The following is a 72089-nucleotide window of genomic DNA, read 5'->3' as shown; positions in this document are numbered from 1 at the left end:
TTCTCTCCATGCTCGGCAAAGTTTCTTCATCATTGTTAAGTGTTTGTAAAGGTACATCCTGAAAGGCAGTGAGAGGGGTATAGGAATTACCCAGGAGTCCTTGTGGTCTACTGTGCAGGTCTGGCCACATGGTGAAACTTTGTCAACTGAAACAAAACAGTTTTCTTTAGAACCAGGCAGCTCTGGTCAACTGACAATTCCAGTGCCGTGTATCCCCAGCACTGGAACCAGTGCTCTATCTTATGGGCCAAATTTCTTCTTTACAGCATTTTTTTTCATATACTAGATCTAAAACTTTAGGAGTCCAGCCAGTGGATGTTGTTGCCAAATTCCTTATTCCCAAGGTGGTGGCATGTGCAGATGAGTTTTCATCACAGAACTGTTGTAATTCCTGCAAGACAGTGACATGTTAATTTATTTCAAAAGGTGTTTCTGCCACCACTGTGCCACAGCCATCAAGTTCTGAGACATACATATGTATCCAAAACAGGACTTTGAACGGGGTACACCCTCCCAAAGGTCCTTCTGGGTAGATTATTTAGTGCTCTCTGGCCTCCATACAAGTGGTGCAGCCAGCTACGACCTAACCTAATACCCTTGGTGTTAAGGATTTCTTTAATTTGAAGTTCTTCTGTTCAATAGTCACATGTCCCTGGGGATGATGGGGAGATGAGAAATGCAGTTGAACACCCCTCATTGCCATGGTGTCCCTTGAACAGCAAACATCTAGATGAAAACTTGAAAATCTTTAATATCAAGTTGAACTTCAGCCAGTTGTTATGGCCATACCCATAGGAATCTAGAACATGAATCAATAGTGACTAAGATGCATTTGTATGCATCATCAGATTGTAAGGGACCACTATGGTTCAGGTACACACATTGAAGTGGCTTGTTGGAAACCAAGAGAGGTGTCCGCGGTGGGTGTTTGATGGTGGACACTTCAATTTGCTGACAGATGTCACAGCAAAGGACATCCTGTTTGGCTTTTTTGTATATATTTGGTCTTGGTTGGGTATCACATAATCACCCACTCCTCGTATTTTTGAAAATGCTATATTTTGGGCAGTTAAGTGGTAGGAATATTTGGTAGGATATGCTCTTGGTGAGGGCTAGCCGCCAGCCAAAGTCTTCACAGCAGCCAGTGTTTCATCATCATGAGTAATCACTGTATATTTGGCTGCCTCATCAACCAAGGCATTTCCTGCAACTGCACGAGCATGTAGTACATTACTAAACCCAAAATTTGACATTTTACTAATATTAATAACAGGTGCAAGAAAACATGCATGTTGATACAATGGAGGAGACGCCAAGGATTGCACCAGGGCCTGGCCAAAGGCCAGATCCTGCAGCCAACCCCCATCACACACAGCTGAAGGTCATGTAAGCAGTGAGTTGGATTAATGTAAGGTAATTAAATATTACTTAAAGTTTAAAAAAACTAGAAATTCACTGAGAAAAACAAAGGTTACAGGACGTTATAGTTAGGAAATTGAATTTTAAAAAAACTCATTCATTAAAAAAACAAAGATTAGAGGGATATTATGGTTAGGTCCAGATTATATATGCAGAAAACCATAGAAAATCAACAGTCATAATTATACTTATCTCATGCTCTAAGGTAACCAGAACTCATGCCCTCACCATGAACTGCTACTTACCCCACATATTACATCAGTAATGACATCTTCTATAGTATAACTGCAACATTTGCAATAAAATTATAGATGAGAAAGCTGTGCATGGCGAATGAGTGAGTTATAGTTAAGTTAGAGCATTTGCTACAGTTTCTTGTGATAAGTTTAACTATAAATGTTGAAATTCTATGGTTTTGGGCATGTAAAATCTGAAACTAACTATACGGGCCGTCTAACCTTTGTTTTTTTAGTGAATATATATACACTCACACACAGACACACACACATACATTACCTAATGGCAGTTGCCACTAGGTAATCATAGTTAGGACCTAGTTTCTATAGACAAAGCATTTTTTGTTTTGCTAATAACTTTGGTGCCGTTTGATGAATCTTCACAAAATTTTCCCAAAAAATATGACTCACTTCAGGGTCTGTTTGGAAAGTTTAAGGGTGATTGAGAATCAGGGGGTGTCCTTAAACGCTTTTCCCCTATGCATTTTTCCATAGGGATTTTGAACAGGAATAGCGCCTGAACCACTGGGCGGAATCACATCAACTTTGGCAGAAAGGTAGCTGTTGGTCCAGAAAGTGACCTTTTTGTTATCTGGTCTAAATACGTTCAGTAGTTTTAAAGAAATTAAAGAAAAAAACAAATTTGTATACATAGGGACTCGAAGGCTCAGCGAACCCTCACAAACTCATGCTGGGATCTGATTGGCTGACAACACTTCAAAAAGGAATTGTTGGCAGACATATTAGAGCTCAGCTTCAGTCGAGTCCCAGAAAAAAAGATTAAAAAAAGAAAAGCGGCCAAGGTACGAACACCACGACTCCTTAGTTCTGGTGCTGAGGTCCCAGGGGAACGCACCAGAACACAAAAGCATTTTTTTTGTTTAATTTGCCATGAATTTGTTGCAAATTCACAGAAAAAAAAACAAAGAACAAGTGTGGCCTCCCGCGCTTGTTTTTAATGAAGCCCCCATGTGGGCCTGGTCTGGAGGCATGTGAAAAATAAGGAGGGGTACGAATGGGCCCCCCCCTTGGCCTGCAGAAGCCCTGGGAACTGCCACCGCCTTGGGGCTTTAATGACTATGAATGCGGAGGGCAGCACATATTACCCCACAAACTACGGCACTCATGACATCCTTAATACCGTCATTGATAATATCAATATAATATTTGCAGTAAATGTTTTGCCGAAAAAACTGTGCATGGCGAGGGCGTAACTTATAGTTACCTTAGGGCATGAGTAATAGTTACTTGAGATAACTCTAACTATAACAGGTGAATTTCTACGTTTTTGTATGTTTAAAATGTGAGCCTAACTATAACATCTCTGTAACCTTTGGTTTTTTAAGTGAATTTCAATGTTTTTTTTTATTCTATTTCATAATTTCAAAGTTCCTGTAACCTTGTTTTTTTAGCGAATATATATATATATATATATATTTATATATATATATCAAAACAAGACCCTTTCAGGGTTAGAGTGATGCACAAATTATGCAAAATACAAGCGAGTACTCTGGGTAGTTCCCAAATTTAGGTGGAGAGCAGCTCCAATAAGGAGCACTCTACAACACCAGCGACACTCTAGATTTGCTCACCTTAATCCCTGTTTATCTAGCAAAGCTTTTAAGCATAGGATCAGCATAGTGCTATCCACGCCGAGCTAGATAAAGACAAAGGGCCTGATTACAACTTTGGAGGAGGAGTTAATCTGTCCCAAAAGTGACGGTAAAGTGACGGATATACCACCAGCCGTATTACGAGTCCATTATATCCTATGGAACTCGTAATATGGCTGATGGTATATCCGTCACTTTACCGTCACTTTTGGGACGGATTAACACCTCCTCCGAAGTTGTAATCAGTCCCAAAGTCTTTTGTCATTTGTACAACAAAATCTTTAAGCATAGGATTGACACAGTGTCATCCTTGCCGAGCTATAAAATTACAAAAGCCATTTACCACTCCAGGCACAGTATTACAGCTTTGGACTGGTCAAATACCATCCAAGCCAACATGGAATGTGTAAAGCAACCCCTGACATGTGTTTCGCTCTCATTAGAGCTGTTCAGAGGGGTTTAGCTTCGTCCAGACACAAGGGAGCACACAGTATAAACCAAAACAAGACCCTTTCAGGGTTAGAGTGAGGCATAAATTATGCAAAATACAAGCAAGAACTCTGGGTAGTTCCCAAATTTAGGTGGAGAGCAGCTCCAATAAGGAGCACTCTACAACACCAGTGCCACTCTAGATTTGCTCACCTTAAATGTCTGTTTATCTAGCAAAGTTTTTAAGCATAGGATCAGCATAGTGCTATCCACGCCGAGCTAGATAAAGACAAAGGGGGTCATTACGACCCTGGCGATCGGCGGAGAAGGAGCGGTAAGACCGCCAACAGGCTGGCGGTCAAATTTTTGCTATTATGACCATGGCGGTTACCGCCATGATCATCCGCCGCTTCTCCGTTCCGCCCGCCAGGGCGGAGACGACCGCTGGGCTAGAGACCTGGGTCTCCAGCCCGGCAGTCGTCACTATACCGCCGGCGGTATTTGGACCCGGCTGACCGCCATGGATTTCATGCGGTTTGGAACCGCCATGAAATCCATGGCGGTAAGCACTATCAGTGCCAGGGAATTCCTTCCCTGGCACTGATAGGGGTCTCCCCCACCCACCTCCCCCACGCCGACACCCTCCCCTACACCCCCCACCACCCCTGCTACCCCCCAAAGGTGGAAGGACCCCCCTCCCCACCCGACCCCCAACATCACATCACTCATTCACACATGACACGCACGCAGGCACCACCAACACACATACACGCACACACACCGACATACATGCCAACATCCACACACACAGTCAGACACGCACACCCACATTCCAAACGTACACGCACACATCCATACAGACATACCTACAGACATACACGCATTCATTCCCAAACACACAACACCCCTCAAGCATACACGCACTCACACACTCCCTCTACATACACACATGCACACCCCCATGCACGCACACAACACCCCCCTACCCCCCTCCCCTAATGGACGATCGACTTACCTGGTCCGTCGATCATCCGGTAGGGGACGGGATCCATGGGGGCTGCTCCGCTGACACCACACCGTCAACAGAACGCCGCCATGCCTAATCACAGGACGTGATTCGGTGGGCGGTGTTCTATTGAAGTGGCGGTGGAGCAACCTCCACTTCCCCGCCGACCGCCAGTATGGCTGTTGGCGGCTCTCCGTCCGAAAAAGGACGGAGAGCTGCCAACAGTCATAATACGCCGAGCGGAAACCACCACCACTGGCGGTCTTCAGCACGGCGGTCTTCAGCACGGCGGTCCCTCGGCGGTCTTGACGAAAGACAGCCGAGGTCAAAATGACCCCCAAAGTCTTTTGACATTTGTACAGCAAAATCTTTAAGCATAGGATTGACACAGTGTCATCCTTGCCGAGCTGTAAAATGACAAAAGCCATTTACCACTCCAGGCATAGTATTACAGCTTTGGACTGGTCAAATACCATCCAAGCCAACCTGGAATGTGTAAAGCAACCCCTGACACGTGTTTCGCTCTCATTAGAGTTCTTCAGAGGGGTTTAGCTTTGTCCAGACACAAGGGAGCACCCAATATAAACCAAAACAAGACCCTCTCAGGGTTAGAGTGACTCTTTATCTACCTCGGCGTGGATAGCACTATACTGATCCTGTTACAGTTAGAATTATTTCAAGTAACTATAACTTGCGCCCTAAGGTAACTATAATTCGCTTCCTCACGTGCACAGTTTTCTAAGCGATAATTTAATTCAACTGTTGCAGTGATAATATCAAAGATGGTAAAAAAGGTGTCATCAGTGATATAGAATGTGGAGTAATTAGCTGCGCATGGAGAAGGTGCAAGTTATACTTACCTTAGAGCGCGAGTTATAGTTATTTGAAATAACTCTAACTATAACTGATGAATTTCTAAGGTTTTGTGTAAGTAAATTCGGAACCTAGCTATAACGTCCCTGTAACCTTTGGTGGCCAACCCTCCTGCATGCACCCTAACCCTATGGGTGCATGGCCTTCGCCCATGCGCAACATGAGTTTGGATACAGAATATCTCTGGATTCGTGAATCCTCAAGTGTGTTCGTGAATCTGGGATCTGTGGACATAAAAATAAATAATTGGGTAATTGTTGCCCACGACCCCTCTATGTGTCCTATGGGTCAGGATACCTGTATCCTGATCCCTTATGTGTTTTTTCTCTCTTCTTTTCCAACTCCTGAGCCAATGCAACAAATATAATTACGGCCACAACTTTTCTGTCAGTTTGCGGCCAGACTATCAGATTCTTCTTGTGGCATGTGGATCCACGAATCAATCCGCGGTGGATCCGTGGATGATCCACATCTCTATAAATCTATATTTTTTGGTCTTAAATTACACCGAAATACTGAACAGATTTACAGAAAATCACAGAAAGCATGACCTGCGCAACAGAATTTCCCTTTGTGACAATTTTGGTGTGATTCTGTTCAGTCGTCCGGGATATAGGTATTTCAAAAGGTCCTATGGAAAAATAAATGGGGAAAACGCGTTTTGGGACCCCCCCCTTTTTCTTGTCCCCAGCTTGACAGAGCACCCCAAAAATTTAGCGAAAATTCATATCAAACTGTGCCAAAGATATTAGCAAAACAAAAAACACTTTTTCTATAGAAACCAGATCCTAACAATAACTACCTAGTGGCAACCGCCCCTAGGTATATAAATATATATATATATATATATATATATATATATATATATATATTCATCAAACGTTGTTCCAGCCTCATAGGGATAAAATCCCTCGACGAAAGCAACACAGCCGTGACAGCAAGGACGTGTTTATTGATAATAAATTCCTGAGGCATTTCGGAGCACCAGCTCCTTGATCACAGGTCAGGGGACATACTATTTCGTGCATATATATAAACTAACAACAACCACGAAGGACTACCAACATTAGTTACAATAGTGTCAGCCATTTTGAAATGGAGTGTACCCAATGCATCATCTAATTGAATACATACATATATTCAGTTCAATTCACTCCACTAGAACCAAATCAAAAGCAAAATCATAATATATATAACAAAATGAGGATATCCTTATATGAAAAAAGAGAAAATTGATATCCATTTGAAAGTTCCTATAACAGACATGTCAATCATATTGGAACAGATTCCCTGCAATAGACCTAAACACAAATATATCTCATAATCCTGTAGAATTATACTAGTATAACTTGCAACACAATTCTCTACAAAAGAAATATAAATAAATATCAACAATATAAACAGAATATTATAATACTCATCTTATGTGTAGAGTATACTTATCAAGATATAATGGCTCCTTGCATTTCCTGTGTACTCCGCTTTTATTGGACCTAAAACACAAAATCATATAATGAACACTTGACAAATGTTCAAAGCTAGTGACACTATTGGTATAATTATTATAATTGTGATCCTTCTTGTATACATACAATGAGACTGCTGCTATTGCATTCTAGACAGAATCAAGGTGAACAAACAGTTCTTCATCCTGATTAAATTCATATGGAGTGATAGTAGAGTATTTAATAATCAAATTCACCTCCAAATGTCTCAGTTCCAGTTCTCTGTTACCACCTCTTGTACTGGCTGGAATATTATCAAGCACACAGAATTTCAACAGATCCCTGTTTTTCCCATGAACCTCAGCAAAGTGTATTGCCATTGGATAATTTTTGTCTTTGTTGGTTATAGCTCTCATGTGTTCCAATACTCTTTTCCTTGCTTTGTGTATCGTACTACCTATTTAATACTTATTACTTGGGCAGCTGAGGGCATAGACACAGTATTCTGTATTACAATTAAGGTGCTTTTTAATAATAAAAGGATTTAACTTTCTAGATAACTGGATCTTACGACAATTGCTGCTGCCGTTGCAGGCTTTACATTTACCACAGATGAAGAAACCCTGAACAGTAAAATCTTTATTACCTTGCGGTGATTGTATTAAGCTTTTACATAACCAATCTTTAAGGGATGCACATCTCCTAAATGTCACTTGGGGTTGTTGTCCAATAAGGTGTGTGACCAATTCATCGCTTTTTAGAATACCCCAACATTTCAGTAGAACATGTTTAATTTCCCATGCTTGAGTGTTATACGTAGTAATAAACCTAATTATTTGAGTGTCATCCATATTTGCACTTTTCTGTGATACCAACAGTTTTTCTCGGTCTAGTGAGAGTACTCTCTCACATGTACTATCAATTAGTTTACTCGAGTATCCTCTCTCAAGGAACCTTTTTTTCATCATTTGCATTTCTATTACAAAGTCACTATCTTCACTGCAGTTCCTTCTAGCTCTTAAAAGTTCACCATAAGGAATGCTTCGAATCAAATTTTTGGGATGGCAACTATTAGCATGTAAGAGACTGTTTCCTGCTGTCTTCTTACGAGATAAAGTACTAGTCAATTTGGTTTTTTTAACACATAATTTCAAATCCAAACATTAAATTTCTGAACAGTGTATATGTGATGTTAATTTCAAATTCATCTCATTTATATTGAGTTGTTTGACAAATTCTACAGCCTGTTCTTCACTGCCTTTTCAAATGCAAAAAATGTCATCAATATACCGAACCCATAATACTACATGCTCATCAAACATTTGCATGTTATACACCACTAGCTCCTCCCATCAGCCTAAAAAAAGACCTGCATGTCTCGGAGCAAAGCGAGTACCCATTGCAGTCCCTTGCAATTGTCGATACACTTGATGATTTAATATGAAAAATTTTTTGGTTAGACAAATTTGCATCATCTATAATAGCATTTCAGTATGTTGTAAGTGGAAAAGTGAACTCGCTCTAAAAAAATGTCTACATGCAGAGATGCCTAAATCATGAGGGATACAGGTATACAGACTTTCAACATCCAATTTTATTAGTAAGAATTGCTCTTCCCATGGTACCTCATGAATCCTTTTCAGAAAGTCCCTTGTATCCTTAATGTCTGATGGCAGTGCTTCCACAAATGGTCTGAGGAAAAAATCTGTATATTTGGATGTATTTTCTAATGCACTGCCTCTTGAAGAAACAATAGGTCTGCCAGGTGGATTGTTGTAGACTTTATGTAATTTAGGTAACACATATAATATTGGTAATTTAGGATGAGGACATCTCAAAAATAAAAATTCCTCCTTCACTATGATCTTATTATTTACCCATTCAGTTAATTTTTCAACATATTTGTTATTAGCCACATGATATTGCTGTTTACTGTTTTTTTCATACTGTCTGCTGTCTTTGAGTTGCTTTCAACCTTCCTCTAAATATTTGGATATGGGCCAAATGACACATTACCGCCTTTATCAGAGGGTTTAATAACTATATCTGCGTTATTATTTAACTCAGGATAGCCTGAAGCTGTTCATAATTCAAATTTTGATAACCAGATTTTTTGTTCCTACTCCCATTTAGTTTCTTAAATTCATTGATAACACATTTCTCAAAAACATCAATTGCTGCACATTTAACTTGGGGATAGAAAGTAGATCTAGATTTAAATCTATTAATATCCGCACAATCTAGATTCGTTTGAAATCCTTCCCTTTCCAAACTGGTTATGGGATCATTTTCCCATTCACTATCACCCATTAACTGTCCCATTGTTTGGAATGTCTCAATGTCCGCAATTTGTAACGGGGATGGTACCCTCATCTCACCTCTCATTTGTTGTGCCCCATTGGCCTTGGTGGGAAACCAATATTTATAAAATGGAACAAGTCTATTCTACTATGAGTATAATCAAAAGATGCTGACGGACAGAATGACAGACCCAAAGATAGTACCTTTCCTTGTATCTTGGATAAGCTTACATTTGATAAATTTATGACAGTTCCTTCTATGGGTTAGTAGCAGTTTGGCCCCTGGTGCGTATTCCTCATGTGCTTTCTATGTCTCTTTGTCGGGGTCCACTTGATTTTGGTTCTCCTCTTCCTCCTCTTCCACGAGCTCTGAAACCTGTTGCGCCTCGGCCTCATTGGGCCTTTACTCTTCCTTGGGCCAATAGGTTGAATTCCTTTAAAATTTGGGATTTTACTCGTTCAGACTCAGAGTGACTCGACACATCACTTCACTCGTTTCACTTTCCATAGTTTCCTTTACAGACTTTTCCTGTGCACCATTTGGTGCCAAAGATGAAACCTGCATATTTCGTACCGATTGTTGAAGTCCTTAATGCTCTTGATTTTCTCTCAAGTGTTCATATTTGTGTGCAAAGGTTAAAATCTGTCCCTTTTCATAATCACATTCATCACAGTGAAATTTACGTAGTTTTTTGGCCATGATTTCATCTTCCGCTTTACCCAGTCTCACTTGTATTTTTTCCATTTTAGATTGAAATTCATCAACACTACAAATCTCTTGTAATGCTATAGTGTGTTTATCTATTTCTATTGCTGCTTTCTCCACATCCTTTTTTGCATATTTAATTAATATTTTTAACATTCCCATTGAACATTGATGGTTCTTATTGGCCCATTCTTCAACCATTTTCGGATGAGGGTTAAATATTGTTGGTAAGATAAAGATTCTCAATCCACGTGGCACACAATCCACATCAACATATTTTTGAAGGGTGGTGGCTTCTCACCATTTGGCCTGTTCCCGCTTGGAGGCTTTCCACAAATTGTCCCACAATTTTTTCCTACTTACTACCTCATTTTGTTCACTTGATTCCTCAAACAAATTGTTATATTGTCCCCCCGTGGGCATAAATAATTTATTAGCTGCCTCTTGTCGTTTTTGTTTACGTGTGGAAGTCATAATTTCAGCACGATGAGCACAGCCCTGAATTCCACAAATTTCAAAACAAATGTTTCTGGCACCTACACCAATAATGTCATGTTTCCTTGCCCCCACATATATTTATATACACAGATATAGATATAGATATAGATATGTAAAACGGACCCAGGTTCTATTCTAATTTATGGGGTATCCCTTCATCTGTTCACATGCAACAGTCACATCTTAAAAAATGAAAAGAAGGCTTTTCCAATATAGAATATTGTAGTTTATTAATATCATGACGATCCATGCAATAACTATATTTCTACAAATGCATCTCTTTAGAAGTTTCAGAAAAAAACAGGTCAGTGTCCGCTGGCTACATAAGATAAAAGCCTGAGCGTTGAATGTGGAAGGGAGCAGTAGACATGTGAGAGCATCACTTGACCTATTCTACAAAGATAGCGGTTTATGATACGTACCAGGCAAACCCCCTGACCAGAAGCAAATCAGACTAAACAAGCATTTGCAATGCACTAGGGTCTTGCATTTCTCCAGGTTACAGCTATTAGCAGTTGTAAACTCCCAACCGGATTTTTCTTTCCACATTGTAAGAAAAAGACAGCGCGATTGCGCTGCTATTAGCAGTTGTAAATTCCCAACTGGATTTTTCTTTCCACATTGAAAGAAAAAAAACAGCACGATTTTCCCGACTGTTCCTTAGACCCTCAGTCAGTACTTAGTGCCTGTTCTTAAAAGGCCAAATGAGACTCTCAAAAAGTGCATGGTGCCCCATTCCCAACAGTCCACTAAGACCTTCATTCCGTGCATGCAATATATTTCTCTGTATGTAAGACATACAAAAGTACACTGTTCCACATGTTCTATAATGGCCTAGGGAACCTGAAGAATCAGGAGCAAGAGCCCTCAAGCATCACAATGGATGACTAGCATCATCATCGGGAAATGCAGCTCGCCAGCACAGCGCTGCAACGCCTGACGGGCTCCCTGAAGGGGGCACTAAGCCGTACTGTTCTGATAGTGACTGGTGGGTTCAGACTATCCAGACAGACATGCCTACATTCAGGCACCAGCACACAAAAGGAGAGAACAGAAAAAATATTAAAATTGGTTATTCATCGCAAAATATATAATAATTTTAATCAATACACTAGGATGAAGACCAAGATTAAAACCAAAAGGAAAGTAATAAGTTGAGTGTTGATGCTCAATTACTTTCAAAGAGCAACAAACTACGGAGGACTATAACTATAATAATCCCCCTAAACCAGGGTCAACATGTTTCGCGTTGTGCAGTCCTAACGGATCCAATGACTCTTCATCAGGACCAATAACTAAAGACATTAATCAGCTCTTCTCCAAATAAAGAAAAAAATCTCAATATAAGGGTAGAAAAATACCGGTCACTTACATTAAAGTAAACTGGCTAAGTCAAAGTCAGGTCGCCCATCCCCAAGTCGGGATCAGGCTCCTTGGGAGGCACGTTCCAAGGACTCGGATAAACAATATGGGTTCCCGGTCCGTCATTAAGGACCTACCATCCGGAACGGCATTCCTCATCTCTGTATGGTCATCAGACCTTCAGCCAGTGCATGGTGCCCCATTCGTAGCACACAATTGCCAAGTTTTTAGATTGCTTATGTGTGACATTTCTATAGTTTGTGTGCCTATGAGTGACATTCTGCTGCTAAATGTGACACTTTCAGTGACCCTTTCTCGCAAGTTATTCAAAGCTGTAACTATTTGAATTCCTTTCTGTGAATTTTCCATTGTTAACATTAACATATCAGTTGAAACAAAGCCTTCTAAATTAATAAAATATGCAATGAAAACAAAGCATGATCAGTGTTGCATTTCCCATAGCTTTAAATAAAAACATGTAATCTGGCACATATTGTTTTCCATGTAGTTTCTTTCTGTGTGTAACTGTAAAAGTACCTCAAAATGTACATTACCAAAATGAAACGTGCTGCATTAAGTTGCTTAGCTGCAGGTGATTAAATCCACTTGAAAAATGTGTCACCTACCTACCCAGTATTACATTGCAGTCTTCTTCAATAAGCTCAGTAAATAAAAACACACATATTATTTAAATATAGTCTTTGTACGCAATTTCAACGTAATAGGAATTGCCAAAGACCTTAGGGTTGTTCTCGCCTGCAGTGTGGGTCTTCCCTTATGCCAGCACATGGGACCAGCTAAGAGGAAGGACATCAACCTGCATTGAAGTGAAGATAATTTAAAGAGGGAGAAATATAAAATAACATAATTTTAGCTTTGAAAAAGAGCAGAAGACGCCCAGCTAAATAGGGAGTGCCGCAGGAATGATGAATTATTTCATATATTACATTACTTTCTCGTATGCACAGCCTTGTGCATTGTTACTACGCAGCTTTAAAATACAACGTGTGAATTTAGCGAGTGACAAAGTAAATGAATAATCCGTTCATGGAGAGGTTCAAAGTTACATGTTGCAAGAGTTCAGGTAACAGCGAGACATACTAAATGTTAAGAATCCGTGGAAAAAATGTTTCGCAGAACACTCTGCCTCATCAAAACAGTATTCAAAATCTACAAAACGGAGCATTCTGGGAATAGAGTGTCTGACAGCAAGTACTGTGATTCGACAAGGCATGAAAAGTTTGCTGGAGCAGCTGTGGGTATTTTCCTGTTCGTTGATTGTTTTTATTGCAACAGACTACTGGCAAATGTATATGCTGAAAAAAGGAAGATCTCGCATTTCTCCGAGTTACAGCTATTAGCAGTTGTAAACTGCCAACCGGATTTTTCTTTCCACATTGAAAGAAAAAAACAGCGTGATCGCGCTGCTACAGTTCACTCATAATGAAACCTATCAGCAAATTTGCAATTATCTACGTAACCAGCAAAAGTGCAATTAACTATGTAACAGGGTCGCTGTTATGCAAAGCGCTCGACTTCTGTCAAGCGAGATCACGCTGCAAACAAAAGATAAAAAGTAGTCCACAAACCGGACGGGAAACAGCGGACCTCGCATGTTTTTGGGACTTGGTCGCTGCATTCGAGGAGGGCTAACCATAGGAAAAGGCATGACGTATGCGTGCCTTCCACTAATGAAAGCAAGCAGATTTTAACAGGCAAGCCCACGAACCAATGAAAGACAACTGACGTGACGTGAACGGGGCTCCGAGCCCTTTTCTAACTCCGAAAGCGTCTCGCAAGCTCGACCCTAAAAAGGGGATTTCAGCTTTTGGTTCATGGCTACATCATCACGGAATACCAATCGGTTACCTAGGCAATCTAGCAATACAAAGATAATAGGAGAAATAACCTAATTATTACATTTAAAATACATACACGGATGCAATCATTCACCCTAGTACTCATTCGTAGACAGAATTCAATAGAAAGGAAGACTTAAAGATGAAAAGCGATCACAGAAACCTGTACAGCCCTGGGGCACTCTAACACATAACTGGGTTTGACTACAAAGTGCAATTTAACAAAAATATTATCCTTGTGGAAATTCTCCAATATATATAGTAGAAGGAATGAATGTCATTGGAGTACCGAGGTTGCACTAAAATGACCATCAAAGGAGTGAAGAAACACTATTCATTGGTAAAGAGCAGTAAAGAAATCTTCAGTTGTGGAATATTACGCCTGGTCGCATTCAATTTGATGTTCATGTTCGAAGTATTCCACGTCGGCAACTGGTGATGTATTCAGGATACCTGTAAGTGCAGATTGCTTTTGAGAAAACATGGCACTACTGTGATATGCTATATCATACCGTATATGATATTTTTTTTTGGAGGGGTCCTTCGTGCCTGCAAGTGTTGTCACCATTTTGCCGACATCAAAGCATTAGTGTTGCACCTGGTGTAATTGTGGTCCTAATGCACACACAGAAATAAGAAGGAAAGAGAAAGCTATTGAAGTCAGGGGACATGTCTGATACAGATTGATGCTGGCTTGTTGGAATTAGGTCACATTGCCAACTATTGGGCTCATAGGGCCAGTTAGCTAATACTATTTCCACGTTGCAAAGACTGCGATTCACAAAAATACAGGCTTTCATATCACACAAAAAATTTGTTTCAAAGTAGAAAGTGCACTGCGTGAGTCGAGAAAGTTCTTTTGGGCTCACAAAAATACACTTTGCGACCCACACTAAATTGCAAAGGAAAGCGAGTTTGTAAAGGACACTCCTGTGTGAATAAAAATGCAGAGTAACAGTATGCAACTGCACTTGTAGTCACTAACGATTGATCTGTTATCTAGACAAAAAAGAGGGTGATAGATCAATTGCAAAGCTTAAGCTGTCTCTTAGTAACAGCTTCCACTTTGTGGATGCCAGCTGCCGGCAATGGGAGGGGATATAGCGGTTCTGGGACTGCTGCATACTCACCCACTTCCATTCACTGAATACTAAGGGGCATATTTAAGTGCCCCAAGAGCCATTCCAACGCCACATTAGCATCATTTTTTTACGCTAAAGTGGCGTTTGAAGGCCAAAAACGCTGCGCCATATTTACAAAGTGGCACAATGCATGCATGGCGCCACTTTGTAACCCTTTGCGCTAAATTATGCCTGTGCCAGGCATAATATATGTGAAGTGGGCGTTCCCACGTTAGGGGACCAAAAAATGGCTCAAGGAAATCTACGAGATTTCCTTTCGCCATTTTTTTCGACACTTTTAATGCCTGCTCAGAGCAGGCGTTAAAAGGAGACTTCCATTGGTTACAATAGGCCTCCGGGTGCTTTGCAGGATTAGCGTCAGAATTTTTGATGCTAGCCCGCGAAGTGCAGGACTAGCATAAAATATTCTGATGCTAGTCCCCTAACTACCGCCATGGTGCGCTCTATTGTAAATACAGCACACACATGATGGTGTTAGTGTGGTGCTAAGGGGTGCAGGACAATGCAGCACCATTTTTCTGAAATATGCCCCTAACATTTTTTTTTTGTAAATCACCCCTTGTCATTTTAAGATGCGGATCTTCTTTCAGAAACAATTTGTGAGCGTTTAGTTACTGTATTTGTAAGAATGGTGGTCTCTTGTCCATAGTGGATCTTACTTCCTGTATTCACACTTATTCACAGTGATATGTACGTTACACATTAATGAGGCAGGCGTTTTTGCGATACTGGGAATGAACATATATCACTGATTTTGATAAGAACATCAGTTGTAGTGAAAAATTAAAGTTAAGTTTCAAATTATTCACTGTGCAAAAACACTGACTGGTAAGCAAACTCACCTTAGCTGGCCTGGCCCTTAATACATTTCCCAGTGTGAACATCATTCTAAGCCTTCATGCTTATTCCCGTGCACCAGCCCACAGCAGGTGCTCTTCGGTCTCTAGCGCCGAAGCTTGAGCCACGAAGCAATTCCAACGGAAGGTGACTAATGCAATTATCACATTCTTTCAACTCTGTGCCCTTTGTTAACAACAAAAGTGCGTTTATATCCCAGTAGGAGACGAAAATCGTAGAGTGTTGAGAGGAAAAAAGTCAAATATGAAATAAAGTAATACAAGATACATATGTCAATGACGTTTTTGTTAATTACAACTCGTTAAACAACATACTAAATCAAAGAACCTAGGTCTCAAAATCAAACAAGCATTTATAATGCAACGGGTCTTGCGTTTGCTCATGTTAGAGCTGATCGCATTGTAAACTCCTAACCCGACTTTTCACCTATCGGGCAAAGTGCATTTATGTACATAACCCGAAAAAGTGAAATTAACTATGTAAAGCGCTCGACTTCTGCCAAGCGAGATCGCGCTCGTAAATTAGAGAAAAAGAAGTCCACGAGCCAGATGGAAAACAGCGAGCCTCGCATGTTTTCTGTACTTGGTCGCTGCGCTCGAGGAGGGCTAGCCACCGGAAAAGGAATGACGTATGTGTGCCTTCGACTAATGAAAGGAAGCAGATTTTATTAGGCAAGCCCACGAACCCATAAAAAAAACACTGACGTGAAGTTGACAGGGCTCCGAACCCTTTTCTAAATACAAAAGCGTCTCGCTGCGATACGCATGCGCGAGCGCATGCAACGCAGGCTCGACCCCTAAAAAGGATGAAAAAATTCAAAAATCGACGTAGACATTTTTAATCCTCCCATTTACACCTAGCAGAGGGATAAAAATGTAAAAGATTTGTGCTGAAGGAGGCCATGGAGAGAAGTACCAAACTGAAACATTCCATACCACAATAGGATGTTCCAGTTGTACTTTATTCGGTCTGAAAATGCATGTAAATGCTTCCAACTGTCCCCGTTCTGTCACAAGTATAAAACTCCCAATTAATAACATGGAAGAAAAAATGCAATGTATAAGAACAGTAGTCCATCAGCCCGGAAGCATAGCTTAGTCAGTGAGACAGGTGGTGTGAATCTCAAATGTCCGACCTAAAAAAGCAGTGGGTTGCAGGTTGGAGCAGTGATCTGACCAAGGTTCAGGAAGGACTGCTTCCATGAGGAAGGAGGTCAGTATTGATTTGCATTGGATGGGCCTCTATCTTGAATGGCACAGCGGGCGAAAAATGATGTGTGTGAAATGCTTCCCTGAGTGATTTCCACTGGTTAGAGTATTTGCAAGGATTCATACTGGTGGCTTGGGGAGGCTAGCACTCCCAAGCCATGTAAGACCTATTTCCAAGGGAGAGGGTCTTACCTTCTTCTTCTGCAGGAAATCTTTTGTTCTGCCCTCGTCTGCCTGAGCTGTCAAGCAGCAAGAGGGCAGAAACCTGTCTCTGGGGTAGCAGCAGTGAGGGCTGCCCGAAAAACCCCAGAAGACTGGTAGGAGAAATGTTGGGGATGCTTTAAGGAGCCCAAATAGTGCATGAAATCATACAACCAATACTGGGAACAGTATTGGGATATGATTCCAACATATTTGATATCAAACATGCCCAGGCTCAGAGTTACCATTATGTAGCTGGACACAGGTAGTGACCTATGTCCAGTACCCGGGAAAAATGGCTTCCCTGCACTTACGAATTTCAGAGGGACAGAGCTGGAGTTCATAGAGGCACCTCTGCTCATGCAGGGGTGCTCTCACACACAGGTACCTGCACCCTGCCCTTTGGGCTAGGAGGGACTACCATAGGGGAGACTAACAGTGATCAGGTGCAGTGACCTGTAGTGAAAGGGTGCATGCACCTTTTCAAACAGGCTGCAATGGCAGGCCCGCAGACACATTTTGCATGGGCTCCAGTGGGTGGCATAATACATGCTGCAGCCCATGGGGAACCCCTGGTGTCCCAATGCCCTGGGTAACTAAGTACCATATACTAGGAACTTATATGGGGGCACCAGTATGCCAATTGTAGGGTCTGCAAAGTCCTAAGCAACCACATTTAGAGGGAGAGAGCACAATCACTGGGGTTCTGGTTAGCAGGAGTCCAGTGAAAACAGTCAAAGCATACTGACAGCAGGCAAAAAGTGGAGGTAACCATGCCAAAAGAGGGTACTTTCCTACAACATAGACAAGTTAAAACCTCTTACTAAAATGAAAATGACAAGAAAAACTAACACAGGCATAGCAGGCCCCACTCAGGGTTCCCAGGCCCAACTACCAAACCAAGAATGTTTTTGAGGGGTGTCACACCCCAAACGCCCCTGCTGAAGCTATGCCTCTGCCTGTCCCACCTAGGCCTGGTGGTTCTCCCCGGGAACTCATGACTATGGTCATTTCCAACACAACAGCGTGGAGTCCCTGCTCTTGGATCAATTATTTTGAATGTCCTTTCACTGAACACACTCGTCTTCGTCTTTACTCAGGAGGGCACACCGACAAAATAATAGAGCATACCAACCTAGAGTCAAGCCAGGGATCTGGCTTGTCTCCATGAGTCTGTGCACCAACCGATCCATGGAAACATTAGGATCTATATCTTACCAATGTAAAATGTTAAAACATGACACAATCTCTTCAAAATTAAAAGAAGAGTAATTCTTTTAAAATGCAAAGTGTTTTATCTTGGTTTATCAGATTGTATTACTACAGATATTCATTAAAAGTGATAGTTTCTCTTTCTCTCTCTCTCCCCCGACCCCTCATTCCTCACAACAAGGTTGCATATATTGGTTTGACAAAACACCAACTAAAAAAAACAGGTGCCAGAAAAGCAAAGCAAAACAAAAACAAGTGCAATGTACAGTGGCATGTGTTACTACTAGTCCACTAACATGCTTTGGCTCCCTGTCAGTAGTATCAAGCTATATATGAAAGCATCTAGTACAATATAGCCGTTTAGCTACAGATCACTGTGGTAGGGAATGCTGTAAGCTTCAAGCATCAAGTGGAATAAGTGAAAGTACCCCCAACAGACTCCAGGTGTGGTGACACCTATTGGTGGTTGCAGAGTTCAATTTCCAGTCTTGGTGTTTCATTTATTGTGCTTGTGTTATTAATGCTAAATTTAACCATAGCTATTGACATCCCTCCATTGTTCTGTACCCCTTTTCTGGAGTCAACTGTACCCATCCCTCACTGTTGTGCAACCTCCACTGCCTTCACACCCCCCATTGTTTATAATCCACAATTTTCCCTTTCCTGTTTCTCTTTCCCTACTACCTCTGGACCAAACACAGGGTCAAAAGGCAGTTCCGGAACCCAGCCCCTGTAGTGACTCAGCCCCATTCCCAATGACCACAATTGTTTCTTTCATCTGTGTTATTTTCACCACAGCCTGGCAGTAAATTAAAAAGCAGATGTTACATTCTCGAACCATTCAATACAATACTACTGCATTGATGTAAGGAATGAGAGTAATGAAAATGAGGTCAGAAATGAAAATTATCTAGCACTGGCGTAAAGGTCTGTGGGGAGACCAAGGGGGTCATTACAACCCTGGCAGATGGCGGAGAACCGGCGCTAAGACCGCCAACAGGCTGGCGGTCTTACCTTTGTGGATTATGACCATGGCGGTTACTGCCATTGTCATCCGCCGGTTCTCCGTTCCCCCCACCAGGGCGGAGACGACCGCCGGGCTGGAGACCTGGGTCTCCAGCCCGGGGGCCGTCAGTATACCACTGGCGGTATTTGAACCCGGCTTACCGCCGTGGATTTCCAGCTGTTGCAACCGCCATGAAATCCATGTCGGTAAGCACTATCAGTGCCAGGGAATTAATTCCTTGTCACTGATAGGGGTCTCCCCCACCCCCACCCCGACTCCCTCCCCCACACCCCCCACCACCCCTAGCACCCCCCAAAGGTGGCAGGGTCCCCCTCCCCACCCCGACCCCCAACATAACATTACTCACACACACCCGACACGCATGCAGGCACCACCAACACACATACGCACACACCCCGACATACATGCCTACATCCACACACACAGTCAGACACGCACACCCACATTCAAACATACACGCACACATCCATACAGACATACCCACAGCCATACATGCACTCATTCCCATACACACAACACCCCCGCAAGCATACACGCACTCACACACCCCCTCTACATACACACACACATACTCCCATGCACGCACACAACACCCAACACCCCCCTCCCCCTCCCCTAACGGACGATCGACTTACCTGGTCCGTCGATCCTCCGGGAGGGGACGGGAGCCATGGGGGCAGCTCCGCCGACACCACACCACCAACAGAACACCGCCGCGCCGAATTACAGGACGTGATTCGCTGGGCGGTGTTCTGTTGGCGTGGCGGTGGAGGTGGAGCAACCTCCACTTCCCCGCCACCCGTCACTATGGCTGTTGGTGGCTCTCCATCGGAATAACGATGGAGAGCAGCCAACCGTCATAATAGGCCGAGCGGCAAACCGCCTGCACAGGCGGTCTTCCGCACGGCCGTCCCTCAGCGGTCTTGCAAAAAGACAGCCGAGGTCGTAATGACCCCCCAAATGTGTGCACCATTCGAATGGGGCTGCCTCAGGGCCATTGCCTCTTACGATTAAGACTTCACTGTTAATTCTATTTAAACATAGGAAACTGTCCCTCTTTGTTGCTAAGCTCAATGCACTCTGTGGTATTCCCATTCTTGTGCAGTGTGTCCATATATGCGATTGTCCTGTGCCTTCACATGTTCAACAGCAACTATATGCCCCCAGTCTTTTCTTCCTAGATGTTTATACAAATGTGAGACTGAAGAAAACTAACAAAATTGTAAAGACCAAAAAAATAGGTTGTATTAGAGAATTATCTTTGGGCTGCAGGCTGTTTTTGTCCGTTCCTATTGGTTATTTCCATGTAAATAATTGGCAATACTGAAAATGCTGCTATAACTAAAATGACAGCTATTTTAGTAAGCCTACAAACACTACAAGATACGTTTAAAATTATCCTCATGTTTAGTCCCAAAGAAACTATTGGAATATATTGAAGTTTAGAAAGGGAGTAGGTAAAGGCATTGTTATTGACTTGAGAGTTCAGAGGAAGATACAAGTTTGATTTTTAAGGTGGAAGCCAGTTATGCCCGTACCTAAAATCAAGGAATATTAAGGAGCTACCTTATTTCTTTCCATTCTATAGTAGACCTTTCCTTCAAAATTGATGTAGCTAAAGGTTTTTACAAAGTAGAATCCTTCACGGGGAATTCTTATTCTCATCCTACGTCTCTGGATCTTTCTGGTGTGATTTGATCTTTCATTAGTCAGGTCATTAGTCAGGCCTATGCCAGGGCAGTATAAACCTGCATGTAAGGGTTATTCAAAATATCTTAACATAAACGTGCGAAAATATAAACACACTAACAATTGCTACAGTGATCAGTTAATGTCTCTTGAATTCTTCTTTTTACATTTTGGCACAGCTGTGCACAAGCAGCACTAGGGCATAGTCTTGTAGTGTAGCAAGAGATGGACTGCTGTGGAGGATGTAGCTGGATCCCTCACAAATGCTTGCTTTAGTGAAAGAGTGAGCTGTGTTGCCCCTTTCTGAAAGCACTGCGACTTCTAGCATGATTTAGGTCTTGGTGGAAGGAAATACTCCTCAGAAACATGACGGATATCCAGCCCACCGTGTTACATTCCCATTATTGCCTACAAGGATCATAATACGGCAGATGGGATGTCTGTCCCTTTTGTGACAGAGTATTCCCTCCACCAAGACCTAAATAAAGCCCTTAGTCTGGCTGGATACAAATCTTGGTTTTCCTAAAAGATGTAAGATGGACATATGAGTGCAGAAAGTGAAGTCATTAACGTGTTTATGGAATGTATTGTTGTGAAAAGGGGAACACAATATGCAGTTCCTCTAGACCCGTTATCACTAGACCTTAGGACAGACCGGAAAGATATTAGAAGAGCACTGGAGGACTGGTCCAAGGACAGTCATAGACATTGGACCTCATCACCAGCCGAACACCTCAATGGTCCATAGCACTACAACGATGGCAATTAGGAAAGCTGCAGCTCTGATCCTCATAGACAGAGTGCACCTCTGACGGCCCCTCCTTCCATGGCAGCATGTCCTAAAAGCCAGTGTGAGACATTGGCAAGGCAGTGGTGTGATTTCATTGATATAGAGTCAAAGCACCACAGCTCTCACATTTGGATGAACATGGAGTACGTGACCTCACATCATGCTCATAATTGATGATAAGTTACATGAAGAGGTGCTGATCCAGGCTTTGAGGATTATTACTGCCTAGGACCAGGGGCAGCTCCTCCATTAGGGTGGAGGAGTGTCACACCCTCAACCAGCATTGGCAGCTGCAAAACTTCTGAAAGAAAAGGATAATAAACCTTTTCTTTTAAAGGGGTGGGCCACGGGTGAAGAGCAGCGAGGGGGAGTGCTCCGCACTCTCCTTCACTAAGCATGTATGTTTGGCCGGCTGTCTCGGGCCAGCCATACACACAGGCTCAGTAGGCTCTCTCAAGCCCGGCAACAAAGTTGCCGGGCTTGATAGAACCTACACAGGCTCTAAGTCCGCTTGGAAGCACCCTGACTGGGCGCCTGTGCCTGCAGCAGCGACAAAGGACAGAAAAGTGGCACAGGCGGAGGAGGTAAGGTTTTTACTTCTTATTTTTTTTATTTAATTTGTTTTTACACCCTCCCCACTGCACTCCTCCCCACTCATTCTCGTTGTCTCAAGCCGCGACTGCTTAGGACCAATACTAATGATCCTTACAACATGGAATAACTGATGTTTGTTAATGATTTGAGACAATATGCATGTACACAGCTGGAGCCATTAGGGTTCTTTTCTGCCTGTGGCCATCCATGGACATTATTGTTTGGGGTCATTCATGCCTGTACTGCTAGGCACCATTGAGGCTGTAATCTGTCTGAACAACTAATAAACTAATAAACTAATAACTAATAATAAACTTTTGATAGATAAAAAAATATCAGTTTACATATATTGTCGTATTTTAATAAATAATATAGGGCCAGATGTATGAAAAAAAGCCTTTTGCGATTCGGAAATAGCGATTTTTAATAAATCGCTATTTCTGATTCGCAAAATGCAATGTGTCATATTTGCGATTCGTTAATAGCGATTTCTTAAAAATCGCAAATGCTATTACCGAATCGCAAATTGCGATACAGCCCCCATTCGCATCTATGGGCATTTCGGTCCATATTTGCGAATATTTTGCATGTCCCAAATCGTGAATTCCTAACTGGAATTCGCAATTTTGGGAAATGCAAAGTCCAGGGTGCTGGGGGCCTAAGGCCCCCTCTGCTGCACCCCCAAAAAAAAATTAACAACAAGTAAGGTGCACACATGCCAAAAGGGCATGTGTGCTTTACATGTAAATTTTTAAAATGCACTTGAAATGCATTTTTAAAATTTGCACTGGGTTACCACCAAGTTTAACTTGGTGGTAACAGCGATTCCTTAATGCCCAATTCGCATTAAGGAATTGCTTCATACATGTGCTTTAGAAATCGCAAATAAGGATTTCTTATTTAGAGAGTCTCTAAACAGGGTCGCAATTTTAAGGAATCGCTATTTTAGCAATTCCTTAAAATTGCATTCAGAATGCCTTTGATACATTCTGAAAGGGCTTTTTGCATTCGCAAACGGGCATTAGCACCGTTTGCTAATGCAAAAAGCTTTGATACATCTGGCCCATAGTGTTGTATGGTTAGTTTTTGCACAGTTTGCGCCTGGTACATAATGTTAACCTTGGTTGTGTTATGGGAGGTGCAAGTTTTTCCTGTTTTTACTGCCTGAGGCTACTGGCGTTCATTATTGCCTGAGTCCAATATTGTTACCGTCTGGGAACCATGGTGAAAAAATGGGGTTTGGGTGAGGGCATGAGGGCTGTTGTGAGAGTATGGGAAATTACAGTGGAACCGTGGTTTGCGGGACGAGAATGGGCGGGGTACCACAACACCCCCCTCCTCACATCAATAAGTCAGTCCACAGCCACAACACATCAGACACTCGCATCACACAACAACACCTCCATGCACACACTCCCTCACATTACGAGTGAAGTTTGCACAGCTGTGACATATGCTTTAGTCATTGTGTGTGTTTGAGGAATCTTTCTCTGCTGCTGATTGTGCTTTGATTCGCTGGCAGACAAGTAAAGCTTGCACTGCTGTTGCAACTGTTATTTGTGTGAGGAAGCATGCATAGCTGTAAACTGTGTGTTACCAGCTATTTTTGCTTGACGGAGCCCTCCACTGCTGTTGCTGCCGCCTGCCCCTGCTATTTATTTGTGTTAGGGAACATGCACAGTGTTGCTGAGAGTGCATGGTATTTGGAGGTAGCGCACGCTACTTACAGAAGAGAATGGGGCTGACAGGTGACCATATTATGAAAGGAGAGCATGGGAGCCGCATAGAGACCACGGAGCTGCAGGAAGAGAATGGGGCTTTATAGAGAGCATAGGCAGTGCAAGGAAAACATGAGGGTTACAGGCAAAAAATGGTGGTTGAAGGAATGCATCACTCCTCTTAGCTCTGCTTCCTTACACTCCCACATACACAAAGAGACACTCACCACATACAGTCATACGCACACATAAACACACATACACACACACACAATAGCATGCATGCTTGTACACAAACACACATGCATACTGTCTTTATCTCACAGACACACACACACACACACACACACACACAGGCATATAAACACCAACAGTTAAGCTTGCACTGCTTCTGCACAAATTGTGGCTATTCTGTGTACATGTGCATTTGTGGGCGAATGCTTCCACTGCTATTGCAGGTGCTATAAGTGTTTTTGAGCATGCAATAAGAGCTTGCATTGCTTATGCACACCAGAGCACTACCTTGTCCACAGTTAGATGGACATGTTGTACCTGACCTCTCAGCATGCTGATTGTTGTTGCAGGGCTCACACAGAGAGCTCAGCTGATGATGAGCTACATAAAGAGGTGATGGACCAGGCTTTGAGGGTTATTACTGCCTAGTACTAATACTGATGCTCCTTATGGCATGAGACCACTAACATGTCTTACTGATTGAAGACAAGATGGATGTTTTGCCAGGATCCACTGAGGCTCTTTACTGACTGAGGCCTGTTCTTTACTGTCTGGGGTCATTCATGCGTGTATTGCTTGGTGCCATTGACACCCTTTACTGCCTGAGGCCATTGATGTTCTTTACTGTGTGAGTCCAATATTGATTCACAATACAGCATGGCGTTGTGGGAAGAAGATGGGGAGTGTAGGGGAAGCTGCTTGATGGTTGGTGTGAGAGTATGGGAATTGCAGTGAAATAATGGGTTTTGTAGGTAACTGTTAAACCTGTCATCCTTGGCATTTTACCCCCTAACTTTTTGCCTTAAAATCTCCTGTTTCTGCTGACTTCGTTTCTGCTGGCCTTAGGACTCTGCACACTTTACCACTGCTAACCAGTGCTAAAGTGTGTGCTCTCTCTTTAAAACAAGTTAGTTTGGCTTATGGCTAATTGGCATATTTAATTTACTTGTAAGTCCATATTAAAGGGGCACTACTTGTGCCCATGGCCTGTAAATTAAATGCTACTAGTGGGCCTGCAGTTCTGATTGTGCTACCTACTTAAGTAGTACCTTAAATGTGTCTGAGGCCTGCCATTTCAGCCTGTGTGTATGCAGTTTTAAACTACCATTTCGACCTGTCAAAATAAACCTTTTGCCAGGCCCAGATCTTTTTTTTCATGCATGTAAGTCACCATAGGGTAGGCCCTGGACAGCCCAGATGGCATGGTACAATGTATTAAAAAGCAGCACATACACTTTTGTGTTTTACATGTCTTGGTAGTGAAAAACGTCTACATTTGTTTTTCACTACTGGAAGGCCTACCTTTCCCATAGGATAACATTGGAGTTGCCTTATTACATTTTCTAAATGTAATTTCCAAATGGGAATAGGTGACCAGTTTATTGTTGGGGTCTCTGGAATTGGAATTTAAAATCCTAACTTATGGTGAAGACAGATGTGAAATTACAGTTTTGATAATGCCACTTTTAGAAAGATGGCATTTTTTGCCACAGCCATTTGGTACCTGCAGCTTGCCTCTGCATCACATGTCTGGGTGTAGCTGACAGTTGGGATTTGTGCATTCCTCCTAGACAGTCACGCACAATGGGGGGCCTGGTTGACTGGATGTGCCATAACTGGTAGGATGGGAGGGAGGAGCTGGCCCCAGCCCTACTTGCACTGAAAAAGGCTGTGCTCTGTCTCCACACATAGGGCTTCATACCCCTCTTGTTAGTCTGGAACCAGGGCCAGGAAGGCAGAGCACCTGTGTACTTCAAAGGTATGCTTCTAGAAGCTTCTTCCCACTTCAAAGGAATGACTATGCAGAAATACTGAGCCTCAGACACCAATTGTTCAGTCCTCTTCAAGACCTGTGGATAGTCTGCAAGGAATAATGACTGCTGTGCTGATGAAAGGATTGCCACTCTGGTGGACTGTTCCTCTGAAAGAACTGTCTCCCTGCTGTGCTGACCTGCTGTCTGGTGCCCTCTTGCCTGAGAAAGGATAACTGAACTTGCAACTTCATCTTGAACCCGGGACACCAGAGTAACTCCAAGGGCTAGTCTGCTGGCCTCCTGATCTGAGCCTCAGGGCCATAAAAGGCTCCCCAACATCCTGTACCAGACCCTGGCCCCAGCTGCAGTGAGTTCCTGACCCCTAAGAGGTGCACTCAGGTCCTGGACCATAGGTGTGGTTCAGTAAGCTGAAATCAAGTTTATGGGCTCCTCGCAACCACGAACAGGCCCGTTCTTATCAACACCTTGTTCGTAGCCAGACCTTGCTGCTCTCACTGCGATTCAGCATGTCTGCCTGTGACACCATCTGGCTCTTTGAGCTTTGCTGACATCCTCATGTGATGCTGTCCCTGCTCCTCGCAGCCCTGTTCAACGTGAACTGGGAACTTGCCACAGACTTAGAAGGTGAACTTCAGTGGGCCTAATCTTGCGACTGTATCCGACCAGAGCTGTATCGCGGTGCACCTGAAAGTGTGACTTTGACCCGGTCCAGAGCGACCAGATATCTTGAGTTTTCACTTTGTGTTTTTTGGCACTATTTTCACTTAATTCTTTAAAAAATCATGCCTTTGGTTCTTCTGATTGGATTTGTGTTTCCTTGGTCTTGTTTTATTTAGTATCTTTTGCTCTATTTTTCTAAATGGTGTGGGATCATTTTTGTGTTGTGGTTTCACTGTTTTACTGTTTGAAGTGTTGCACAAATACTTTACACATTGCCTCTCAGTTAAACTTGACTGGTCTGTGCCCAGCTACCAGGGGGTTGAGCACAGGTTAATTTCAGGTTTGCTTGTGCTTTACCCTGACAAGGATTGTGGTTGCTGCTTGACCAGGGCTCACATCTGAGTTAACCAACAGCCCAATTTCTCATAGTAATGATTGGGGGGCAGGCAAAGCGTCACTCCCCTCTCTTTCTGCCATCATGTCAGTACAAAGACAGAATAGCAGTTGCAAGAATGCATCACTCCTCCTATCACCACTGCCTCATACTCCCCTCAAAAGAACTTACACCAAGTGGCGCTAATCCCACATAATACACATGCACATACACCCAAGCATACAAGCTTCTATATAGACACACATACAGCCTTTCTCTATCTCACAGACACATACATACACAACTTGAAGCCTGCACTAATGCTTCACAGAATGTACCTATTCTCTGTAAATGTGTATGTGTGAAACAAAGCTCCTCCTGCTGCTGTCATTGCTGTGTTTTTGAGTATGCGAGCAAAGCTTGCATTGCTTATACACATCCTGTACTTCTCTGTTTGTTTCAGTAAGACCACACCGTCGCTACTTATGTTTCACTTGTTCTCTGTGTTTTGTAGGATTGTTGCACTGCTTTTGCCTCTACCTTCCCTATACCTGTTACTTTCATTAGGAAATCTTTCACTGCTCCTGCTGTGTGTTTTTCAGATGACGAGCAAGGCAGAACTGTGAGAGATCACTGATTTATCTGTTCTATGTATAGAGGAAGCCTTGCGCTGTTGATGCTTCCACCTGCCCCTCTACTTGTACTTTGCATTAGGGAACTTATGTACTACAGACAGGGCGTGGCATTCACAGAGGGACATGGGAGTTGCCGCAGGGCCTAGATCTGAAGGGTCTGCATAAGTTTGCAGAAGATAATGGGGGAAGCAAGGAAACAGAAGTGGTAAGCAAGGCATTGAATTGCAGTCGTTTCACTATACTGTGCATTCCCACCTCCCCTTTCATCAACATACCCCATACTGTCAGTGCATGTGAACCTATCCAAACTCTCTCTCTCTCTCATACATATACACAATCAAATACACACCCACAGAGAGAGAGCCTTGCAATGATGCTGCATAGACTGCACCTATTCTGCATATGCATACGCGAGGAACCTATATTGAATGTGCATGTGCGAGGAAGCTTGCACTTCAACTGCATGTGCTCTATTTTTTACTTGTGCATAAGGAATGCTTGCACTGCTGACGTGCATGTTTTGCTTGTCGTATGTGTGTGAGGGGGCATACAGAGCTTCTATTTACATTTTACGTTATTGGTGTGCTTGAGGAAAACGTACACTGCTTCAGGTGCTCCCTCTTCTGTAGTTGTATGTATTAGAGAAGCTTGCACTACCACAACTGTGACCCTCATTGTGAGCAGCCCTCTTAATTATGATATGTCCTGATACCGCTCACGTTTCATATCACAATTATAATGCATTTATGAGCTTTATTCAGCGGTTGCAATGCATTTAAAAAGTATAGGAACTGTGGTCCTGAGTCCAATGTGGACATAGAGGAAAAGAACAAAAAAGAACAACATTTTCTAAAACTATTTTTTTTTTTTTACCTTCAAGTGGTATCTGCATCTAACATAACACAACCTTAATTGGAAAATAAATTAATGTTAAGCTAATCAGTGAGCAAGGCTCTATTTTACGTCCTAAAATCTCTGTTGTTTAATGCGATTACTGCAGATGCCAGTGTTTAACTAGGGCACCACAGAACTGAGTCCTTATTGGTGCAGTGAAGATGAGTGGCTTGTGCATTGTTAGTGCTACATGATCTCCGCTACCCCGCACAAAGCACTGTCAACATGTAACTCACTATTTTAAACTTGCATTACACACAGGATAAGATAAAATGCGCAGAAATATCTAGGTGTAAGATTTAAAAAAGTGCTTCCAAAATATGGATCTTAGCAATATGCAGACTGCCACAAAATGAAAAGGCTTGTTTCAAAAGTTAAGCTGTTTACCAATGCCAATGCTTATTGTATCAGTCTGGACTCAGGAGAACTGAGAGCGTACCGCAGCAGAGTGCACGGATGAGACCCAGGCCATGTATAGTGGGGGCTGCAGCTGATCCGAAGGTGCTTTCTCCAGCACTCACAGGGTGTGGAGGTGTTTCTTTGTGAAAGGCAGGATAAGCACAGTACAACTGCGGCAGTGTCCTTCACAGAAGCCGCTGCAGGCGTGTGGTTCATGAATCAAAAAGTGCCGCAGAAGTATGATTGTGTGGTGATGACGTGTGAATGTGTTAGCGCGAGCCGTCAGTCATTGCCTGGAAGCTTCTGGCGCGCACCCGGTGGAATGGATGTGCGCTGCTTTAACCCCTCGGGGCTGGGATATTAGGCATGCGCCTGCATCTTTTGGAAACAGTACCCACAGAATTATGTCTGGTACTAAAGACACATTTCTTTACGTCAATGAAAATGTATTCGCACTGGTACGGAATCTAGCTATACACAGAGTAAAACTTTCCTCTTTTGCACCTTTTCTTTTTCCACACTCGCTATCAAGACGAGTCCCCCGGCTTGTAATTACACGACATAGGTGTTTCGCCCACACATGGCAGTGTGATAAGGTGGCTGGATCCAAGCACCCTCCAGTCGTTAATACAATCTCTTTAGCTCCCCTGCACTCTGCTGTGTCAATGACAAAACACAGAGCGCGCGGGGCACATGTAAGTAATTGCGTTTTATGATTCAGATGACATTCATAACCCACTAGAATGAATTACTGGTGTCAACAGAATTCCTGTAACAGCAGCGCAGCCCCCATTCATCTAAATATAGAGAAGGCAAATGTGCAAGCTTGTCATATGCAGAGGCTGAAATGTGAAAGAAGGGGCCAGGGAGCGAGCACAATGGTGTCTGCAGGGCATATTAAGATGGATCAACAGCCATAAAGAAGTATTGAATATTAAAAAGAAGGATAGGCTGGGGGAGTTTCAAAGATAGATATTGAGGGGGGAATTATGGTCCTTTTCAAGAAAGATAAAGGCGCTAATTTGAGAGATATGCAGATGAAAACCAGAATCGATTACAAATTGGGGCGAACAGCGAGTAACAGAGAGAAACATAAACAGGATACGCGGAGTGCAGAAGGATGGAAAGCAGAGCAAGGGGCAGGCATATAAAGAAGGGGGGGGGAAGCGAAGGTAGTGGCCAGAGAAAGAGGGTAAGAAGGCAGCGATCTCGGAAGAAGGGAGGAAGGAAGGGAGGAAGGAGGGAGGATGGGAGAAAGGTAGTTTAAAATGGAGGGACAGAGGAGCAAGGCAGAAAGCAAGGAAGGGGCAAGTGAAGGAGTGAGGAAGGAAGAAATTATGAAAAGGAAGGTTGGAAGAAACCATAGGACGGGGCACCGAGGGGTAGGTATGTATTGCTGGGTGGGGGAGAGAGAAAACATTCAAAAAAGGGGAAAACGCAGGAAAAGGAAAGGGAGTCGAAAGGGAGTAAGGCAAGGGGGGCGTTAGGGAAGGGAGAATGGCTGGATGTATGGCATGAGGAATGAATGACAGAAGGAACCAGAGTAGAAAAGGATTGGATGAAGGCAGGATAGAAGAAAGGAAGGGATATGGGGACACTTGAGAGAAGAAGGAAGAGAACATGAAAGAGAGTAAAGTAGGGAGGGAGAAAGCAGTGAAGAGGACAGGAGAAACACAAGGAGGAAGGGAAGAATATATAGAAACATTCTCTTAAACCTAGAACTTAGGCTGCAGTTACATGAATTAAGTGGAGTTTCTATTATTGCTTTGGTGGATAGCAATATGCCATGGATGCCCATAATATGGCACATCTTACCACGATTATACCATATCAGCATTATAGCAGTAATGGCCACTACACCAAGAACCTCCACAATATGCAAAGCATTATCACATTTTACAAGAGCGAGCATTATACTAAGGGTTGCGGCCTTCATTTCATAGATGTACAAAACATACCAACCATTCCCACCACTGTGCTAAGTAGCATTATCTCAGTGGCATATTTATACTAAGGATGGGCATTTTAATGCAAATGATGACTAAAACGTGCCATGGATACCCAAAATACGCCAAAAATTATCACTATTATCTCAGAGCGACCATTATTTCTGCTTGGGCACCATCATGCCTTGGATAATCACAATATACAAAGAATTGTCACTACTACGTCAGGGTGAGCATTATATAAAGAGCGAATATCCGCCTGCCTTGGATGTTCAGAATATACTGACAATATAACATTGCTGTAAACGATGTGAAAGAAAGAACTATGAATGTAGTATTATTAGTGGTTTAGGTATGTGTTGCTTTCACAATTGCTGTGCTTTTATTTGTTATCTAATTGTATAAATATTAGTATTGGGGTTAATAGGAAGTGCATTGTTTATGCAAGTTTAGATTTTGCATGGCTTTTGTGCAAGTTATGGATTGCACAAATAAACATAACTGCAAATGTATTTGTTTGTTTTAAATTCGTATCATAGCTATTTTTAACTGCAATTTTAACCCCTTTGTTGCTCTATTGATGTGTAAATACACCATAAAAGAGTGTTTACAGGACACCTGTACGATCTTTATAAACATCAGTAGGGCAAAGGGGCCAACTTATACCCAGCATCTATATTTTTGTCCCCCTGACCTGGGACATGTCCTGGCCCGAGGTGTAAGGCAAAGGAGTTTTCTGGTGCCTGATCCTTTCTGGTGACTGGCAATCTCTTGAATGAAGTAGTAGCAGTAACACAATGCAGCTGCACACCCTCGTTAATGTGATGGAAGCTGCAAAGAAAGCATTTAAATATAGAAAGTTATTGAAAATTAGGTCACTGGTGTTAGCGCGTCAGACCTTAATAAGTAAACTTACAAGGGGACGCGAAGAGGTCAATGAACCTTTTGACTCGCACTTAGGAAGTTCTTACCATAACTCCAGTGCATCATCAATACACAATACACAATAGTCAACAATCATTAGTAATCAATAAAATCCATAATCAATGGAGTCAGTAATTATCACGCACCATGAACTTTCAGTCATGAATAACCACACCTTTACTAAAAGTTTAGAATGTTTATTTCACTATATTAACAATGCTAAGGTCATGTAGATTAATCTCAAAATCAAATGAAACACATACAAAAACAACACTGGTTGTCCAAAGCGGCGGGAGAAACACAATCTAACCAAAGCTTGAATTCCAACACACTCTAAAGTTACAGTGCAAATCAATAGCAGAGTTAGCTGCAGTAACAAGATGTAATACATGTACAGTAGTTAAGCAGAGAAATCCATCAGACATTTGTCTCTTACGGCATAAGTCAGACTCCTCAACTGACATCAGATTAGCATCAGCATGTTGGTCCTCATGCAAAACAAATTAGTAACAGAAATTTGGAAAACATCTAGCTATAATTCTATCAAAACAGCACAGTTGGTACCTAGGAAGAAAAAGCAAAATATGCACAATAATCACAGTTAGTTACATTATACCTATCCTTGATATGGCTCAGCAAAGCAGAATCAGTCTTTGTCCTCAGGTTATCAGTGAATCAGCAAGGCTTCAGGCTCTCAGTCAGGGAATATGAGCCCAATGTTGGAATTAATGTCTCTGTCCTAAAATCTTTAAAGTCTCTCCCTCTCCTAAAGTGTCTGGCTAAGTCTCTCAAAATCTGAATAAGTCTTCTCTCTGCGGCGTTGTTATATCAAAGTCACCTACACTATCCCCTAATTCCCTATTGGTCAGTTAATCATATGTTCATACTTAATCAAATAATATTACTATGTCAAATCTATGAATTCTAATATTTCTCCGTTCACATACAATTGATTGGTTCACCTTACGATGTTCACATCATCCGGCTTGCCAGGTAACAATATTGTTGCAGCTTCCACTTCAGTCAGTATCTTCATTGTTCTTGTCCTGGGAAAGCCCATCTCACACACATTACACATAAAATGTTACATTAGCAGGAACATCATCTCCTTGCAGTTGGTCCTCATAAAAAGCTTCTGTTAAGCACATTTAACAATACAATAGACATTTCACATTTTAATCCAGTCGGTCAGCATTTTTTTTATTAACCGCTAAGAAATACAACTTCTGCATGAGGCCTGGCAAAATAGGCCAAGACATTCGCTAAGTTAAGGCGTACAATTAATAAAGTTAAAGCATACTTCATAACCCTTAATATGACATATTACCGCATTAATCTAATACATATTCATATGTATCAATCATTAATTAGTACATTTTGTGAATACTGGTGGCCATTCGAGGTCACATTTTCAAATGCGTGCATTATTTTTCTACATTAATTCATTTTCTACGTAAACTCATTGTTCAAAATACATAATCACTCATTAATACGTTTTATTAAAGACACCTGCGCTAGCACTGGCATGGTGCTCATACTAGCCAAATCACCCTGCTATCTAAGGTATTGACTATGGATTCCCGCCAATGTTGCAACCTAAGACACAAAAAAAAGGTTGCAACACATGTTAGATCACAAACAGTTGTAAGCAATAGTGAAAGATTTGTTAGCACATCTGGCCTTAATAAGTAAACTTACAAGGGGACACGAATAGGTCGATGAACCTTTTGACTTGCAATTAAGATGTTCTCACTGTTAACGCGTCCTTCTATGTTAATTTATTACACATTAGGACTCGTTTTAGGCCAATGAATCTTGTGACCCAGTGGAGAGACACCGTAGGACAAGATAACTGATCAATATTTCAAGCAATATATAAATAATGTCATCAATATCTACCACCACAATGCACTTTACTTTGGATAGAGGAATTAATCAAATCGTCGGCGCAACCATGACCTTTCAGCCATGAATAACCACACCTTTAGTAGAATGTTATGAACTTTATTCCCTATTGATTACAATCTACGAGCAGGAGAGTTAATCTCAAAACCAGGAAGCATAAGAGCATAGTCACAATGTGGCAACTGTGATAAGATTTCATCAATGCAAGAATCACAAACATAAGAACATAGCACGGCGTGAACATAGATCAGAATACAACAAATGTCATATATGTCTCAGTTCAGCATAGCGTAATGTCAGTCATTTGTCTATGTACGTCAGTCGAAGTGAACTCCTATCCTAACCACAGATTAGCATCACAATGTTGGACTTCATGCAAAACAATTTAGAACACCAATTTGGAAAACATGTAGCTATGGTCTCTTAACAAAATGAGCAGTTGGTACCTAGAAAGGAAAAGCAAACAGACAAATTACAAATTGCATTGTCATAATTACCCTCCAAGGATCAGGTCAGCACACAGGATCAGTCTTCGTCTTCAGGACATCAGTCAGAACGCCATCAGTCTAAACTCAACTATGGGGTATAAGGGACACTTCCTTCATAAGGAGGAGAAGCGTAGAGGGCAGTCTATGGGTGAGGATGGTTTTAATAAGTCTCAAAGTCACCAAATAGAGTGACAGAGTTTCTGGATAAAATCAATAGCATTCCCTACCTCGTTCTCTCGACCCTTCTGTGACATGGGTTTTCATCCCTTTTTCGTACTACCTTCCCCCAAAATTCTATTGGACATTTGCTACACCCCACTATCTTTAACCTATCAAATTATACATTAGGTAATCCCAATTGTCACCCCACGAAAATTCATAATACTTTGATTGGTCTTCATAATTGACGTTTTCGGAGGTGGCACCTCCGGAGGTTGCTTCACGGTTTGGCACGTCTTCTCGGGTCATGAGTTCCTTTGTCCATGGTTTAAACGTCCTTGTACATTACATTAATCTACATTTGTTTCAATTTTGTATATAAATTCATACTAAAGCAGCAAGCATGCGGATGAGAACAGAATTGTTTTGTTACAATCATCTTCCAAGTTGAAGGAAAAGAACATTTGCAGGGTCATGGCCCTTTGCAAGTCAGCACCCTGAAAAACAGAAAATACTTTTAATATGAGAGTCAGGCAGCTAAACTGCAGCTTACGCTAACTTAAGGCCTATAAGGTTTTTTAATACAATTTCATTAATACGAACATTAATATAAGCTTAATTGAATCTAACATAAACATTTTATTCATCATTATTAGTCTTGCATATACATTGGTTGCCACACATTATAGTCGTAATTCAAACGCACGTTTAAGCAAAATCACTATTATTGTCAATTTCTATGCAACATCGTTAAGCATTGATATGAGCATATCCTTTTAATATGTAGTATCTAAACTACGCTCTCTCAGTCCCTCCTCTGATGACCCTCGTCATCACACAAATCTTTCCCTTTGCCCTTTCACGTTTAATTTTTCACTTTGCGCATAATGCGCATTTCAACATCTTGCCCTTTATGTGAACTTTCCCACATTTCATTGAACATTTTCTCTCTCTCACTTTCTTCATTTGTCCTTGATCTTTTAGTCCAATTTTTCTTAATTTTGTCATTGATTTTACATGCTCCCCATAATCCTAATAGCAGGCCAGAACAATTAATAGACCCATTAGTATTTTTGCAAGTACCCCATTCCAAATGTTGGTAAACCATCTCCCTACTCTGGCAATTCCTTTTCCAAATTTCTCCCTGACTCCAGGTTCCTTCAAATCTTTCAAATCTGCACTATCTCTAGTTAGGTTAGTAAGCATACCTCTAATCTTTTCACTACTATCCGGAATGAATGAGCAACAATGACGCTCGCTGAGCATCTTGCAGACCCCTCCACTCTTTGCTAAAAGAATGTCTAAAGCAAGTTGATTTTGAAGAATCATAGCTCTTTCTGCAGCAAGTTCAGTATCCATCAGGAGTATAGCCCCTGTAAAATTTGTCAGCATGTTATCCACGATTGTAGACAACTTTTGAATCTTCATAGAATTCAAGATAACCCCTACTGAAGGGATTATAGCTCCAAATATATCACCAATGACAGCAGCCACTGATTCTCGTTTTTGTCTTGTATGTTGTAATTCAGACATTTTAGGTATTTGTTTCAAGTCATCAATCTGGTAAATCTTTGGGAAAACTATTCCCAAATAGCATGTCCCACACCATCTCCTAGGGAGACGATAATAGGCGTTAAGCCCACAGATGTAATAGATTCCAGGGATCGCCGGATCCTGTCCATTCAACATAAATGTCCATTTACTCTGAAACAAAAACACATGTCTGCATTCACTCGTTCCCACAAACAAATTGTCCTGTTCAGATTTTGGCCTATATATACAAAGCCTACCTACCTGTAATGCATTGATAGCTAGCTTGCCTTGTGTCTTGATTGCAGTGTAAGCATAATCATTTGCATATGTGCGTTTTTCTAATCCTTTTTCTAATCTTTCTTTCAATGCTTTGCGTCTATCATCAGTGTGATCTAAAAAGCTTTTCTCTACAGGTGACAGTAAGCAAGTCAAGGAATTCAATCACAGGCACAAAAGAAAACACAACATCCAGATTCGAATAGAAGTATTGCACATGCTCTTGATTATAGAACCTTGTTAGTAGCAAACTACAGCTAATCCCGTAGGTTAGAGGAAGGCTATGGTAGGTAACCCCTTCCTGCACAGAGGAAGGAATTTTAGTGCACACATAACAGTCTTTTGCATCCATGGTCTCCACATACTCATTTAGCAAGCGATAGAAGACACTAGTAGAAAGTTCCCCCTTTGAATTAGTTCCCTCATGCAAGTGTCTTGCATCCTGCTCAAATCTTTCCCACGGTGTTAGTGTTGTAGTTTCAGGTTTTGAAGGAGCATTAATAGTCTCTTTCTCTATCCATGGCATTCCCACAATCACTCCCACAATTATTATTGCACACACAATACCTATTATAAGACCTAACCAACCACACACCTTACCTCCCTTATTACTACCTCTATTGTAAGCTATGTCTGTATAGAATCAGACAGCAGAATAACAATCAACTAGAGGATGATTTTAAAACCCCTTTTTTTTTTTTGCGTGTATTTATAGCGTTTTCACTCGCACCAGGATTCCTTTTGTCAAATCAGGTTAGCAGCTTGTCGTAATTAGGTTTCTCAAAGTCAAATCTGGGTTTAATGTCACATTCGGTAACTCATAAAGTCTCTTTTCTCAGTTTTCAATTTCGATTTTTAACCAAGTTTTCCTTTAAATTAGTTCAGGTACTGTAGTATTGGCCTGGTACTTCTCGGTCAAAACAGAATGCTAGGAATTCTTGTTGCCACTCAGATGTTGTAGCATTTGGCCATTCAGGACCTGTATATCTTCTGTTTGCGACTCTCCTTCTTTTCAGCCTTCGTTCACCTTGCTGTTCTCCTTCACTTAGGTCTTCCACTCGGGATGTATCGTTCTCCTCTATTATTGTTTCATTTGGTGTGTCTCTTATCCTGAAGATTGGTTTCTCTGGACAGTTATGACCTTTATGCGTCTTCTTTCAATGTGTCTTTTCAGAACGCTGGACAGCACCCTCCTCTTGTGATATGGTGTTTTCACTTAATGGACCTGCAGCTGGCTCAGGAGATGCTGGCACACTCTGATTTTTCTCTATTATTTCTCCTTCTTCTTCTTCTTCCCCTTCTTCCTCTGGGTCTGTACCGGGTTCAAGTTCCACCCCGTATCTGTATACTTCTGGGAGAACCTCTCCTTGATTTAGTTCTCCTGATGCCTCTACAGAGATAGGCGCTCTGTCACCTCTCTCGAACTCATTCACTATTTGAGGGACGAGGCTGTTCTCAGTGGTCCCTTCAGCAGTCTCAGTTCCTTCTTGACTGTTTTCTAATTCTGAGACTTCTCTTCCTGGAGCTGTTGTGCCGGAAGCTTCAAATTCCTCGTCAACAGGACACATGACCTTCTTTGTGTGACTGGCATGTATCCAGTTTGGTACTCCGGCACACTTCACGGCAGCAGTGGTTGTCAGGATTACTTGATACAGACCTTTCCAGCGTGGCTCCAGACACGATTTTCTTACGTGCTTCTTGACAACCACCCAGTCACCAGCTTGCAAGGTGTGACCTGGATCTCCGATCGGTGGCAATGTGTTAGCTTCCACCTGGTGAGGGAAAGAGCGAACCACATCAGCCAAATCTTTGCAGTAGTCCAACACCATATCATCTGTGATATTCACTAGATCATTTGCAGGTACTGCTGGCAATCTCATAGCTCTGCCCATGAGGATCTCATGGGGGTACAGTCCTGTTTTCTTATCGGGGGTGTTTCTCATTGACATCAGCACTAAGGGCAATGCATCTGGCCATTTCATATTGGTAGCTGCGCACATTTTTGCCATTCTTGATTTCAGAGTACCATTAATTTGCTCCACTAGTCCTGATGCTTCTGGGCGGTAGCTACAATGCAGCTTCTGTTCGATGTCAAGTGCAGCACACAGGAGTTTTATCACCTCATTGTCGAAATGTCTGCCCCTATCCGATTCTATAGAGACCGGAAACCCGAACCTCGGTATTAGTTCCCTAAGTAGCAGCTTTGCAACTGTAAGACTGTCATTTCTACGTGTGGGGTAGGCTTCAATCCAGTGACTGAAAACACACACAATCACCAACACGTACTTCAATCCTCCTCAAACAGGCATTTCAATGAAGTCCGTTTGCATTTTGCTGAATGGACCGCCAGCTCTCCCAATGTGGTTCAAGGTTACCACTGTTCCCTTTCCAGCATTCATCTGTTGACAGATGATGCACCTGTGACAAATAACCTCTGCAGCATGTCTGAATTTTGGGTTGAACCAGTCGATTTTAAATGATCATTGTATCCCTCCCAAGATGAGCCTGTCCATGATACAGTCTGGCAAACTGAGATAGAAGACTGTTTGGCAGGACTAGTGTTCCTTCTTCTGAGACCCACAAATCATCAGCCCTCTGTACACATTGCATTCTCTGCCAGGAACGTTTTTCCTCTTTGCTTGCACAACTTTGTAATGTTTTTAATTCATCTAGTGTGTCAACTACCCGTAATGCAAGGTTCAAACATGTGTCATTTTCAGTTTGTTGTAACAATTCCCACTGTTCCTTGAACGATATACAGTTCAATGCGCAAAACCTTGTGACTTGATCTGCATAGCCGTTTCCCATGGACACAAAGTCTTGCGACTTAACATGGGCACTGCATTTCACCACGGCAATTTCAAGAGGTAACTGAATTGCATGTAACAAATCCTTTATTTCTTCACCATTTTTCACAGGAGAACCAGAAGAGGTCATAAAACCCCTCTGTGACCATAGTTGGGCAAAATCATGTACAATTCCAAATCCGTATCTGCTGTCAGTATAGATAGTGACTCTCAGATTCACAGCCGCTTGGCATGCCTTGGTAAGGGCAATTAATTCTGCCACTTGTGCGGAAAACACTCTTTCGAGTCAGGAAGCTTCAATGATGCCAGCTATGGTACACACAGCATATCCAGCTCTCAGTGTCCCAACAGAATCTCTTAAACAGGACCCATCGACAAACATGATACAGTCATTTTCTTTTAACTGTGTGTCCTGAATATCTGGACGTGGCTTGGTACATAATTCGGTTACCTCAAGACAGTCATGTTCGAACTCTTCCTCATTGTTAATTTCAGCGTTCTCAAAAGGAAGTAAAGTTGCCGGGTTTAATATAGTGCATCGTTTTAAAGGGACATTTGGTGACCCCAGTATGATTGTTTCGTACTTAGTGAGTCGAGCATTTGTCATGTGCTGAGTTTTAGTTCGAGTCAGCAAAATTTCAACTGAATGCAGAACCATTACTGTTAGGGGGTATCCCATGACTATGCCTTCACAGTGCGTAAGGCTCTGACCAACTGCTGCAACTGCGCACAAACAACCCGGTAAGGCAGCTGCGATAGGGTCCAAGGTAGCTGAAAAATATGCTACAGGGCGATTTGCATCTCCATTGACCTCTGTCAAGACAGACAAAGAACAGGCATCACGTTCATGACAAAACAGTAGAAAAGGCTTCGTGTAATCAGGCATGCCTAACACTGGTGCCCTGCACATGCATTTTCTCAGTTCCATAAATGACTCAAGCTCCTCTTTGGACAAAGCTATGGTATACGGCTCATCCTTGATTTCTTTTCCTGTCAGTCTTATCAAAGGTTTTGAGATGATCGAGAAGTTGGGTATCCACTGACGACAGTAGCCCACCATTCCCAAAAACATCCTGACATCTCTTTTTGTCGTTGGAGAGTTCATTTGCAAAATGGCTGTTATTCTTTCTTTTGATATTCCCCTGGACCCTTTTTCGATCAGATGCCCTAGATATTTCACCTCTTTCTGACAGTATTGTAACTTCTTAGGTGACACCTTGTGTCCGTTCTTTCCCAAATGATTCAGTAAGGCAATGGTATTGTATTTACAGTTGTCTCTGGTTTTGGATGCAATTAGCAAATCATCAATGTACTGCACTAGAGTCGAGTTAAAAGGCAGTACTAAGGCTTCCAAATCCTTTCTCAATATCTGGTTAAAGATGGACGGTGATTCAGAAAACCCTTGCGGAATTCTGCACCAACTGTACACCTTGTCCAGGAATTTGAAACTGAACAAAAATTGGCTGTCCTCATGAAGAGGTATCGAAAAGAAAGCTTGTGGCAGGTCTATAACGGTGATCTACTCAGCATCACATGGAACCTGAAACATGATCACTGCTGGATTGGGCACTACGGGGCAACATTTTACCACAATCTTGTTTATTTTTCTCAAATCCTGCACTATTCGAACCTTTCCACAGGGCTTCTTTAAACCCATTATGGGAGAGTTACACGGACTGCTCAAGACCTCTTTCAGGACTCCCTGTCTCAGAAAATCTGCAATTATCTGTGACACTTCGATAAGGACATCTTGTGCCATGTGATATTGAGGCACCTGGGGAAACACTGCATTTGGCTTTACCTGGACTCTAACTGGTTCTACACCTTTTATTAGTCCCACTTCCTTTCCTGTCAGATCCCACACTTTCTCTGTCACTGTTCCCTGTAACTCAACAGGTAGGTCGATCATGGTGAGCATCGGGAACAGGGTAATTAAAGGGCAATCCTCATTTGTGGTTCCTGTCTCTTCTTCTGAAAACTGACCTTCATCTCCTTCATCGTCACTATTTGTCTGCACTTCGATTCCATCATTGGAACAGGTAATCGAGCATTTTGTCTTGCACAATAAGTCCCTTCCCAGTAGGGATACCGGACTTGAATCACAGACTAAAAACCTATGTAGTCCCTGGAAGTTTCCAATCTCAACCTACACTGGATCTGTAATCGGCTTTGTCAGATATTGGTTTGCTACTCCGACTAGCCTTATGGTACGCCCTGAAAGTGGTAGTTTTGGAACCTCTGCACTTCTGACTGTAGAGCGTGTAGCTCTAGTGTCAACCAGAAACAAGACTTTGTAACCTATCACCTTGCCCTCCACACATGGACCCCTTTGATCCACCTCTAGGGATGCTGCAAGCCTGCACTCTTCGCTATCTGAGCTACCATCTGACCACTCTCACCTCATGCCATTTTCACCCCGTAATGGAAACTGTTGTACTGTACCATTTTGACTCATTACCTGGCCTGTGACCTGTTGAGGAAGCATCACCTGTTGCTGTCCCATCGGAGCCATTGGTAATTGCATTTGCTGTCTAGGTACCATAGGAACCTCCTGTTGTACTGGTTGCATTTGCGCTGGTTGTAAACGCGGCATTTGCATCTGTTGCATGGGCTGTACCCCTTGCATTTGTACCAGATTGTTCTGAAAATTCGGGTTTTGATGTCTTATTTTTGGGCCTTTTACATTTTGCAATGTACCAACATTAGCGCTTTGCTGAACGACACCATCCTGCACCATATTCGGGCACTCCCATTTCCAGTGCCCCACGCCCCCGCATGCGTGACACGGTGACATCCTTTTTGCCCCTTGTATGCCATTTTGAACCACAACAGTACTCAAGTCTGGACCGCGATTCACAAACCCTCGGCCTCGACCTCTCGGCTGTGTCTGAAACGCACCATTCATTTGTGGTTGCTGCTGTATCATCTGTTGAACTCCATTTCCCTGTATTCCTGCCTGTGCAGCCCTTATCTGCATCACCATCACTTTCTCTTTCAGCTTCTTCTGCTTCAGCTCAGTTTCATCGCTACAGTATTTCGCATACTGCAATACTTCATCAATCGGCTTTGCTTGCCAACAAATCAAATGATTCTTAATCATCTGGCTAACTTCTGGTCTCAACCCTTCGACGAATCTGAACACAAGGTGGTTCATGTCTTTCGGTTCAATAGTCTCAGTACCACTGTAGTGTTTGAATGCCTTTAACAACCTCTCATAGTAAGCATGTATTGACTCCTTAACCTCTTGAGAGGTCCGGTCGATCTTCTGCCAATCAGTCACCTTCGGCGACAACTTCTGTTTCAAAAACTCAATTAGCTTATGATAGTACTTCATCACCTCTTCAGAGGGTGCCCCGGTCACCTTATCCCTTGCCGGCTCCTTCGTCGGCCAATCTACTCCTCTCTTGCATTCAAGCCATTTATCAGGCGGAACAATGATCTCAAACAAGGTATTCAAGTCTTCCCAAAGACACTTTGCAAGTTTTACAAACCTTTCTGTCTGTTGGTACCACTCGATCGGTTTCTCCCTCAATCTGGGATAATCATTGGTAAAGGATAGGATATCTCCCCTGGACCATGGTACATGAACTAAGACACCACCAGCCGTTTCTCTCATAGGTAGTATCTTTACTGATTCCACATCGGGTGAGGCTTTGGCTTGATTTAACCCTGGACTATCACCTTTTTCCTTATCTATTTTCTTTGCCCACCTGCCTTCCCATTTTTCCAATGCACCCCAAACTTGCGCACTTTGCAACAATTCTTTCAAATGTGCCATCATTCCTGCAGAACTCATGTGCTCAAAGTCTTTAGAATCAAAATCCAATCTGTAACTTCTTTTCAGGTGTTTGGTGTTTCCGATATCAATATTGTATTTATCTGCCAGGTTCGCTAGTCTCTGATGCACCTTGCCCACTTCTTTCGTAATCTTAGGACATAGGAATCTTAATTCTGCTTCTGTGTATGACTCCAATCTATTTACCCCCATTGTACCTTCCACTAATTCTGCAGCTTCTGCATCTAACCTCACAAAGTGTAGGTATTCATCTTGCTTTTTCTTTTCTGGTTCGAGCGTGGTCACTGCAGCCTTTTGTGAAGTATAAGTCCTTTCTAGCCATTCGTTTAGCTGTTGCACTGTAAAACCCTGCAGTGAGATATTCCCTGCATGTATCATCAGTGACTGTGAGGTGTTCGTACTCATTGTCTGCGGAGTCAAAACCATTAGCCCTGCTTGTCGCATTGCTTCTATAGGTGCTCCTACTGGACGAGGGTCTATTAAAGACTTCGGCTTTTCAACTGCTAGTTCTCCTGGGGCCATTATCTGAGGAGTTCCCATAGACCCTCCTCTTATCGCATCTTGAGTCATTATTCCCTGGTCACATACGCCAGTTTTGCCTTGGGCATACAATGGCACTGGTGGACCCACAGTAATCGGTAATGATATGGCGGCAGGTGTCTGACCTGGTCCCAGACTTCGTGAAGCAGCAACTCCACAGGTCTGTTCCAAAGTACCCGGGACAGGTACTAATCGCGGACCAGCTTCTGGGTTGTACCCTGGTATCAGTTGTGGCTGTGGTTGAGACAGCAATTTCGGGGTTGACTCAGTCTGCACTAATTTTGATTTCGTATATATCGGGTCTGGCGGCACTATCAGATTTGTAGTAGTCTCAAGTACTGGAACGTCTGGATAGATTCTCTGTATCTGCGGTGGAGGCTGCAACTGTATCGGTATGTCTGGTGCAGTGGGTACACTGACACCATTCTGTATTGAAACCGTATCGCTAGTCTGTACCGTATCAGCAACTCTCTTTTCCTGCGTCTGGTTCCCAGGATCCACGCTAGTGCTTGGAGCACTGTCGCTCACCGCATAAGGTGGCGGGCGATCATGTAATAATCTGTCCATAAATTCTTCATCGTCTGAATCATCTTCCTCTTCCCAGGGTCTTTTATTCTCTTTAGAATTATTCAAGTCTTTATCTGTCTTACAGGAGGCCTTCTTTCCCTGTGTTTCTTCTCCCTGTGCTATCGCTGGGAACAATTTTATTCCATCAACAATTCCCCTTCTCCACATTTTACTCTCGTTATCCCATCTAGCCTCTGCATAGGATTTTTCTGCCCTTCTCAGCCTTCTCTGAAACTTTTCTTGCCTCTGTTTAAGAGCCATTAGATCCCAAACCTATAAAGCCTCGTACTGTGCTGGCCTTGGAGGTGGTTTCTGTGTACTTAACATCCACCTCAAATTTTCTAGCACCCTCGTATTGAACGTTCCATGTTCTGGGAATGCTAAACATCCCTCCTTCTCTGTCAATTTGCGCCACTGTTTCATCCATAAACATGGCGCGACACCTTTCTCTTCCATGACTATATAACCTGGAGTACCCTCAGGTGGTGTAGGCTCCCCCTCAGTCGCTACAATATATACATCTCCCTTCAGAGCGCTCTTAAATGCCTTGAAAAAATTCATTTTTGCAATTTTCTTTTATTTGTATTTCAATCAAAAGTGACTTAGTTCCAAGGACACTCTTCACCCACCTTTCTCAACCTATTGCCTCTCACGGACGGCAGCCAATCCGTGCGCGACCCCTCTCGACAACTGACCTATCTCAGCGCGGCACCACTGACGTTACACTCATACACACTGCAGCTGACAAAGTCTTGCGCTCGTCCGCTCCTCACTGAATTCACACAACTAATGCAAAATTACTGCGAGTACTTTAAATGACAACACAAATCTGCCGGTTTACTACAGGAAGGGTAACACATTCGCTTCAGAACTTTACAGAGATTTCACTTGAAGTCTCGGACGCTACTTTCTCCTTCTCAGTCCCCGCATACGCAAGCAGAATTAGACCCGCAAATTCTACTCTCGACTTGTCAATGGCTCATCCTAGTGCACTTTAGAACTTGCCAAATCTCCATCGAAGGTTTCATACATACATTTCAATTCAACCTTGACTTGTCAACCACGCCCGATTGACCTACTAAACCGCACAGATTACAACATAAATCCAAGTGTCTCCTACACTTGTCAACATATTCCGGAGTCTTAGACCACGACGGGTCCATACATGAACAACCAACCACATGGATAATTTTGAGCACCAAGCGCCACACTTATATGAAGTATGCCGACTTCCCCACTCTCATACTGCGGAATACGCCCACTCCTACTAAAACAACATTTACTTGGCCTAAATACACACAAATTTCACAATCACCTGCAAAAGGCATAAGTTAAGCAAGCGCAAGAACCATAAACCACACACATTATGGCGCCAAGAACATCCCCAACTCATTTAGGCAGGCTCCGAGATCCTGGGAAAGTCATGGTGAACTTAGAAACCCATCATACCTCCAAGTTGCATTATCACAGAAAAACAAATTAAACAATGATTCTCCATCCTAGGGCGCCCAAGGGCCAAAACCGTCGCTCTGCTACCAGAACTGTTAACGCGTCCTTCTATGTTAATTTATTACACATTAGGACTCGTTTTAGGCCAATGAATCTTGTGACCCAGTGGAGAGACACCGTAGGACGAGATAACTGATCAATATGTCAAGCAATATATCAATAATGTCATCAATATCTACCACCACAATGCACTTTACTTTGGATAGAGGCATTAATCAAATTGTCGGCGCAACCATGACCTTTCAGCCATGAGTGACCACACCTTTAGTAGAATTGTATGAACTTTATTCCCTATTGATTACAATCTACGAGCAGGAGAGTTAATCTCAAAACCAGGAAGCATAAGAGCATAGTCACAATGTGGCAACTGTGATAAGATTTCATTAATGGAAGAATCACAAACATAAGAACATAGCACGGCATGAACATAGATCAGAATACAACAAATGTCATATATGTCTCAGTTCAGCATAGCGTAATGTCAGTCATTTGTCTATGTCTGTCAGTCGAAGTGAACTCCTATCCTAACCACAGATTAGCATCAGCATGTTGGACTTCATGCAAAACAATTTAGAACACCAATTTGGAAAACATCTAGCTATGGTCTCTTAACAAAATGAGCAGTTAGTACCTAGAAAGGAAAAGCAAACAGACAAATTACAAATTGCATTGTCATAATTACCCTCCAAGGATCAGGTCAGCACACAGGATCAGTCTTCGTCTTCAGGACCTCAGTCAAAACGCCATCAGTCTAAACTCAACTATGGGGTATAAGGGACACTTCCCTCATAAGGAGGAGAAGCGTAGAGGGCAGTCTATGGGTGAGGATGGTTTTAATAAGTCTCAAAGTCACCAAATAGAGTGACAGAGTTTATGGATAAAATCAATAGCATTCCCTACCTCGTTCTCTCGACCCTTCTGTGACATGGGTTTTCATCCCTTTTTCGTAATACCTTCCCCCAAAATTCTATTGGACATTTGCTATACCCCACTATCTTTCACCTATCAAATTATACATTAGGTAATCCCAATTGTCACCCCACAATAATTCATAATACTTTGATTGGTCTTCATAATTGACGTTTTCGGAGGTGGCACATCCGGAGGTTGCTTCACGGTTTGGCACGTCTTCTCGGGTCATGAGTTCCTTTGTCCATGGTTTAAACGTCCTTGTACATTACATTAATCTACATTTGTTTCAATTTTGTATATAAATTCATACAAAAGCAGCAAGCATGCAGATGAGAACAGAATTGTTTTGTTACAATCATCTTCCAAGTTGAAGGAAAAGAACATTTGCAGGGTCATGGCCCTTTGCAAGTCAGCACACTGAAAAACAGAAAATACTTTTAATATGAGAGTCAGGCAGCTAAACTGCAGCTTACGCTAACTTAAGGCCTATAAGGTTTTTTAATACAATTTCATTAATACGAACATTAATATAAGCTTAATTGAATCTAACATAAACATTTTATTCATCATTATTAGTCTTGCGTATACATTGGTTGCCACACGTTATAGTCGTAATTCAAACGCACGTTTAAGCAAAATCACTATTATTGTCAATTTCTATGCAACATCGTTAAGCATTGATATGAGCATTTCATTTTAATATGTAGTATCTAAATTACGCTCTCTCACCAACATAACTCCAGTACATGCAGACCAATAATCAATAATCAATCACCAACACTACTAATCAATGACAATCAATAGTATTAATAATCAATGGAGTCAATAATCGTCACACACCATGACCTTTCAGTCATGAATAACCACACCTTTAGTAAAAGTAAGAATATTTATTTTCCTGTATTAACAATGCTAAAGTCACGTAAAATAATCTCGAAATCAAATGATACACATACAGAAACATCACTGCCTGCCGAAATCTGTGAAAGAAAAGCTATCTAATCAAAGCTTGAACTATTACACATTCTAAGGTTACAGTGCAAATCAATAACAAGAATAATTGCGCAAACAATATCACATACATTTAGATTCAGCAAATAAATTAATCAAACGTTATTCCCTGTAACAGATTTTCATTAGTGAGAATCCTTGACTAACTCCATATTAGCATCAGCATGTTGGGCTTCATGCAAAACAATTTAGCAAACACAAATTTGGAAAACATCTAACTATGGCTCTATCAAAACAATGCAGTTGGTACCTAGAAAGAAAAAGCAAATAGGTATAACAAACACATGGGTAAAAGAATACCTCTCCTCAGTTGAATCGGCAAGCTAAGATAGTCTTCGTCATCAGGGCATCAGTTCGGTCAGCAAGGCATCAGGATGCAGCATCAAAGTTCAGAAACGCAAAGTCTTTAAGCATTAAATTAAGCACATCTCTAATCAAGATGCACAAGCAGAAATTGACCTTTTGGCCAGCAAGAAAATGGGCAACGGGGGCTCTCTTTCCTCAATGCATTCCGGTTAAGTTAAATTTCCTAAAACTAATTCCTAAGTCCCTATTGGTCAAGGGATCGCTTGTTCACACTTTGTCCAATAAAACTACCCCTTCAGAATCTATGAATTCTACCAATACTCCGTTCACATGTCGCTGATTAGCTTCTCCTGTAAGGAGGAGGGAAGTCCCCTTATAGTCACACACTAAAAATAGGGGAGACATAAAGGCAAGAAGTAAGCTCAACAGAACGGGGGGTCGGCTAAGGGGATCAGCGCTTATGCTAGCATCTGGGTAAGATCAGGAAAAGATGCGCCTTTGGTACTTGCTAGCGGTAAAATCAAGGCCAATTATGTAGGCTTTTCCTAAAAGAAGCTGATTGTGAAGCCAGGGCTCTAGAGTAATGTATGAGAGAAAAAATCAAGTCTATGTAGGTACACACACAAGAAGAGGCTGTAACCGAAGGTCAAGAGATGCATTGGGGTCATATACATTGAGGGCGTATCACTGTGAAGGATATTGCGGAGGCGTAACAAAAAATACAGTGGAAGCATAGTACTATACAAAATATATGAGGAAGGCTCACACACACACACACACAATGAGACACGGCTATCGCTCATCACCCAAGTAACCGCTCATGTCTCATCTGTGCGGGAGGCCGTCTGTGCTGATGCTACGTGAAGCAGATTCCAGGTGACACGCACTACTCCAAAGGGAGGTGCCCTCCTGAACACCTAATCCGTTACCCTCCTTGTGTGTTAGGGTCGGGGAGAAACAGAAGTTATATAGCCAAGATACGCGGTAATAGCGTTGGCAATGAGGGTGCGTGGAGCACGGTGCTCCACCAGATGTAATGGCGTGATAGCGGAAAACACTTCTGGCTATCACCAGGGAGCATGGGAATGGTAGTCCCATAGCTGCCTGGGGTATGGATGACATAGGGGTTGCGGACGCTGCGGAGTATAACTACATTAATCAAACATATACTCAACTTTTCATATTAACAAGCCATTAATAAGTATACTTCATGAACATTAGTGGCCACTCATCATGACCACATTTTTAGAATGCGTGCATTATTTTTCTGCATTATTACATTCTCTACACATGTTCATTACTCTGAATACATGATTACTCATTAATATTTTTATTAAAACACCTGTGCTAGCAGATTCAGTCCAAAGTTTAACCTCAAAGCTCAGAGTACAAATGTATTATTCTTCCAGGATTGTTGCAAATGTGCAGTTGAAACTATGAATAGCCAAATACATTTAGCATCAAGGCAGCTGACACATGTTTCATCCTTTTGGATTTTACCAAGGCTGGTAAACTTAGTAGCTTATAGACCCGACAACCAAAATATCTAATGAATTTACCAAACATTGTTATTAAATAGCTATCATTCAGTGTCAGGAATGGAAAGTGTTGGGAAGCAATATTGTATACACAAGTAGTGAGAAGCATTTGTCAGAGAAGTAGGCCTTGTGCACACATCCAAAATGGTATGATTCTGAATCACGGTGGCTCATCTACCTTGGATGGCTTATCTTCATCTAAATTCCATACGGTATTCATTTTTGCTGCATACCTTGGATCCCTACAGACGCAGGCCTGCTTCTCTGACTACAACTACTTCTCACTACTTGTGTATACCCAATTGTTTTCCGGTACTTTCCATTCCTGACACTGAATGATGGATATTTCTTTTCTGATAACCAAATATTTTTGTTTAAAAAAAATCACGCTGCAGTACCACGATTACACCTCACAACTTCCTCCCTATGAATCAGTTCTTCGCTACTCACTCCATCATCCAGTACAGTGATAGTTAAATATCCCAGTATAGGTCCACCAATGTCTCCATATTTTGTAGTGTTTACCAGGGCACCCCACTGCTTTGTAATTGTCTTCTCTGAGTTTGGCACACCAGTTTATTGCAGCTTTCCATGCCAAGGATCTGGTGGCCACTTTGGCGTTTCAATGGTGTGCTATGTCCTTCTTGGCCAAGAGTGTGCCCACCTCAGGAGTCTCCCAGATCTTCCAGGATACCCAAAAATGACACTCTGGAGGAGAGCTCCACGGGCCTTTCCAGTACCTCAGTTAGTGTCCGTTCCACAGCTTTCCAGTATTTCACTAACACTGAGCTTTTCCAGACTACATAATAAAAATCAGCATCTAGAGCGGTAAAGTGGAGGCCCTTTGATGTGTCCCACCATCCCACTCTCCACATCCATTTGAGTGTGAGATAGTTTGTGAGTAGATAATTAAGTTGGGCGAGTTTTAGGCAGACAGGATTAGCATGGATATGAGGGTCAAATGGTCATCTCTCCAGTCGGCCACCTCCAGGGATCCCACCAAGATTTCTCACGTCTGTTTAAGGGAGTCAAAAGATGTAGAGGAGTTAAATATGAGTGAACTATATATTTGTGAGGCCCTCCTTTCCCTAGTATGCCATGAAGTAGCCAGGCTTCAACTGGGTTACATTCTGGTGGGTCCACAGTGACCTCTTGGTAACAAGAGAACACATGTTTCAGCTGCAGGTATATGTGGAATTGAGTGGAGGTGAGAGACAGTTGGGATTGGACATCCTGAGAGGACTTCATGGAAAGCCCCAGCCAGATGTCACCCAGGGTGTAATCCATATTTTATCCCATTTAGTGAATCCCCCTAGCTGTGAGACCTGGCCAAGCCAGCATTCCTTCTAGAGAGTGGTTTGTTGTGTGGGTCTCTTGTTCCAGCCCATCATCTGTAGTGCAGCGTGCTGTACCAGGACAACTGCTGTGTTGGGCTCTGGAAGTCGGTGGTGGAGAATGCCCATGTAGAGAAGATGGAGGAGATTTCCAGTCCCAGTTACAACACTTCCAATCTATATGCCGGGTCTCCCCAACCTCTGTTAAGCCAATCATTAATTATTAGGAGTTGGGAAGCCCATCAATAAAGACAAATGTCCGCTATGCCCACGCCCCCATCATAGGCCTACTGGTGACACTTATTGAAAGATATACAGGTGGGTCATTCTATCCAAAGGAAGGCTCGAATCTGAGTGGCAAGTGTTCAGAATCAGGCAGCAGGAATCTCTTGTGGGAAATTCTGCAGGGTGTAATGTAATCGGGTAGGATAATAATATAAAATTATGCCACCCTGTCCAGGATGTGAAGCAGGAGTTGTGTTCAGGTATGGGAGTTGTTGAAGTCACGTTTCATTCAAGCCATCAGATGGGGCAAGTTAAGGGACCAGGACAACTGAGAGACCGTCGAAATGTTGATACCTGAATATTGGAAGCTGAGCCTTTGGGTGGGGATCAGTAATTACCACATAAGGACTTTTGAGTCTGCTGTGAGGGGAATTAGCAGCCATTTAGCCCAGTTGGGATGAAGACCTGATGCCTTTTCTTGAAGCATCAAGATCTGCAATATTCAGGGGCCAGAACTGTGGGATTACAGAAGTAGACAAGCAAGTTGTCGGCCTTCATCATTCGTTCTTCAGCGCTAGCCCTGTAGATGTGCATCTCACTGAATAAGGCTGACTAGGGCTTCGATCACTAAAACAAAAAGGAAGGTTTATAGGGAGCTAGTCTAGTATCTAGTGCCTCTACAGATTGGGAAGTGGTCTAAGAATTTCTGATTAATGCACACCTGCACTTCTGGTGAGAAGTACAGGAGTCCGACCTACCTGCAAAATCTCAGACCAAAGCCCATGTTCTGTAGTGCCTCCTCCAGAAAAGACCAGTCAATAGAGTTGAATGATTTTTTAAAAATCAACAAGGGACAGAGCACATGGGTCTTGAATCTCCAAACATCAAGCTACAGCCAGATGTAAGCATCTAATACAGTGCTCTGTGCTGTCTGTAAGTCTGGGATCACTTGGATGAGCCTCAAGCGAGTGCCCTAGTAAAAATTGTGATTGCAGCATTACATAGGGAGATGGGCCTGTAAGAAGAGCACCGGTCAGAGGGACAACCAGATTTATAGATAACTATTTGGTTGCTGGGTCCAGTCCAGTAGGGAATGTACCCTTGGCTTCGGCCTCTCGATATAGGTCAAGCAGTCGGGGTGAAAGTATCACATGGAACTTCTTACAGTATTCAATGGAGTACGCATTGAAACCGAATGTCTTGCCCTGGTTCAATTCAGTTAATGCTTCCCCAGTTTCCTCCAGTGTAGGAGGGGGAGTCTAGGTCATCCTTCTGAGAGGAGGCAGGTTGGGAGGAGGATGTCAGCTATTATGAGGTTGATCCTGTCTCCATGAGGCTGCACATGGGGAGCATGCATGGTGCAGAAATAGTCGGCAAATGTTTCAGCTATGGCAGAGATATATGCCTCCATTTGCCAGTGCGATCTATAACCTCAAGAATCTCTTGTTTTGGAGTTTGATTTTAACTATGTCTAATTGCTGTTGAAGGGTTGGGTGGTGGTCATGAACGCATTGTTTCTTCAGATGGAGTATGGGGACACAAGATATGCCATTTTGGCCTGTGTATGGCATCCCTTGTGGTGGAGAAGGGATTTAGCTATGTCTCTGACCTTGGGCTTGACTAGTATCAAAATATGCTTATATCTCCAGCATCAGACAACCTGCATACTAGGAGTCAGAGAGTCCCTAGATGCAAGAGAACTGGAGAGTGATATGATATACCATGTGGAAGGATCTCTACTGCAGGGGTGCAGAGAACAATAGTGGCTGGAAGTAAGAGAAAGCTAATGTGGTTAAGATTCTTATGAACAGCTGAAGTGTGTGTGAAAATGTTTCCCCTGCTGGTGTGTTGGAAATGGCCCTTTCTGTAGGGTCATCCTCAGACTTTTTGCACTCCTCCTCATTTTCTGACCTTGTTTTTGTTTGCTTTAGAAGTCTGTGCAATTTACCACTGCTAACCAGTGCTAAAGTGCTTGTGCTCTCTCCTTAATATATGGTAACATTGATTAATCCACAATTGACATATTTCATGTACTTGTAAACTACTAGTAAAATGCACTATATGTGCTTAGGGCCTGTAAATAAAATATAACTAGTGGGCCTGCAGCACTGATTGTGCCACCCACTACAGTAGCCCTGTAAACATGCCTCAGGCTTGCAACTGCAGAGCCTGTGTGTGCAGTCTTAAAGTGACATTTCAACCGGGTAGTGTGGTGAGCAAACAACGATGGATGAAACCCAAATCTGTGACTAGGGATGAATGTTTGATTTGTTCAGCATTCTGTGCATCATCTATTCTTTTTTGCTTTTGTTGCCTTTTCCTTTTGTCGCCCTAAGAGAGAAGGATATGCCCAGACGTGGGACTTATGCTCACTGCGCTACTGTATTCAAGTTAGCCTGGTTGATGAGGGGTGTTACCCCCGAAACCAGTCCTAGGATGCTCATTTCTGTTCCAGGAAGAATCTGGACTGGCAGTTCAGGCTGGACTCATCCCATGGGGAGCGGGGTCAAGACTGATTTGCATAGGTCTGGGTCCAAACGGTGGTGGTGTGGTGAGTAAAAAAACACATGGATTAAACCCAGATCTGTGACTGGGTATGAATGTTTGATTTGTTCAACATTCCGGCCATCATCTGTTTTTACTAGTGGGCCTGCAGCACTGATTGTGCCACCCACTACAGTAGCCCTGTAAACATGCCTCAGGCCTGCCAATGCAGAGCCTGTGTGTGCAGTTTTGAATTGGCATTTCGACTTTGCAAGTGTACTCACTTGCCATGCCCAAACGTTCCTTTTTCTTAAATATGTCACCCCTAAAGCAGGCCCTAGCTGGCCCTAAGGGTAGGGTGCAGTTTATTTAAAAAGTTGGACATGTGCTTTTAGGTTTAACATGTCCTGGTAGTGAAAAACTATTACATTTGTTTTTCATTAAAGCAAGGCTTCTCTCTCCCATAGGTTAATATAGGGGTTACCTTTAAGCATCTTTTAAGTGTAAGTTCTACGTGGGAAAAGATGGACATTTGGAGTTTAGATCACAATTTAAAATCACAACTTATGGTGAAGTCTGATTTTAAATTGTAAGTCTGAAAATGTCAGTTTTAGAAAGTTGGCATTTTCTTACTTTAACCATGCTGTGCCTCTACCTGTCTGTGAATAAACGTCAGGGCTTGGTGACAGCTGGACAGTGTACATTCCCTCAAGATAGCCACACACAATGGGAGCTTAGCTGTAACTCAAAGGGCCTTGATTAACCATTAACTGGCTTGATGGGGGTGGAGCTTAGCACTGCCTTACTCGCACCTGAATAGGGTTGTGACTCTTCCCACACAAAGGGCCATATTTATACTTTTTGACGCAAAACTGGGCTAACGCAGTTTTGCGTCAAAAAAATTAGCGCCGGCTAACGCCATTCTGAAGCACCATGCGGGTGCCGTATTTAATCAATGACTTTAGCCGGCGTTAGCCGCCGGCGCTGCCTGGTGTGCGTGGAAAAAAACGACGTACACCAGGCAGCGCCGGCGTAGGGGGATATGGGGCTTTGGCGCCTAAAAATGGGGCAAGTCAGGTTGAGGCAAATTTTTCGCCTCAACCCGATTTACGCCATTTTTTTCGACTCCCAACCCCCATAGAAATGACTCCTGTCTTAGCAAAGACAGGAGTAATGCCCCCTTGCCTAATGGCCATGCCCAGGGGACTTCTGTCCCCTGGGCATGGTCATTGGGCATAGTGGCATGTAGGGGGCACAAATCAGGCCCCCCTATGCCACAAAAAAATAAAATAAAATTACTTACCTCAACTTACCTTAATGTCCCTGGGATGGGTCCCTCCAGCCTTGGGTGTCCTCCTGGGGTGGGCAAGGGTGACAGGGGGTGTCCCTGGGGGCATGGGAGGGCACCTCTGGGCTCCTTCAGAGCCCACAGGTCCCTTAACGCCTGCCTTTTCCAGGCGCTAAAAAACGGCGCAAAAGCGGGCGTATGTCATTTTTTTTGACCCGCCCACTCCCAGCCGTGAATTTGGTCCGGGAGCGTAAATACGGCGCACATGCCTCGGAGTAAATTTTGTAGACGTGAACGCCTACCTTGCATATCATTAACGCAAAGTAGGTGTCCACGCTAAAAAATGACGCAAACTCCATGGACTTTGGCGCTAGACGCGTCTAACGCCAAAGTATAAATTTGGAGTTAGTTTTGCGTCGGAATTACGTTAAAAAAAACGCCGCAATTCCGGCGCAAACGGAGTATAAATATGCCCCAAAGTGTTGCACAAAGCCCTGTAAAGTGTTTGGAGCCAGGGAAGGAAGGGCAGGGACATTGTGATCTTCAAAGGCACATTTAGGTATCAGTACTGGACTCCAAACCCCAGCATATCAGAACTCTACTGGAACCAAAGACACTCTGCCAGGAAGAAGGACTGCTGTGCTGATCGAATGGGCTGCTACTCTGCAACTGCATTGACATGTTGGCTCACTGCTTGCTGTGTGCTGGGCTTTAGGATTGACTGCCACTTTACTACTTGCTTTGCTGTGTTGGCCTGCTACCTGCTGCTTCTTGCCTGCAGTGAGGACTGTTACACCTCATGTTTTGTACAACCTAAGAATCCGATTGGTGCTAGGAGGCGTTGAATATTAAGTGATTTGTGACCCCCTAAGCCTATCCCTCCTTTTCCCTACCTCCTACCTTTGAAGTGAGGAATTACTTATCTGTTTTTATGGAAAGCCACGTACCTGAATGCCTCTGTGCCAAATCCCCTGCACGCCAATCTCCTGCATGACCTGAAGGATAGTAAAGCTCGGGGAGAGGCTTCCCTGAATCTGGGAGGCAGCAGTGTATTTCAGTTGCACCCATCCCATTGTCAGTGCTTAGCTTCAAGTCATCTGGTTTCTTTCTTCCTGCCTCCATGACTGGATCTCAATGCCATTGGACGCCGGTACTTCCCTTCTGTGTTTTGTTCTTCCTGATTCCCCTTCAGCTGTGCTGTGATTTTTGCAGCTGCCATTCCTTTCCGAGGACACGTGTTCTTTTTTCCTTGCGGGTTTAAAGCTTCTGGTCCCTTTTTGACATTGCTCCCTTCTGCTTCACTATTTTGGGGTCTGTTTCCTATTTTTTGTAGCTCTCATCACACCTCTCATTACTCATAGTGCTGTTTCTCCACCAGAAGAAACTGCATGCTGAGTTGACAGCTGCTGGCTCTGCCCCTGGCTCTCACCAGTATGGCCACAACAGCACATAAGGAGTAATCATTGGACAAGGCTAAGGTTTTTGCCATTCAACATAACCTTCCATACCCTCTCATAGCTCCAAGGATCATATGCCATATCAGCTTCGCTTACTGATTTGATGCTCATAAACAATCCACCAAGGTTGGTGGTACCACAGAATTCCACAGTTTGCACATCTCTCTCCTTGCTAATATGGTCAAATGCAAAATAAACTTCACCTTAGCAATAGTTGGGCTCATACCCATTTCAGGGTCCTGTCCAAAAATCACCAGCTGTGGTCCTACCTTGACTTGATGCCCATGAGTTCTTTAAGAGCCATGCTTACTCCATCCCAGTAAGATGACAATCTTGGGCAAAACAAAAACATGTGTCTTTCATCTGTTTGTGCCACACTACACTTCAGGCATACAAGCTCTTGGCCAGTCACTCTTGTCAACCTGCTGGGGGTCTAGTAATCCCTGTGAATGATAAAGAAATAGTTTCACTTAAGGGGTGCGGGTTTAACCACAGAGTAAAGTATGGATAAGGATACTTGCAACAGTTCCCTAGCATTGCCTGCAATTGTCTCCTTCCATTTTGAGGACAGCTAAGGATAATGTTCATTTTCATCCTCAAGAAAGCCCCAGTGCCATGTTTCCACCTCCTTGTCTAGTGGTTTTAGCCCTCCTTATAAGCTCCTCCCACTGACCCTCAACCTGCACAGGCCACTCCTAGGATGCCCACCATGACTACAGCTGGTAATAATTACATTTAGAGAGTTTGCCTGCTATAAGCACTGCCAGTTCTTGCCAGCCCAATAATTGTGCCAACTCTCTCAAATCAGACCAATAATTTAAACCAGTTTGTCTCAGAGGACGGCTTAGCGAGTCATTTAGGCATTCTGGTGTACCAGGTGCATCCATAGTAGGGGCTGAGGGCGCATAATAAGGTATGTTAAAGCTTTTCCTAACATGAGTCAATGTTCTCAATGATGTGGCAAGCACCTTCAACCTTACTTTTTTGAAAAACTTAGGATCCCCACATTTATATAGGAAATGACTACCCCCTAAGTAAGCTACCATCACTGCATACAATCTACCTAATAAAGAGTGATCAGGTTCTGTGGCTAGCATTCGGAAATTTTTAAATCGGAGGGCATAACAGAACATCTGGAAATATGGTAGAGCCAGACCACTAGCCACCAGCTACATCCTAAGCTTCTACCAAGCAAGCTTGATACCTTTAGATGCCCATAAAAACTAAAGATTTTCCACTGAAGTTTGCTGATTAGCCTGCTTGAGAACATAAGATGTTCACAATTAAACAAAAAAGTAACGTTAGGGAGAAGTGTCATTTTTACTACGTTAACTCTATCAGTGGTAAAGCGTTCCATTTCCTGAGGGGCTTTTCAACGTCATGGCTAACGTTGACAATATTTACCCCAGGGATCTCTTCCATCTTATGGACAATTTTTATCTCCAAATACCTTATCTGCGACTTGGTACCCTGAATATTAGCTCCTATGTTCCATGCCATAAACTCAGTTTTGTCTTTGTTGACCAGGTACCCTGATATCTTGCTGAACCCTTTGGCCACCTCTATCACTCTAGATAAAATATACTCAGGGTTACTGGTGCATGGAAGTAGGTCATCTGAGTATAAGGCCAAATCGACTTCCAACCTCCCTGTCCTAAATGGAGTTATAGTAGAGTCCAGTCTTAGATGTTGGGTGAATGGCTCTATATATATTGGTTGAAAAGGAGTGGGGCGAGAGGGAACCCTTGCCTGGTGATCCTCTTTATTTCAAAATTATCTGATACTCATCATTTGTCAGAACTTTAGCAGTTGGGACCTCATAAAAACCCTGTTTGCTCTAATCATATTAGGGTTAAAACCAAAGCTTCTCAGACCCTCCCAAAGGTGGACCCAGTTGACCCTGTTGAAGGCCTTGGCATCATCTATTTGCTACAACTATTAGCAGAGAGCCTGAAGCACATGCAAGGTCAATGGAGCCAATCAACAGGTGAATGAGTTTGTTCAGCTGTCGGCCCGGGACAGACCCTTTTTGTTCCAGGTGCCCAAGGCTCCCAATTACCACTGACATTTTACTGGCTAGTATCCCATATTCAAAATGAAAAACTCAGCCGTCTTCCCTTCCAGTTCTTGCCCTATCCAGTCTTTGAACAGTACGACCCTGTAAGGAAATGCCTCCTTGGCATGGTTACCCCCTGACTTTTTGCCTTTGCTGATGCCAAGTTATGATTTGAAAGTGTGCTGAGGCCTGATAACCAGGCCCCAGCACCAGTGTTCTTTCCCTAAAAACTGTACCTTTGTCTCCACAGTTGGCACACCCTGGCATCCAGGTAAGTCCCTTGTAACTGGTACCCCTGGTACCAAGGGCCCTGATGCCAGGGAAGGTCTCTAAGGGCTGCAGCATGTCTTATGCCACCCTGGGGACCCCTCACTCAGAACAGACACACTGCTTGCCAGCCTGTGTGTGCTGGTGGGGAGAAAATGACTAAGTCGACATGGAACTCCCCTCAGAGTGCCATGCCAACCTCACACTGCCTATGGCAAAGATAAGTCACCCCTCTAGCAGGCCTTACAGCCCTAAGGCAGGGTGCACTATGCCACAGGTGAGGGCATAGGAGCATGAGCACTATGCCCCTACAGTGTCTAAGCAAAACCTTAGACATTGTAAGTGCAGGGTAGCCATAAGAGTATATGGTCTGGGAGTCTGTCATACACAAACTCCACAGCACCATAATGGCTACACTGAAAACTGGGAAGTTTGGTATCAAACTTCTCAGTACAATAAATGCACACTGATGCCAGTGTTCATTTTATTGTAAAATACACCCCAGAGGTCATCTTAGAGATGCCCCCTGAAACCTTAACCGACTACCAGTGTGGGCTGACTAGTTTTGCCAGCCTGCCACACACCAGACATGTTGCTGGCCACATGGGGAGAGTGCCTTTGTCACTCTGTGGCTAGTGACAAAGCCTGTACTGGGTGGAGGTGCTTCTCACCTCCCCCTGCAGGAACTGTAACACCTGGTGGTGAGCCTCAGTGCCACAGGGCATCCCAGCTAGTGGAGATGCCTGCCCCCTCCGGCCACGGACCCACTATTGGCGGCAAGGCCGGAGGAGATAATGAGAAAAATGTCAGAGTCACCAGATCCTCGGGGTCTGTGCACGTTCCCAACACTTCCACCACAAGACAGCTCCAATACTCTGATTAGATTTATCACAGAGTCTAAGAGAGTCCAAGTGGGGAAAAGGGGGTTAGGACGGGAACAGCTGGGAAGGAGACCTGTAGGAAGCAAAAGGTTAAAACACAACATCAAAATTACATCTCATGAAATCAGTACCATGCTACAACTCTAAGCTTCGTCTTTTCCGAAAAACATGAACAACCCTAGAATAGTCCTAAAACTGACTAGGCTTTAGATGACTGAATGCCTGAGGAGGAAACAGGAAAAGTTAAATAGGACTTTCAGATTTGAGTACTTTCTTTAGCATGAGAATCAGGAAACACTCTGAGCAATTTCTAAACAACCATATGAATCTCCTTTTAATAATACATATCAGGAACACACAGCATTACATCTAGAACTCTGGTATTGTTGTGTTAATCTCAGAGAAAACATTGGGAAGTGAATTGCGCAGATTGCAGACTTTTATATGAGTATTAAACACCATAAAGGATTGTGCACCATGAAATCACCCAACGTAGATTCAAGGAATAAATCACGCAACGTGTCAACTTGAAATGCTACCAAGAAAATGTCTTAGAATAGTAGCGCACAGTAATTTACATTATTTATACACGAGGAAAGAATTGCGCGTCTTGCCGATTCAAATGCCACCATACAAATGCCAAGAAATGGTAGCACACAATGAACAACATGAAAAGCACTCAGGGAAAGAATTGCGCGTCTTGCTGATTCAAATGCCACCATGCAAATGCCAAGAAATGGTAGCGCACAATGAATAACATGAAAAAACACTCAAGGAAAAAATTGCGCGTGTTGCCGATTCGAATGCGACCATGTAAATGCCAGAAAATGGTAGCGCGCAATGAACAACAAAGTTAAATGCTCATGAAACGAGTTGCACGTCTTGCCAACTCGTAAAACATCATGTAAATGTCAAGAAATATCAGCGCGCAATGAACAACAATGTAATAATGAAGTCAAATCTTTATGGAATAAATTGCGCGTCCTTCCTATTTGCAAACCACCATACAAATGTCAAAAAATGGCAGCACACAAGTAATCTGTTATTCATTTAAGAATTAAAATCAAGAATATGAAAATTCTCAATTACGGTGTTGGGAAAGGTCCAAACACCGTCTTACCGCCTGGAAACAGTGATCACCAATGAGAGATGAGTGCAGAAGACTGGAAAATCCAAATAGGCCGCCAGGACAGGAGCTCAGGAAGAAGCTGCTGCTCTGCACCGGGACCTCTGAATAGTGAGCACTGGAAGTTGGACTGACTCTCTTTTATAGAGTCTTGGCCAAGCCTAGAACCACGCCCAGGCATGTTGCAGGGAAAGTCCCTAGAAGGCCCTGGAAAGGGACCACACCCTAACACACTCTGAATGTCTGCAGCAATACATTGCAAATGTACAGTATTTATAAGCGCCTTAAAAATGAATCTTTTGGATGGAATTCTGCAATGCGAAAGGTTAAACAATAACATATCATCACAATGCATAAATCACATTATCTTGCGAGTGTTGTTTTTTTGCATTCTAGATGCCCGTAGAGCGCGCACTGTCCTGGTGTTGACAGTACTCCCCTATCCCAGGCGCGCTCTAGGGCCTGGATTATCTGGATTGAGATGATTAAAGCGTCTCATAAGTACTGGAGCATGAACATCAGATGCGGAAACCCATGAATTACTTTCAGGGCCATAACCTTTCCATGAGATTAAGTACCATAGGTTACGCCCTCTCAGTTTAGAGTCCAACACTTTCTTGTGTTCATATTCTTCTTCCCCCTGTACTAGAACAGGAGCTGGATGAGGGTGGACCTTTTGGATAGCCTTTTTTAAGAGGGAAGTATGGAACACTGGATGAATCCGTAATGATTTTGGCAATTGTAGTTTATAGGTCACAGGATTGATTTGCTGAAGAACAGTGTAAGGACCTATAAATTTGGGGCTGAACATGTGCTTCTTCTTGAAGTCTATATGTTTTGTGGAAAGCCACACTTTGTCACCAGGTTGATACTGCGGTCCCTCACAATGTTTCTTGTCATAATGCTTTTTGTATTTTTTTATTGCTTTTTCTAAATGTTGTTGAATCGATTTCTGAGTTTAATGCAAATGTTGAATGATTTCTGACACAGCTGGAGTGAGAGAACTTTCTTGAGGAATTGTGATGGGCAAGGTGTCAGGATGATAGCCAAACAAACCAAAGAAGGGTGTAATGCCAGTAGACATGTGGAAGGAGTTGTTGTAGGCTAACTCAGCTAACCAGAGCATTGATGTCCATGAATTAAGTGCTTTTTCAGCATAAGCACGTAGGTATTGCTTCAAAGTCTGATTTAGTCTCTCCGTTTGACCATCTGTTTGAGGATGGTGGCTAGTAGATAGGGTAGATGTCACTTGGAGTGTTTTACACCACGTCTTCCAGAAGTTGGAGGCAAATTGCGATCCCCGATCGGAGAGGATCACTTTTGGCAGTCCATGATAACGAACCACTCTATTCAGTAAAATAGTTGCCAGTTCACTAGAGATGGGTAATTTCTTACAGGCAATGAAATGTCCATATTTCGTGAGCCTATCTACTACCACCAGAATTACTGAATGCTGTTGGACCACTGGCAGACCTGTAATAAAGTCTAAAGAGATGTGTTCCCATGGACGACTTGGGGTTGGGAGTGGGTGTAACAACCCTTTCAGTTTTGAATGACTTGTTTTAGTGCGAGCACAGACTTCGCAGTTGTTTACCATTGTTTTTACATACTTTGTTAAGGTAGGCCACCAAAAATAGCGTTGGATTAATTCAAGAGTTTTAGGAGTACCAGGGTGACCTGCTGTAGGTATAACATGCAACAAATGAAACACTATCTTGCGAAGTTTGGTAGTGGGCAGGAACAAACGAGCATCGTGAAAGGGTAATCCTTACTTGATTGATCTTTTCGGATCTGCTTGGGCCCACGTCTGCCATTTTTCAACAGTGAATGAATTGCGGATGTCTTCAAAGAAATCTTCTGTTTTTATGATACATAGCACCTTGTCAGGAGCAATGATAGCTCTGGAGGTTTGAACTGCAGGCAATGTGGTAGACTCTTGGCGGGAGAAGGCGTCAGCTTTGCAATTATCTTTACCAGGCCGGAAGGTTACCACAAAATCAAACTCGGCAAAAAACAGCATCCAGCGTAATTGCAGAGGAGTCAAAGGTCTGGCAGAACTCATGAATTGAAGATTGCGATGATCAGTATATACTGTGACAGTATATTTAGCTCCCAACAATTGATGTCTCCATTCTTTAAAGGTCTCACGAATCGCCAGAAGCTCTTTTTCAGCAATGACATAATTCTGTTCAGCTTCGTTCAACTTCCGAGACATGTAAGCTACAGGATGAAGCTGACCAGTGTCTTTGTTTCGTTGTGACAAGACTGCTCCTATCGCCACATCTGAAGCATCAGCTTCCACTATGAAAGGTCGATCCGCATCTGGATGAGTCAAGACTGGGGCAGTGGAGAAAGCTTCTTTCAAAGTTGAAAAGGCTTGGTCTGCTTCTGGGGACCATACAAATTTTTCTTTCTTTCTTAATAGCTTAGTAATTGGAGCCACTGTCTGGGAGAAATGATTGATGAACCTCTGGTAAAAATTTGCAAAGCCCAGGAAACATTGTACATCACAAACAGTCTTTGGGATGGGCCATTCAGATACAGCTTTTACTTTCCTTTCTGCCATCACCATACCTTGAGGGGTAAGGATAACCCCTAAAAACTCAACTGTGGTAACATGAAACTCACACTTGGTTAGCTTGCAATATAAATGGTGTTTACAAAGGGCTGCCAACATTTTCTTGTCATGTTGAACATGTTCATTCTCATTGTCTGAGTAGATCAAAATGTCATCAATGTAAACTATGGCAAAGATATGGAGGTACTCTCTAAGAACGTCATTTAAGAAAAATTGAAATGCTGCTGGAGCATTGCACAGACCAAAAGGCATGACGGTGTATTCAAAAAGGCCATATCTTGTTTTGAATGCTGTTTTCCATTCGTCACCCTCTCTCATTCTGACCAAATGGTAAGCACCTCGAAGATCAAGCTTCATGTAGATTTTTGCTTTCTTTACTTGTTCCAGTAAGACCGGAATTAGAGGCAAAGGATATTTGTTCTTGATGGTGATTTTATTCAAGTCCCTATAGTCGATACACGTTCGAAGCTCTCCGTTCGCTTTTGGAACAAAAAACAAAGGAGAAGCTGTGGGAGACTTAGAGGGGCGGATGAAACCATTCTCTAAGAATTGATCCAAGTATTTTCATAAATGTTGATTTTCATGTTCTGACAGGGACAGTTGGGAAGTATCCCCCCCGGGACTAGATCAGTTTGACAGTCATAAGATCTATGAGGAGGTAAGTTCTCTGCTTCCTTCTCATCAAATACATCTTCATAAGACGAATACTGTTTGGGCAACTGAACTTTCTCTGCGGCGGTAGCTATGTAAGAATGGCGAACTTCCGATTCTTGAGTCCTTTGGAGACAATGTTCTTTACATAGCACTGATGAGAACACGATCTTTCGTTCTGCCCAATTAATCTCTGGATTGTGATGAGTTAACCATGGCAAGCCAAGGATGATCGCGTACTGGGGAGCATGGATCACGTCAAAGATGAGTTCCTCTTTATGTTTCTTTCTTTGATTTTTACCTTCACAAATTATTTTCAAGGGGACAGTCTGAAGAGTTATCGGACCTCCAGTCAAGAGTTTTCCATCAACTGGTTGGATGGTTTCTGGGGTCTTCTTTTCAACACATAGGATCCCCCATGCACAAACCAATTGGGCGTCATCAAAGTTTCTGGTAGCCCCAGAGTCGACTAGAGCCTTCTTGAAATAGGTCTTTTTCTTGACCTGAACTCTTATTCCCAATTTTAGATGTTTGGATTGTGAAGGATCCACGGTGACACCCAAGAGCAACCCTTCTCTGCAACTCGGGTGCTTTAGATTTTCCGACTCGACTGATGCATTGGTTGCAACTTTCTGAACTGGGCCTTGCTTGCTCTTTGTTTTGATTGGACAATCTTTGGCGAAATGACCTTTCCGCCCACAATAGAGACATTGCCCATTTTTTCTGCGTAGGTCCTTTTCATCTTTGGTCAAAGGTCTCCTGATGGTTCCAATTTCCATCGGTTCCAGCGTTCTTTCTCTTGGAGTTCTTGAGTCCTTGTTATCATGAGCATGCCTAGAATGTTTTTCAGTCTTTTTACGCGTTCTTTTTCATTTGTTTAAACAATGATCAAGCCTCAAGACAAGGTTTATTAAATCTTGACAGTTTGCAGGTTGTGGGTTGATTTGCGCTAAGATGTCTTTTAGCTCCTCTTTGAGTCCCCTGTAAAACAAGGCCGCTTGTTTTTCTTCAGGCCAGGATGTCTCAGCGACCAGCCAATTAAAGTTAGCTAAATATGACACTAAGTCCTGATTCCCTTGGCGTAAGTCTAATAATTCACGATCTGCTGACTGTGTTACAGTTCTACGATCGAAAACTCTCTCAAATTCACGAACAAAATTTTCCAGTTGTACAACAGGGGACCATTTTTATGCACAAGAGGAATAGCCCAGGTAGCTGCATTTCCAGACAGATATGACAACAAAAAAGCTACTTTAGACTGGGCATCAGGGAAAGTATGTGGTCTGCAGGTGAAGTGAAGTTCCACTTGAACCAGAAAAGATTGCGCTTTCAAGGGATCACCTGAGAAGCGTTCTGGGGGAGCTAAAGGAATGGCTAAAGGAACATTGAGGGCAATGTTAGTTGGACTACCTCCAGAAGTCTGAGAAGAAGTACCTGGCCAAGACACACCTGTGGGACTTTGTTCTTTCTTCTCAATCTTATTCTGTAACTGACTCACCCTCTCAGCTAGACTATTTGTCAAATCCTTTGATGATACCACTTCTGACTGGAGCTGGGTGATAGCCTTGACTAGCTCGTCCAGTGTGGTCATGCTGAGAACATACACAAACCAGGAGGATAATAATTTGTGGGCTCACTATTCTGTCAGAGTCACCAGATCCTCGGGGTCTGTGCACGTTCCCAACACTTCCACCACAGGACAGCTCCAATACTCTGATTAGATTTATCACAGAGTCTAAGAGAGTCCAAGTGGGGAAAAGGGGATTAGGACGGGAACAGCTGGGAAGGAGACCTGTAGGAACTAAAAGGTTAAAACACAACATCAAAATTACATCTCATGAAATCAGTACCATGCTACAACTCTAAGCTTCGTCTTTTCCGAAAAACATGAACAACTGTAGAATAGTCCTAAAACTGACTAGACTTTAGATGACCGAATGCCTCAGGAGGAAACAGGAAAAGTTAAATAGGACTTTCAAATTTGAGTACTTTCTTTAGCATGAGAATCAGGAAACACTCTGAGCAATTTTTAAACAACCATATGAATCTCCTTTTAAGAATACATATCAGGAACACACAGCATTACATCTAGAACTCTGGTATTGTTGTGTTAATCTCAGAAAAAACATTGGGAAGTGAATTGCGCACATTGCAGATTTTTATATGAGTATTAAACACCATAAAGGATTGTGCACCATGAAATCACACAACGTAGATTCAAGGAATAAATCATGCAACGTGCCAACTTGAAATGCTACCAAGAAAATGTCTTAGAATAGTAGCGCACAGTAATTTACATTATTTATACACGAGGAAAGAATTGCGCGTCTTGCCGATTCAAATGCCACCATACAAATGCCAAGAAATGGTAGCGCACAATGAACAACATGAAAAGCACTCAGGGAAAGAATTGTGCGTCTTGCCGATTCAAATGCCACCATGCAAATGCCAAGAAATGGTAGCGCACAATGAATAACATGAAAAAACACTCAAGGAAAAAATCGCGCATGTTGCCGATTCGAATGCTACCATGTAAATGCCAGAAAATGGTAGCGCGCAATGAACAACAAAGTTAAATGCTCATGAAACGAGTTGCACGTCTTGCCAACTCGTAAAACATCATGTAAATGTCAAGAAATATCAGCGCGCAATGAACAACAATGTTATAACAAAGTCAAATCTTTATGGAATAAATTGCGCGTCCTCCCTATTTGCAAACCACCATACAAATGTCAAAAAATGGCAGCAAACAAGTAATCTGTTATTCATTTAAGAATTAAAATCAAGAATATGAAAATTCTCAATTACGGTGTTGGGAAATGTCCAAACACCGTCTTACCGCCTGGAAACAGTGATCACCAATGAGAGATAAGTGCAGAAGACTGGAAAATCCAAATAGGCCGCCGGGACAGGAGCTCAGGAAGAAGCTGCTGCTCTGCACCGGGACCTCTGAATAGTGAGCACTGGAAGTTGGGCTGACTCTCTTTTATAGAGTCTTGGCCCAGCCTAGAAGCACGCCCAGGCATGTTCCAGGGAAAGTCTCTAGAAGGCCCTGGAAAGGGACAACACCCTAACACACTCTGAATGTCTGCAGCAATACATTGCAAATGTACAGTATTTATAAGCACCTTAAAAATTAATCCTTTCGATGGAATTCTGCAATGCAAAAGGTTAAACAATAACATATCATCACAATGCATAAATTACATTATCTTGCGAGTGTTGGGTTTTTTGCATTCTAGATGCCCGTAGAGCGCGCACTGTTCTGGAGTTGACAAAAAACAAGGAAGAGTCACTGGCCAGCCAGGACAACCCCTAAGGTGTCCTGAGCTGAGGTCACTCTGACTTTTAGAAATCCTCCATCTTACAGATGTAGGATTCCCTCAATAGGATTAGGGATGGGCCCCCCTCCCCTCAGGGAGGAGGCACAAAGAGGGTGTAACCGCCCTCAGGGCTAGTAGCCATTGGCTACTAATCCCCCAGAACTAAACACACCCCTAAATTGAGTATTTAGAGCCCCCCAGAACCTAGGAAGATAGATTCCTGCAACCTGAAGACGAAGAAGGACTGCTGACCTGAAGCGCTGCAGAGAAGACGGAGACACCAACTGCTTTGGCCCCAGCCCTACCGGCCTGTCTCCCCACTTCAAGAAAAACTGCAACAGCGACGCGTCCCCCAGGGTCCAGCGACCTCTGAAGCCTCAGAGGGCTACCCTGAGTCTAAAAGGACCAAGAACTCCCGAGGTCAGCGGCCCTGTTCCAAAGAAACTGCAACTTTGCAACAAAGAAGCAACTTTTAAAGACCAGACGTTTCCCGTCGGAAGCGTGAGACTTTCCACTCTGCACTCGCACCCCAGGCTCGACCTGCGGAAAACTAACTCTACAGGGAGGACTCCCCGGCGACTGCGAGCACGTGAGTAGCCAGAGTTGACCCTCCTGAGCCTCCACAGCGACGCCTGCAGAGGGAATCCAGAGGCTCCCCCTGACCGCGACTGCCTTCTTCAAAGAACCCGACGCCTGGTAAACACACTGCACCCGCAGCCCCCAGGACCTGAAGGATCCGACTTCCAGTGCAGGAGTGACCCCCAGGAGGCCCTCTCCCTAGTCCAGGTGGTGGCTACCCCAAGGAGCCCCCCCCTTGCCTGCCTGCATCCTTGAAACCTATTGCGAACCCGACACCTGTTTGCACACTGAACGCGGCTGCCCCCATGCCGCTGAGGGTGTACTTTCTGTGCTGACTTGTGTCCCCCCTGGTGACCTACAAAACCCCGCTGGTCTGCCCTCCGAAGTCGCGGGTACTTACCTGCTGGCAGACTGGAACCGGGGCACTCCAATTTACATTGAAGCCTATGCGTTTTGGGCACCACTTTGACCTCTGCACCTGACCGGCCCTGAGCTGCTGGTGTGGTAACTTTGGGGTTGTCCTGAACCCCCAAAGGTAGGCTGCCTTGGACCCAACTTTGAATCCTGTAAGTGCTTTACTTACCTGTGAAACTAACAAATACTTACCTCCCCCATAAACTGTTGAATTTTGCACTGTGTCCAATTTTAAAATAGCTTATTGCCATTTATGCCAAAACTGTACATGCTATTGTGATGATTCAAAGTTCCTAAGATACCTGGGTGAAATACCTTTCATCTAAAGTATTGTTTGTAAATCTTGAACTTCTGGTTCTTAAAATAAACTAAGAAAATATATTTTTCTATATAAAAACCTGGAATTGTCTTTGAATGTGTGTTTCTCATTTATTGCCTGTGTGTGTACAACAAATGCTTAACACTACCCTCTGATAAGCCTACTGCTCGATCACACTACCACAAAATAGAGCATTAGCATTATCTCTTTTTGCCACTATCTTACCTCTAAGTGGAACCCATGGACTCTGTGCACACTATTTCCTACATTGAAATACTATATACAGAGCCAACTTCCGACATTGGTGGATCAGCGGTGGGGGTACAAGACTTTGCATTTGCTGGACTACTCAGCCAATACCTGATCACACGACTAAATTCCAAAAAATTTCATTAGAAACTGATTTTTGAAATTTGAGCTATTTTTCTAAATTTTTAAAAGTCCTGCTAGGGCCTTGTGTTAGTCCCTGTTAGCACTTCTTTTAGAGTTTAAAAGTTTTGTAAAAGTTTGAATTAAGTTCTATAGATAGTTTTAGATTCTTAAAAAGTATTCCAACTTTTAGAAACAAAATGTCTGCTGTAGAAGAGATAGTGATGGAACTCAACCTCACCCCTTACCTGCATCTTAGGATTTCAGAGTTAAGGTCTCTCTGCAAAATCAAAAAGATAAAGACTGGTTCAAACCCTACCAAAGTACAGCTTCAGGAGCTTTTGGCAGAGTTTGCTAAAAACAACCCCTCTGATGATGGCCTCACAGAGGGGGACACTAGTGAAGTGGAGGATCTCCCGCCTCCAGTCCTAGATAGGGAGCACAGGGTTTCTCCAATCCTGACTCCAGAAGTGATAGTCAGAGATGTTGCTTCTCTCACAGGAGAGTCCAACAGCTTTGGAAGCATTGAGAGCAGTCTCAATGAAGATGACCTCCTGCTTGCCAGGATGGCCAAAAGATTGGCTTTGGAGAGACAGCTCCTAGCCATAGAAAGGGAAAGACAAGAGATGAGCTTAGGTCCCAACAATGGTGGCAGCAATTTAAATAGGGTCAGAGATTCTCCTGACATGCTAAAAATCCCAAAGGGATTGTAACTAAATATGAAGATGTTGATGACATCACCAAATGGTTCACAGCTTTTGAGAGGGCTTGTGCAACCAGAAAAGTGAACAGATCTCACTGGGGTGCTCTCCTTTGGGAAATGTTCACTGGAAAGTGTAGGGATAGACTCCTCACACTCTCTGGAAAAGATGCAGAATCATATGACCCCATGAAGGCTACCCTGATTGAGGGCTTTGGATTCTCAACTGAGGAGTATAGGATTAGGTTCAGGGGGGCTCAAAAATCCTCGAGCCATACCTGGGTTGATTTTGTTGACTTCTCAGACAAAACAATGGATGGTTGGATAAATGGCAGTGGTGTAAATGATTATGATGGGCTGTACAATTTATTTATGAAAGAACACCTTTTAAGTAATTGTTTCAATGATAAACTGCTTCAGCATCTGGTAGACCTAGGACCAATTTCTCCCCAAGAATTGGGAAAGAAGGCAGACAATTGGGTCAAGACTACGGTGAACAAGACTTCCACAGGGGGTGACCAAAAGAAAGGGGTCACAAACACTCCCCAGGGGAAGAGTGTTGAGACATCCAAGGGTAAAAGTAAAGAGTCTTCTACAGGGCCCCAAAAACCTGCTCAGGAAGGAGGGTCCAAAGCCTCTTTACAATCCAATTTTGGGTACAAGGGTAAAAACTTTGATCCCAAAAAGGCCTGGTGTCGTAGCTGCAATCAGCAGGGACACCAAACTGGAGACAAGGCCTGTCCCAAGAAAGGTTCCACTTCAAACTCTACTCCAGTTAGCACTGGAATAGCCAGTCTCCAGGTGGGATCAACAGTGTGCCCAGAGCAAATCAGGTTTCTGAGGTTGGGGTGGACTTAGCCACACTGGCTGCCTGGCCCCCTAACATGCAAAAATACAGGCAACAACTCTTAATTTATGGGACTAGTGTAGAAGGCCTGAGGGATACAGGTGCCAGTCTCACAATGGTGACAGACAAACTGGTTTCCCCAGGACAATACCTGACTGGACAAACTTATCTAGTGACCAACGCTGACAATCAGACTAAAGTACATCCCATGGCTATGGTAACTTTAGAATGGGGATGGGTCACTGGCCTGAAACAGGTAGTAGTCTCCTCAAATATCCCTGTAGACGGTTTGCTTGGAAATGACCTGGAGTCCTCAGCATGGGCTGAGGTAGAACTCAAAACCCATGCAGCCATGCTGGGTATCCCTGAACTGGTATGTGTCAAGACAAGGGCACAGTGCAAGGCTCAGGGTGAAAAAGTGGTGTTGGAGCCTGGAATAATGGCCCAACCCTCCAAGAGAAAAGGAAAGAAGACTGAGGAACCAGCTTCAACACAACAAAAGAAAGGGAACCTCTCTTCCCAGGAAGACGTTCTGCACTCTGAGGGAACTGAGCCCATGGAGTTAGAACCTTATCAGGCTGAGCTCCTAGGCCCAGGGGGACCCACAAGGGAGCAGTTGTGTAAGGGGCAAGAAACGTGTCCCTTTCTTGAAGGCCTTAGGCAGCAAGCTGCTGAAGAGACCAAAGGAAAAATCACTGGAACACATAGGGGGTTATTCTAACTTTGGAGGAGGTGTTAATCCATCCCAAAAGTGACGGAAAAGTGACGGATTTACCACCAGCCGTATTACGAGTCCATTATATCCTATGGAACTCGTAATACGGCTGGTGGTATATCCGTCACTTTACCGTCACTTTTGGGACGGATTAACACTCCTCCAAAGTTAGAATAACCCCCATAGAGTCTATTGGGAAGAATGACTCCTCTACACTGAGGCAGGAGATCCCAAACCTGGTGCCACTAGGAGAGCGGTAGTGCCTCAGGAGTTTAGGAAGTTCATTCTGACCTTAGCTCATGATATTCCACTTGCTGGGCATTTGGGACAAACCAAGACTTGGGAGAGGTTAGTCAACCATTTCTATTGGCCCAACATGTCCCAGAAAGTAAAGGAGTTTTGTGTCTCCTGTGCCACCTGTCAAGCATGTGGTAAGACAGGTGGACACCCAAGGGCCCCCCTCATTCCACTTCCAGTGGTGGGGGTCCCCTTTGAAAGAGTGGGTGTGGACATAGTGGGTCCACTTGAACCTCCCACAGCCTCAGGGAACCAGTATATCCTAGTGGTAGTGGATCATGCCACTAGGTACCCCGAAGCAATTCCCCTTAGGTCCACTACTGCCCCTGCAGTAGCTAAAGCACGCATAGGTATCTTTACCAGAGTGGGATTTCCTAAGGAGGTGGTGTCTGACAGGGGTACCAACTTCATGTCAGCATACCTGAAACACATGTGGAATGAGTGTGGGGTGACTTACAAATTCACCACACCATACCATCCACAAACCAATGGTCTTGTAGAAAGATTTAACAAGACATTAAAAGGCATGATCATGGGGCTCCCTGAAAAGCTCAAAAGGAGATGGGATGTCCTCTTGCCATGTCTGCTTTTTGCCTACAGAGAGGTGCCTCAGAAGGGAGTAGGGTTTTCCCCCTTTGAACTTCTGTTTGGCCATCCTGTCAGGGGACCACTAGCTCTTGTAAAAGAAGGCTGGGAGAGATCTCTTCATGAGCCTGAACAAGATATAGTGGACTATGTACTAGGCATACATTCCAGGATGGCAGGGTACATGGAAAAGGCAAGTAAAAACCTTGAGGCCAGCCA

The sequence above is a fragment of the Pleurodeles waltl genome, chromosome 4_2 (genome assembly GCF_031143425.1).
Source record: "Pleurodeles waltl isolate 20211129_DDA chromosome 4_2, aPleWal1.hap1.20221129, whole genome shotgun sequence".
Lineage (NCBI taxonomy): Eukaryota > Metazoa > Chordata > Amphibia > Caudata > Salamandridae > Pleurodeles > Pleurodeles waltl.
The sequence above is the reverse complement of the archived record's forward strand: the minus strand, read 5'-3'. Positions refer to the sequence as shown.